This window comes from Nicotiana tabacum, chromosome 13 (assembly GCF_000715075.1).
Source record: "Nicotiana tabacum cultivar K326 chromosome 13, ASM71507v2, whole genome shotgun sequence".
In the NCBI taxonomy this organism is placed as follows: Eukaryota; Viridiplantae; Streptophyta; class Magnoliopsida; order Solanales; family Solanaceae; genus Nicotiana; species Nicotiana tabacum.
In genome coordinates this window covers 71,942,892-72,014,980 of record NC_134092.1, presented here as the reverse complement: position 1 = coordinate 72,014,980, position 72,089 = coordinate 71,942,892, and the positions used below count along the sequence as shown (strand labels likewise).

At 39.9% G+C, this 72,089-nt stretch overlaps 1 protein-coding gene and 1 long non-coding RNA gene across 4 annotated transcripts; one reads left to right on the top strand and one right to left on the bottom strand.

Moving 5' to 3' along the window:
- Positions 1–4,491: 4,491 nt before the first annotated feature.
- On the bottom strand, positions 4,492–8,869 carry LOC107760682 (uncharacterized). Of its 3 annotated transcripts, none has more exons than XR_001642442.2 (5): positions 8,667–8,869; positions 8,212–8,366; positions 6,515–7,295; positions 5,765–6,442; positions 4,492–5,694 (listed from the first exon to the last, which is right to left on the bottom strand). It is a non-coding gene; the product is annotated as an uncharacterized LOC107760682 (long non-coding RNA). The 3 variants fall into 3 exon arrangements; XR_001642441.2 differs by lacking the exon at positions 8,212–8,366 and having other exon boundaries at positions 4,492–4,870; positions 4,973–5,694; positions 8,667–8,866; XR_001642440.2 differs by lacking the exon at positions 8,212–8,366 and having other exon boundaries at positions 8,667–8,867.
- A 51,616-nt stretch (positions 8,870–60,485) lies between these two features.
- On the top strand, positions 60,486–62,645 carry LOC107760683 (protein phosphatase 2C 37-like). The gene is made up of 4 exons (XM_016578773.2): positions 60,486–61,151; positions 61,256–61,576; positions 61,659–61,764; positions 62,066–62,645. The coding sequence occupies exons 1-4, from the start codon at positions 60,627–60,629 to the stop codon at positions 62,398–62,400; spliced, it is 1,287 nt and encodes a 428-aa protein (XP_016434259.1). The 5' UTR covers positions 60,486–60,626; the 3' UTR covers positions 62,401–62,645.
- The last annotated feature ends 9,444 nt before the right edge of the window (positions 62,646–72,089 follow it).

Sequence of the window (72,089 nt, the reverse complement as noted above, 5' to 3'; positions counted from 1 at the left end):
GATAGATTAAGGCATATGATGAATTTTGATGTGCTTGAGATATTTATTAAAACAAAATTATTGGAGGTTGTTGAGCCCACAAATATTTTTCACGAGTCATCTCTGCTTTCTAACGTGCCATTTTTAATCTTAATGAGCCTCCAACCAGCTTATGTGCCATGTACTGATCCACTGGGTAGTTATTCAGAATTTCTAAGATTTACAAGGTTGTTATCACAAAGTGCAACACCAGACATTGAACCAACACCTAGTGGCTATGGCCATGGTTGTACTAGTTTTGGCACATCGTTTTTCACTAAAAATTATCATTATCATAGTTTTGGAGATGGTGTAGGAACCAGTAGTGCAACCAATACACTTGAGAATAATAAAATCCCACATATTCTAATATTTTTAGATATACTGGCTCGTGTTGAAGCTGATGCTCATGTTGACTAAGAGGGTGATGATTCTAACGGTGATGCCTCGAACGACGCATATGAGTCAATATGGTTGATGACTCTGGTTCTGATCAAGATGTTGACGATGATAGCCAACCGGAAGTCGATGATGTACAACAGACACAACCATTTCATAGGGAGAACATGCCATTTTTATATGATGCTCAGGGGCATCCATAGGTGTTTGCATCTACCCGTGAGTCAGAGGGTTTTCGTAGTAAAATTTGGATGGAGATAATGCAATTGCTCTTGAGTCTGGAATGTTGTTCCCCACCGAGGAGAGACTGAAAACTGCTGTGACATTATGGAGTTTGCGGGCAAATAGGGAGTTTAAGGTATGGGAAGCAAAAAAGAATTATTGGACCGTTCATTGCAGGAGGTGGGAATCCGGGTGCAAGTGGATGCTCAGAAGCAGGAAAACTCAAACCGATTTATGGACAATTGGAAAATACTATGGCAAGCACAACTGTCTGATGGGTGTAATCCCAGAGGATCATTATAACTTGGATACTTACCTTATTTCTTCTTTGTTGTTACCTTATGTTAGGAACAATCCTCAGTTCAAGCTTAAAGAGGTGCAGACTACAGTCAAGGTTGCAGTTTCACACACTCCGTCATACAAAAAAGCTTGACTCGGTCGTAGGCGTGCATTAAAGATAATATATGGTGACTTTGATGAGTCATTTGCACAACTTCCTATGTATATGAATGCACTCAAGCATTTTAATCCAGGAACTGTGGTGGAATGGGTGCATGCAGATCAGTCAACGAAGGAGATAAATATCTTTAAGTATGTTTTTGGGCATTTAAACCTTGTATTAAAGGATTTAAGAGTTGCAGACTTGTTATATCCATTGATGGCACTCACATTTATGGAAAGCACGACTAAAAGATATTTATTGCTATGACTGCAGATGTAAATGAGCAGATATAAATGAGCAGATATTCCCATTAGCATTTGCAATTGTCGATAAGGAGTCAAAAGTTGCTTGGTCGTGGTTCTTGTCATGTCTTGGAGTGCATGTTGTAAAAGGTCACCGGGGAGTTACATACATATCAGATCGGGCTCCTGGAATTATTTGAAGTTTTGAGGAGCTCGTCCAACTGCATGAGCATAATGCATATTATCGGTTATGTCTTAGGAATTTGAAGAGCAATTTCAACTCAAAGTTTTCGAACAAGGAGTTAGAGTGAATGATGTGGCATGCAACTATCCAACACCAAGAACGCAAATTAAAAAATGCTATGAAATGTATAAAAGATGCATATTTATGTTTTAATCCACATATAAACCATGTATTTAACTCACAAGGTATAAAAATCACTTACCTCAAGTTTGATGATGAAAATGACGCTCCAAAATTGCCCCAGAGTCGGCTCCCATGAAAGAAATGAGTTGAAAATGAGCCAAACCCTCGATTTAAAACAAGTCTGCCTAAAATTTCCTTCTTCGCGATCGCGGAAACACCCTCGCGATCACGAAGGCCAAAAGCCCAGCTGTCCAAAAGTCCTACTTCGCATTCGCAGCCGCCTTCCCGCATTCGCGATGCCTCCACGTCTCACTCCTTCGCGTTCGCGGTCCTCGAACCGCGTTCGCGATGGCTTAGTGCCTCCAGGACCTAACTCCCCCTCCTTCATCGCGTTCGCGATGCCCAACCGCGTTTGCGTAGAGCACCTTAGCCTCACCTATGCGTTCGCGACCCCTTTGTCGCGTTTGCGATGCACAAATTCCTCCCCAGCTCCAGCTTCTCTTCGCGATCGCATCCCTTTAACCGCGATCACAATGCTTACCAGAAACACTAGAAACCAACAATCACAAAACAAAGGAAAATGGTCTGAAACCATCCCGAGGCCCCCGGGACCCCGTCCAATCACACCAACAAGTTCCAAAACATGACACGAACCTGCTCGAGGCCTCAAGTCACACCAAACGACATCCAAACTACGAATCGACGATCAAAATCTTTCTTTTAACTTTCTAACATTCCAACTTCGACGAACGCGTCCGATTCATACCTAAACATTCCGGAATGACGCCAAACTTTATGCACAAATCATATATCATGGTACGAACCTATTACAAGGTTCGGAACCCCAAACAGACATCGATTACACCAAAGTCCACTTCAAACCTAACCTAGAAAATTCTAAACCTTCAAAATGCCAGCTTTTCACAATAAGCGCTGAAATGCTTCCGGACCACCCGATATTCAATCCGAATATATGCCTAAGTCCGAAATTATCATACGAACCTATTGGAGCCTTCAAATCCCAATTCAGAGGCCGTTTACTCAAAAGTCAAACCCTGGTCAACTCTTTCAACTTAAAGCTTCCGAATTGAGAATTTTTCATCCGAATCAACTCTGAACTTCCCGAAATTCAATTCCGACTACGCGTACAAGTCATAAAACATGAAGTGAAACTACTCAAGGCCTCAAACTGCGAATGACATGCTAGAGCTCAAAACGACCGATCGGGTCATTACAACGTGGTTGCTCCAACCAAGAGCGCGCGCAGCAGAATCAGAGATAATAGTTGTTGCTATGTATTTGTGCAATGTTTTATTTTGTATGTGTGTTTTGTATTACATGTATTTAGTGTAATGTATTCATTTCTAGTTGGTGCTATAATGTATGGATTTTTTTTAATTATAAAACTTAATAGGACTACATAATATTTGACTACAACACATTCTTAAGGGCTTAAGAGTTTTTGTTGGGCATGTCATCCTCGGAAAGGTAGTTCTCATTGACTAACACATTTCGTTTCTCATCTTCTGTTAAAGATCGATTAGTTGCTTTGGCTTGTTCCCTAGCAAGTTTGAGAATGTAGAATCTGCATCGCCTTACCAACATCCTATTATTTTCTTTCCGTATTTGCCTAATAGCAACCTCATTCTAATAGTCGATGTGACTCGCATATCTATGATCCCTTTCACGACGAAGTCCGCAGTAATACTCACAAGGATCAGTGCGTTTCACCAATCGAAAATCATTATCTCGTTCCACAAGCAAATGTGGTTTGTATTCGTCTATATCAAAATCTGGATAAGAAGATCCATCTCAGCTATAATCAGATGGATCCAAGTTTGAATTTGAATCATTATTAGTGTTATTTGGGAAAACAATTTCATATGGAGAAGAACTATTTTGGTTGTTGTTTGAATTCTCAGATGACATTTTTCAATTGTGATATACTAGTGTATATTGTTCTACTGGAAAAATATGCGACGTAACCCTTTTACTTTTAGTAAATGCGAAAGGGTAGAGACATAGATTGACGAACCTATATTTAATAGTGTTATTACCTTGTCAAATCAGTATAAAAGGTGAGCTATAGGGAAATAAATTTGAATAGATTCCTGCCATAATAACCAAACATGCACTTGTCACAATACATTACGAAACGCTAAAGCCAACATACGTAAACGTGTTATGATGATACCTTGTCAAATCAGCAATGAAGCACGCCTAAAGTTATTACATTATAGAGTAATATTATTATTTTATAGAATATTATCTTCATCCAACATCTCACAATTCGAGTTCTAAACGGGTGTTACCATGTAGCCGTCACGACTCAAAGTTACTCTAATGCAATGCATGCGCATCCTGTTATTCTTTTCACGAATGTGATTGAGAGCGGCATGAGTTCTTCTACTATACCGTGCGGCATCTGGAGAGCTCGGCGTCTTGGGCGGTTGAGGCCATATTCTTGTAGTTCCTACTCCAAATTTCTTGCTAGCGCCAAACGGTAGTTCCATTCACATCTCATTTCATTGTTGTAGTCTGTTGTAGTCTCGATTATAACGATTATTAGGGTCTAGCGAATAAGAAAATTCTTGCTCCTCTAGTGCCCAATGTCGACCTATTGCGTTAAATATTTTGCCTAGATATAGTAGGTTGTGCGACTAACATTCCATTGGAATGGATTCCGCGAAGACATTACTTAATTTTGTAGTATAACACAAATATTATGTTAGAATCTCGTAGATAAAAGGTGTAGTTTTTATAGTAAAATAATGGCATATTATTTGACATGACAAGTGATTCACGTGCACATTCTAAAAAAATAAATTATACGGAAATAAATTCTGACTACTGAATCTCACGAACAATTCAAAAGTTATGATTAACAAGACAATACATTCACGTGAAACGATATCAAGTCAGCAACTGCAAATTAATGTAACAATAAACATGACAATACATTCATGTGTCACAACGCCTAGCATGAATATCAGCATGACGTCTAAGCCTATGATGATGTGCCTGCTCATGCCCATCTGTATCGTCAGGCCTAGTCCGCCTCACTACAGGTGCATCAACGCCATGACATCTAACTCGTTCTGGTGGCCTACCATATGGCCTATGTTGTCCCCTTCCTCTGGACATCTCCAATGCAGTTGTGTCTTCGGACATATCTACTACCTGCGACTCCGTGCCAAATGAAAAGGGAACTGGATCAATATGAACATGGTCTCGTAGATGTGGGTATGCTACAAGTGAATAATGATTAAACTCAGAACCCACCATCTGTGGCATCGGGCACGGAGTCTGAAATGAATACTCTGGACCCAAGGGTCGATACACAACTACTTGGATAGCGTACTGGCTGTTTGGGACGCTAGCGCTCGTCTCACCATGTCATGGAGGTGTACCCCCAAACATGTCAGCAGGGGCGGATGCAGCACTCCGGTGATGGTTCAATTGAACCCATAACTTTTGACGCGTAGTATAAATTAATGTGTAAAAATTCATTAAAATTACAATAAATAGTAGATTGAACCCATAGTTTCAAAAATATAATGGGTTCAATGCTAAGAATCTTAAACGTTGAACCCATAGAATTTAAATCCTGGATTCGCCTCGGCATGTTAGCCGGCATGTCATAAAGAAGATGACCTATAGTATCCGACCATGCATGCTCGTTCCATGACTGGTCATATGAAGGGACATCTGAAAGAGCGCCATGTGAACCAGGAGCGTCACTAGCAAACCCCTATCTACGTGGGCATCTCCTGCCCACCGTGTCCACCTGCTCTGCCACCTCTACGCCTCGGTACATTATGCGACTCTACATATGTATCACAACATGGATACTCTATCTCAATGTCACCCCTACTCTGTTCACCTGCAGCCTTAGATGAATCCAAAGACAACTTAGACAACTCAAGTGCAAGCTCACAAACCTATGGAATGTCGCTATCCTGGACACTCAACGTTCTCCTGTGTATGCGGTGTAGAGCACGAGCCTACATAACAATACTAAATTAAACATAAAAACTTAACGTGTGAATTTAGATAAAATATAATAAAACATACCAGAACTTTACTCTTTCCGGCAAAGGTCTGGTATCTCTGTGAATTGGTGATTAGGATGCCCGACAAGGTTAATAACTTTATACCACTGTATATATGCTGTGTCATCCTCATTCCCTCTTCGGACCTCTGATGTCGCAATGTATCTTCTTCGGCTATGCCATAGTAGTACCTCAATGGAGTAGAATTGTTGCCAGTCAAAGTTAGGTCGGCCCTTGCGGTCCATCTGAAAGTGTATATGATCTCATTGTATAGGCCTAGGGATGAACTGGACTAAACCAAACTGACGCATCACCCTGTTCGGATGTTGCCATTCAACCGCATCCCAGCAAATAAAAGGGTACAACAACACACCACAAATCTTCATCAATCAGGTAATACTCTAGTAAGCTAGCCATAATCTCAGTGGTATATGGCATCCATGAGAACTTTATCAAAAAGTAATAGTAAATAACAAACAATACATAATTAATCCACAGAGTAAATAAAAATAAAATAAACCAAACGTCTTTAGTACCCGTTGCTCCACTAGTGCATCTAAATGATCACGAAATAATTATAGCAGATGTGCTACTATTGTATCACGGCACAATGGAGTCTTCCATCTACAAGCTGGTGAATGTGGACAGTTGGCTCACTTAACTGCAGCATGAAGGGCAAAATTCTCTCGTATATCCATACCTTCATGCCATAATTAAAAATAAACATATATTTTAAACTATGACCAATAAATGAATAATTTAATTTCATTACCTGAAGCAAAGGCAGAAATTCGCCGACGGTGCTAGTCCTACACTATGAAGCACGATAAAGAAATCTATACAGTATAACTAGTGTGGCTGCTCCCCAAGCGTATCGCCCAACATTGTCTAGGTCATGAAGAAACGGTAGATACATCAACTTAACCTTGCAACCTGATGTATCAACCGCAAGCATACTTCCAATGATCCACATCATGTAAAAACGAACCCTATGCTGGACTTCATACTCAGGGGTATCATCAGTAATCAGATTAAGTAACTTTATATGGCCAATCAATGATGACATTCTAAGCCTGCCCCCCGAAAATTCAGTATCATCGGTGCTCAACCGAGAAATGTCATCATCGAGGAACACCATTCTTCAGCGCCCCTAGTATCATCCAACCCCGTCACATGATCTCCGTCAATAGGTAACCCGTATAATACAACAATATCCTGCAGCGTGATCGTAGCCTCACCAGTCCTAAGACGAAAAGTATGTGTCTCTGGACGCCATCTCTCCATCAATGATGTTATCATATCATGATCAAGTGCTGTGTATTGAACAACCACAACACCATAAAATCCTGCCTGCAGCAAGTACCGATATACCCGTGCATGTAACAGCTGTCTCTCTATGTGTTTTCAATTTCCAAAACTCACCATCGTACCATCGGCACATCAATGCCTCACACGTGGCACTATCCCATATCTTCTGAATACGGTGGTCAGCTTGCCCCACAAGGATACGGAATCGAAAGGGCCCGGGTGCAAAGTAGGGACTTCCATATAGCCTGAAAACACAAGGCAACAGATGGTAATAAATATCAGTAAAAATGCATATATGTCATATAATTTATAACATTGAATAAACTACCTATCAAAAGCATAATAAATTCACCTACCCTACCCTGCATATTCACACAAATCTTGATTGCTTTTCAAAAAGTTATTCGACTATCTAATATGTCACTTTCTCATGACGCATACATTGAGTTTCTTTTCACATAATGGGACATAGTATGACACTATAAATACAACGAGAACTATATCCTTCAAGTCGTTCGCACATATCTATATGATTTTCTTTAGTTTACATTTAGAATAATGCCTAAGAATCTAACTTTCAATGGTTTGTTCAGGAGAAGGCAAAAAGGAGAAGGTAGTTCACGAAACCTCCATGGTAAGAGCGAAATATTAAATAGAATTGAACCATATTTTTAAAAAAATATGCTAGGTTGTTATACCGATCTTTCGAGTAAGAAGTGGTATGGTATTCTTCGCCCCTTACAAAATCAACCTATTTCTATCTATATAGATCTTGGAGTAGCAAGACACATTATTGAAGGTACCACACACTCAACAAAGCCTAACGGAGTTCGAGTTTGGGATGAAAAACTTCAGTGGATTGAATTATATTCGAAGAGGTGTTATGTCGCTGGCACAACCTCATTATACCACAAGCAGTTTCGGAAACTTTCCAAGAATGCAAGTTCAGAGATGAAACACTAGTTATCCGGCACTTGATGAAAGAAATTTTAGAGATGGAAAAAGCATTAGACACCTTTCATGCTTTGAATGAACTAAACATGGTAGAAGAGAGTGAAGAAGATCATTGGGCGGTATTGGAAAACACAAAATTTCATCGCGATCAAACATATCCAGTATACCCAATAATTGAAGAATGGATAGGACTTCCAAAATATTTACCATAAACATTGGATTATGGAGTGCGATATTGTTTCCGAAATCATGTCTTTGGTGATTTTAGCTTTACCCAAGAAGTTCAAGACCTACGTGATAATTGGGTTCTTGAATCCGAGGAAGAAGTGGAGGATGAAGCCGAGGATAATTGGGGTCAAGACCTACGTGATAATAACAAGATATATATTTTTAATAACCAAAATATAATATACAACCAATCAAAATATAAAAAAAACTAATAATGGTCAATTTATTTTCCCTACAAATAAAAGGAATTTAAATTAATATTTTTGCTCATATAACAATTAAACTTGTTCTAATATTCAAACTTGGACATAATCAAAATGCAACAATTGGACATGAATTCAAAAAAGAAAATAAATAAAATCATAACCAATCAAAATATAACAAGAATCTATATAAAATTTAGGGCAAAAAAAATTGGGAGCAATAAAACTTACTTGAACAGCTGTGCTACAAGTTGTTCCGAAAATAGTGCGACTTTTTTTGGGACCGAAATAGGGCAATTTTTCTGTGAAACTTGAAGGAATTTTCGGTTGACAGTGGAGGATTTCGACTGAAATGGAGAAGAAAGGTCTGAGTTTAACACCTATTACGAAAGAGCATTTAAAGCGCACAATTTCAATATGTATGCTGACGGCGCGGTCATCAAGCACACCTTCAGTATAAACACTGAAGCAGCAGTCAACGAACGCGCTTTTAGTAAAGCCGAATTGTCAGACCAGTCAAATCGGCGTCAGGATTTTTAATTCTACTGAAGGCGCGTCACTCTATTGAGCCTTCTGTGTAAATAAAAAATATAAGGAAGGCACGTCAGTTAATAACACCTTCGGTTGATTTTAAAATTTACAACTGAAGGTGGAATTACTCAGCAAGTCTTCTTCTTAAATTACACTTAAAAGTCCGTCAGTTTTGGGTGTTAATATATCACAACCCGAAATCTCAATGTCGGGGCCGTAATGATGCCTAACATCTACTTACTAGATAAGCCAACATTAGATAACTACTCAACCAATTTTAACAAATTATAACAGAGTAACGATGATTAGCAATTGATAAACTCGGAAATGAACCAAAGTGTCTATATAAAAAACATGATACTAAATCTATTTCCAGAAATCTGGAGTCACAAGTACATGAGCAACTAGAATACTACAAATATAGTATGAAATAAAATACAGTTGTTTGAAACTAGATAAACAGTAAAACATGATAGAAGGGGACTTCAGGGACTGTGAACGCTAGTAGCTCTACCTCAAGTCTCCGAAAGCAGTTGAATCCGAGCAGTCTTCTTACGCACCGCTGGGACCAACACCAGGATCTTCACAAGAAGTGCAAAAGTGTAGCATGAGTACAACCGACCCCATGTACTCTGTAAGTGCCGATCCTAACCTCGACGAAGTAGTGACGAGACTATGACAAGTCACTCACAATAAACCTGTATAAAAGAATAATAACAGAAAATTGAAATAGAAATAAAGTAGTAAACTCATATAAACGGACCCGAAGGTCATCTACCAGAGGCCCCCAGAATAACATAATCTCAAAATCTCATATCACAATGCTGAGAATAAACTCTACATCCACAAATAACTACAACACATCAAATCCGTTGCGGCGTGCAACCTGATCCCAAGTTTCAACGCAATATCTTTTTCAGCGCAAAACGCATTTCCAATATCATATCATATCATTTCCTATTCCATTGCGGCGTGCATCCCGATCCCCTAATATCAATTCATTTCAGTACCGTTGCAGCAGCGCAACCCGATCCCCCAATATCTATTTATTAACATAAACAACTCAATACCACTATTTATGAAATATCAACACAAAAGAGAATGAAACGTGCAGAACATTAAAGAACTACCAATACAACCAGAGAATATCCAACAACTTGTAATCCCAAACCTTGACGATTCATCAATACAAGAATTGTTGAATGGCTCACGTAATCGAAATAACATAATACAGTGCATCAAGTAATATAAGGACAATAAAAGCATGTAAAAACATATGGCAATAAGAATATACAATTAAGGCAAGTAGGAACATGTAGCAGGTAAGCAGATATTGAGTGAGGATGAACAAATCAAAATAGGTAACAATTAAATAACAATTAACAAGTAAAGCATAGATATCAAGTAAGAATATGTAGCAATTGAAGCATATAACGAGAGATAACAAGGAATAAATGAAGACATGGAAGTAAATAACCCAATTCTGCATGCTTTAATCTCATGACGGCGCATATACACTCGTCACCTCGCATATACATTATTTTCGCACATATTTCACATAACAAATAGACCAACAAGTCCTAATTCTTTCAAGTCAAGTTTAAACACTCAACCACAACCTTTCCTTTAGAATTAGCCTATACACTAGTCAAATCTAGCCAACTATAGTTCAAATAATTTAAAATAAGCTTTAAAAACTACCCACGAGTGAAAAAGATTCAATCTTTAATGAATTTGGAAAAAGTCAACCCCGAGCTCGTTGGGTCAAAACTCGAGTTTCGGACCAAAATCCGATTATTCATTCACCCCCGAGTTCGATTATGTAATTTATTTCAAAACCCGACCTCAATTTGAGGTCTAAATCTCAATTTTGCAAAATTCCTAATTTCTATCCAAAACCCCCAATTTCTACCATGAAATTCATAGATTAAAGGTCAAAATAAATGGGTGATTATGGAAATACATCAAAACTTGTTAAAAATCACTAACCAATGAAGTGGGGATGAAAATATCTTCAAAATCTCCTCTAGGCCGAGCTCTAGCTTTAAGAAATAGTGAAAAATGACCAAATCCTAACACTTTAAATATCTGGGCGTTAGGTGTTCTTCGCGTGCGGGAAGCACCTGATGCATTCGCGATGAGCACTGGCCAATTGGTCTTCGCGTTCGTGAGGTCTGCATCGCGTTCGCTAAGGCAGGAGTTCGCGAAGGCTGATTCCCCAGCCTGCCTTCGCGTTCGCGTCCCCAGGTCCGCGTTCGTGATGAAGACCACAACCTTCCCTCCAGGTCATCCCCAAAGCTTCACGTTCGCGAGGAGTGAGTCACTTTCGCGAAGGGTAAGCCCCCCAATGCTTCGCGTTAACGACCTACCTCTCGCGTTAGCGAAGAGTAACCAACCCGAAGCCCAAGTTTCTCCTTCGCGATCGCGAAGCATGTTGATACTCAATTTTACCCTCATATTTTATAAAGTATTTCATATACTTTCAAAATAATATTTTGCATTATTACCCAATTTATAGAGGTCATGCAGATGATTTCTATAATTTCTAAAGTTTTTAAATTTGATTTCTTGCATTTTTCTAAATTGTCAAATACTTACTAATTACTCATTCAAATTATTTTGAGTGCTTTAATCATCAAAATTAACTATTTATACCCATATGCATACTCTATAATATTTTACTTCATTGTATATAATTATATTTGCATTTTACGTATTATTACATTTTTTTGTAATAATAGCATATATTCTAGAACTAATTGCGTTTACTATATTATTTATGTCTAAATAGCATTCTATATTTTTATAATTCTGATTTATTATTTAAGTTTTTAATTTCATAAATAATTTTTTTATTATTTATTTGCCGTTTTAATAATTTATTTTAGTTAATGTTGTGTATTTTAAAATCTGGCAGGCCAATTTTTGGACCAAAACCGGCCCAAATCACTGGCCCGACAGCCCTGAGCCCAAGCCAATCGACCCTTTCTCTCCAACCCGGTTGGGGCCCGATTTTAAATCGCCCCGCCTCCCCTTTAATATCGGCCGTTGATTTCAAATAATCAACTGCCCACGACAAATACCTCCATTTCCTTATATCCCCTCACCCAAACCCTAACCCCATTTTTACCCGTTCACCATACCCAAATCCTCTCAAACCTTCCCCCTTTCTCTATAAAAAAACCCTAGCCGCCTCACCCCTCAACCCCTCTTTGAATCCCGTTAACAATGGGATTCGCCCATGATTAGCTTATTGGTCGCTCATTTATGGTATTGCTTAGGTACTTGCCTGATTTTGGCAAGTACCATTTCCAAGATCGGACTATGCTGACTTGAAACTGTGGGATTTGGATAATATTCCATCCATATACGCTCAACGAGGAACGATTTTGCACCTTTGGTTCGATTTACAGCCGATAGGACCCAATTAGGGTTTGAGATTTTCCATCTCCTTTACCAGTTCTAATTGCATGAGATCTTTTCTTTACTTATTTGTGTTTAATTGATTATTTTCCATGATTAGTTTGTTCAATCGAACACTATATAACCCCACCCCGATTTTCCCTTTAGACGGAGCTGGAATCACTCCTACTCCCTCAATTACTCACTCTATTATTCTGAAACTACTGGTTCTTGGATGGCTATAAGCCAAGGCCACCAGAATTTGATCTATCAACCTCCTCGGTGCAAGCACTCCTCAGAGCTCGCTTGAAGCTCTTGTGAACTCTAACGTACTGGGTTTTGGGGTTCTGTTGTTCTTTCCTTGCTACTGATAATCGAGCTGCTCCTCGTATTTAGTTTTCTCCTTTATTTGCTCGTTAATTCTGCAAACAGGTAAGTACTTAGACTCTTACAATTCTATTCTTTTCCTGCTTGTTCATGCTTCTGTACATCCGTGTTACTTGAACTTTTGTGAACCAATATTACACTGTGTCGTCCTTGCCTTGAAGTTATTCTATAACCCTGCATTTTTAGTACCAGAATCTGTCTAATTTTATATATGCTCATCATGTGTATTCAACTTGGAAAACTTCTAACTTTTAAGCTCGTTTAGACTATCATGTTTATGTATGCTCGAATTCCTATATTGGATGCTTGTTATGAGTCATTTCTCATGCTTTGCTTTGGATTCTTGTACCGAAACTCCTAGGGAACTAATTCTTTCCCAGAATTTGTTTGAATGCATTTCTTTCTACTGAATCCTTCATGTATAATATTTTGTTTTCCAGGAAATTAATCCATGATTATGTGAATCCCATATGACAATACTGTCTCAATATTTAGCCAAACATGTTTCCCTGCTATTTCTAAACTTGTGCTCCCTGGCTTGTTCTGTCATGACCCAAACTGAAGGGTCGCGACGCGCAACCGGTGCCTTACTCAACCGAGTATCAACGTAATGTATCTTTCTTACCATCATTGGTAAATGAGCCGAAAAGGCCGTCATGAGATAACCAGAATAAAACATGAGGGAATACTCGACATAGGACGATCTAATATGATATACAAACTTATACTTATGACATACGGGCCTATAAGGCCGACATGATCATTTGTACACACAAAATATAGGCCGACAAGGCCATACAAGAATCCATATACATGACATCTGTCTACAAGCCTCTAAGAGTACATAAATATCATAAAAGTCGGGACAGGGCCCCGCCATACTAATCAATATATGTCCAAAGCATACTGACCAAATAGACAACTATGAAGCGAATGGAGTACACCAACACCTTCCGCTGAGCTGATAGCCTACTAGGAGGTCTGTCAACCTGTCTATCAGGACCTGCGGGCATAAAATGCAGCGTCCCCAGGTAAAAAGGATGTCAGTTTGAATAAAGAACCGAGTATGTAAGGCAAGAAAAACAGTATATAAAAGACATGAAAGAAACATGGAGTAAATGACTCAACCTAAGTCTGAATAGCTGAGTGAATCATGAAATCTTTATAGTGTCATGCATATGCATAAAAATTTCATATCATGCATAGGTATATGCGTACATAACATCCTCAAGCCTCTGAGGGCATCCCATCATATCATATCGGCCTCAGTGGGCGAAATCATCAACGTATACCAGCTGATCAGGTGGTGGTGTATATATAACGCCGTAACCTTTTTCCATACCCTATATATATATATATATATATATATATATATATACATACGTATATAACGCCATCTGATCATGGGTCAATGTACAAATTAATGCAATGCATAATAAAGTAAGTCAATAAGATCTCTCGGGATGTCATAAGAATAATATGCCTTCGGTTAATATCACGAAATAAACTTTATCAAATTACTTATTTTTTAAGACCCATGAATAGACGATATAATAATAGGACATATGGGGAATCAAGAACATAGGCACCCCTAATACTTCTATGAATAGATTCATTTGTGAAAGTTGCGCGTTTGCTCGTTTTGTTTGTATCATATGGATCATGCCAAAAGGAAAGAAGTGATAACCTTAACATACTTTTGTTGAATACTTAACCACACGACGTCATTTCATCCCGTTAGTACTTCAATCTACAACAAACAATAAGGGACCATTGTTAAGCTTACGGAAGCTAGAACTCAACAAAAATAAGCGACTAGCTCGTATACGAAATTTTGGACAACACCTCCCCTTATTCTTTTCACTTTCCTCAAATCAAAAAACACAACAAATAATATATAAATAATCTCCATCTCGAGTAACTCAACCATGATTTCAATTTAGAAATATGTTCACTACAAGCCAATAATGGCGCGACAGCAATAACAACAAACGAGCATTAAACTCGGTTTTACAATATCAACAACACTTCTCCAAGCCCTCTCTTCTTCCAAACACATCAACCACAATAGAAATAGTATTCTTAAGTTATTTCTACTGATTTCCAGCCATAAAACATCAAGAATTCAACTCCAAAATAGTCCAGCAACTATAACACTTCAACATGAAGTTCAACCTACTTCACAAGTTTCCTTTATCAAATCAACTAGATATACATAGATGATCTTAAATACATATAGGAGAAGTTAAACCTTACCTTTACAGCAATAATATGTGTCCAACTAATCTTTACTTCAAGCTCAAATAAGCTCTTTACCCCAAATAACAAAGTAGAGAGATAACTAGGTGATATTTATCTTCCAAGAGAGAAATCACCTTACCAACTTGTGGATTCGGTCTTGAACCCTAGGATAACATTGAGAGAGGTCTTGGGATGATATTTTGGAGCTCCTTCACGTTGCAATAGAGAGAGAGAGATTCTAAATTGTTCTCTAAGTGAAATATCTATGTATATATGGCCCTACTATTTGGCTTGGGCTGCCCATCTATATCCTTTTCCTTTGCCTTTTAATTTGGTCCACAAACTCTAAGTAGGTGATGCACCTACTTGTCACCTACTTAATCAAGTAGGTGATACATGTTGGTTCTTTTTTCATTTTAAAACATGCGTCTCATCCTCGTTAAATAATTTAGACATGTATCGAGTAGCTCAAGCAAGTAGGACGGAAAGTAAGTTGGTGAAGCAGGCACATCAGGTAAGCAAGTAGGTCAAGCAAGTATCCCGATAAGCAAGTAGCTCAATTTTATGTATCCATTATCTCATTTGTTTTTTAATTATTTTCCAAGTCCCATTCACCTTAACTTACTTAAGATTTCGATAAACCTTTCCAGCCTTGTAGAAGGATTTCATCCTTTTTGAGCTTACATTAGATAATCTTATAATGATAGTGACGTCTGAAGTATGGGGTGTAACATGTTCAATCCTATATTCTTTAGTATTGCCTAGGACTCCTGGGTGAGTTTCAATATACTTAGCTTATTCTCTTATGTGTGGTCAACTGGGATAAGTCCTGATGCTTGAATGTCTTGTTAACCCAGAGTCGATATATTTTCACCTACCATGACTTCTTGTATTGTTTTGAACCTTTGTGTTATGACTGATACTCAGCATGTAAAGTTTCTCTTGTTTAACTAAGTGATTGCTTGTCAACTTTTGTAGACCATGCCCAATAGCCTTTTGGTTATTCTGTTTGGCCATAACTAGTTGTGATCATATTTTCATTAGGCTCTCATGTTAAAACTTCCATATACATACTACTACTCACCTTTGTTTCTGAATGACTTTTCTAGACCTCCATGTTAAGACTCTTATGTCTAAAATCCCCCTGTAGGCTAGTTTTGGACCATGCTTTACCTTGAAATTCTATTTGGAGTGGTTTTCTATCTTATAATGTTCAATCCTGTCACCTTGAACCTTTTTTTGTTGAAAATATAGCATGTGCCTACCTTGTGTATGCCTTGTATGCCCGCCAAGACTTCGTGTAATCCTGCCTCTTTGTCTTTGGTTAGAAACTGCTATTAGCTACAACCTTAAGAACTTAGTGTGTGGATTCCAAAGATTGTTTAATTGACCTAGTATGTAGTTTGTCACTTGTATGGTTAGTTTGGCATCCAATTGGGTAAGTAAGGCATTAGTTTAGGCTTGGTTTGTTGGGCCATATGTGTTTGTTACACCCCGTACTTTTATGTTAGAATTTGTTTTAAGTGAATCAATATGAGTCGGAAAGTTGAAGGATCTTTAAAAAGATAATGGTGGGTTAAAACAAGTTTTAAAGAAGTATCGTGAGGGTTGTAAGGTTAAGAACTTAATCGAATCGAAGAAAATAAGTTTCGTCGAAAGTCAACAAGTTGGGAATGTTATAACCTGTACTTGTGGGGTGAGACTAGGGTGCTTAAGATGATAAGAAGGTAAGGTTATGAGGTATTTTAGTCGTATAATAGTCATGTGTTAAGGTTTGAAGCCAAGCAAGTTATGAAACAAAAGTCGACAAAAGTTGTCGCAAGTTACGTTCATTATTTTACTGAACATTTAGGTCTAATATTACTAAGCTTTTATCTCAATGCACTGGGATTTTTGGGGTGATATACCCACCACATGGAATATCTACGAGTCTGGTTTTCAACGCATTAAACCATTCATCGATACGACGTCAGAGTAGAGAGATATTTGTATTTTTGCCATACTACGCAAGCAGCTCCTGTTGAGACCCACTTGAGACGTCCACCGACCTTACTTCTTGTAAAAGATATTTTTGTCATGCCCCGACCTTGGGGAACGCAACCGGCGCTCAACCGGGTTACCCCGGTCGAGCAAGTCTATACAATGTCGTCTACCCAACTCACCCATAAATAAAGAGAAGAATACATTTCATTAATTAGACTGTAAGAGGTCATGTGTACAACACCGGTTCATTTCCATAAGTTACATCATTAACAAGTCTTCAAAATAGTACACTATACAATCATAGTTAAAGTGGAACAGATGATACGATTACAACATTTTAGTTTAACTTTCCCAAAATAAGATACAACCCATACTATGTCTATGGGGCCTCTAACAAAACAAAGAGTGCTACGAAAGTACCGGCAACAAGGCCCCAGCTATACCTCAAAATGCTATGTATAAAGGACAAGAGATACAGGACCCCAAAATGAATTGGGGCTCACCAAGTCAGCTGAGGAGAGGGTGTGCTGCTATCACTGATCAATATCCCCTTCTATGGAACCACCTGCATCCATTAAAGATGCAGCGCCCTCGACAAAAGGGACGTTAGTACATATGGAATAGTACTAGTATGTAAAACTGAACACCCTCTCAATAGAACGAGTAACAGTAAACAGAGAAGAAAAAAAGAAATCAATAAGAGACTCAAACAATATCAAGGTGTCAAATTAGGGGAAAGGTAAATTTCAAGTAAGTTTCAGTCCTTTAAGTTGGGAGATTTTTAGCACCGATACACTACCGTATTTTTAGCACGGAGTTCGATCTCAGCTCGATCGGCTAAGCCATATCACCCCGAGACATCCACTCACAATACCACCATGTGCGCGGCATGGTGTCCGATCTCAGCCCGATCGGCTACCCCGTCTCACCACAATGCCGTGTGGGTCGACATCACATCACATCTCGCTAGCAATAATCTCATCCCATTTAAGGGGAAGCATCTTGACACATCAATCTCATCCCATATAAGGGGAAACAACTTCATCACATTAACACGGGGATTTACCCCTCAATCACTCCTACACCAGCACGTGTAGTTTCGGGGTTAGGTTCATTTGACCTACCCTTCCTCGGGGGCTAAACGATACTCCCAAAGCATTTATTATTAAAAGTATTCACTAGCCCTTTCATAATCGTTTACACATCTTTCCATTTCACTAGCACTAGCAGCCATAATTTTAATGTCGTTCTTGGCACGTTGGCCGTAATTCATATTTCATGCTTACTATTTCACTTTCAAACATCATCACGGATCATCAATAACAAACATTTCTATTCAAGACTTTAAGTACACATTTGAGCAAATAAGGGTCTTAGGCACATGTGACTTCCTACATAGTTCGACATGATAACTTTCATTAAAATCATGTTTTTGAAGTCATAACATATTAACACACATCCCATACTTAAATCACATTCCCGAAGGATAACACAATAAGATAAAAACATTTGGAATAGTCAAATTTATAATGATCAACTCGAGGCTTACAAGAACATCGTGAGACTCAACTCTAAGAGAGAAGTTTAGCCAACATACCTTACCTTGAGCTTCCTTAAATTACTACAATATTCCGAAAATCTTAGCCACTTCGATCTATTTAACAATATAGCAAAATTGAACACAAATTAGGAAGGAGTTCATGGTTCCAATTCATTTGAGAATTTTATCAAACACTAGGTGGGCATTATGTTTTCTAGCTTCTCCTATGATGGATTTCCCTCACCCCACAACCCAAGGTCTACCCATTTGGGCTCAACTGCCTTCCCACACTCATTATTGTACATGCATGCATAGATACACTCTCATACCCAAGAATTGCTTGTCTTATTACTTATTTTTAGTTAAATCTCGAAATTGAGGGTAAGGGTGTAGAATCTTACCTCTAGGATGAAGATCATGTGACTCTTTCTTGTGAATTCTTCAAGACTTGAGCCAAGATTGGTAAACACTTAGCTTAGGGATCCCCTCCTTACTCTAGACCAATTTTTTCTCTCTAAAATACCAGTTAGGACCAACCAAAATAGACCCCAAGTTGTTTTTATAAAAATGGGATCGGGTGAAATTTTTCAAACTTAAACTCTACGAAGCCGGGTCTACAGTCGCAGACCCGATCGTAACTGGGCTGTTCGGGTTGGGTCTGCGGTAGGTCTGCGGTCGTATAATGGACTGCAGAACCTCCTTCTGAAGTTTCTCATGTGGTCTTCTGCGATGAAAGTGTGACCCGCAAAATGATTATGCGGCCGTATAATTGACCGCAAAATATCATCCCAAATTTACCCAGTTCTCTGCTTCACTCTGCGGCGGACATGCGGTCCGCAGATCAGTTCTGCGATCGCAAAAACACCCTACTCTGCCAAACATTTTCTTCCACTCCCCAATGCGCTGTTCAACCCACCCTACTCTCATGTTGGCTTCTACCTTGGCACTACGAAACCCCGAATTTTAGGTGAAATTTTACGGGACCTTACAATTTCAGCTTTATTTTGGGTCATTTATCACCCAACATTCATCCAAAATATCTCCAAATCCCCCGCTAACATATCCCCAGAATCAAACTCAAGGTAAATCAACTCAAATTATCATCAAAAGTGTTAAAGACTACAAGAGAATGCTTCTATGATGTTGTGGTGTGATCAAGGGCTATTGTGAGCTAAGTTGAGATGGGGTTTCGAGTTTTAGATACTTTCCAAGGTATGTATAATATCTTCTTTATTGTTCCTAAGGTTAATCTTGTGTTGGTTGTGTTGTTTGAGTGAAAAACCATAAGATAGCACTTGAAAGAACATGAGACATGGTTATCTTTTTGGTTGGACTGTTTTTTGGAAACATATATGGTTTGTGGTGGCTGGAAATTATGAGAAATAATTTGATAATGCTGTGGATGCTGTTGTTAAGATTTTCTAGGTGTTAACTAAGTTTATTGAAGAACAAAATACGAAACACAAGTGGTTGACGATAAAAGTTAGGGTGCTAGGCGTATGGGGATGTTTTGGAAGTCATTTTGTGGATGCTTTAAACTAGGAATCATGTAGTACATATAAATATGATGTTTCTACGGTTGTGAATCAATTTATGAAATAAGAGTTGGATTCAATTTATGTTTTGTTATTAGTAAAAATGAGCTTGCCGCTCAATATGATGGTTAAGATAATCAAAGAAGCTCATATTGGATTATATTATTGTTGTTGCTATTGTTGATTACTGCTATTATTGTTGGCCTATTGATGACCCTCAGTGGTCTTTGGGATGTAGTACAAACACGGGAGTTGCTGCCCAATTTTCCATAAGCTATACGACTAGCAAAATACAATGGTACGACATTATATGTTGACGACAATATCATTTCACTTTTTATAGACGCAAGAAGTTGTGTTGAGCTTGGTTGAGGAATAATGAAGTGATCATACATGTATGTTTAGGCACTTCCTTCTTTCTTTTGGCATGATCTAAAGTGAAATGAACGTAAATGATACGCTACTTCCTAAAGGATCTATTCCTAGCAGCTAAGGTTGTCCATGCTGTTCTTTCCTTATAAAGTCATTCTAAGCTAGTATGTATGATCCTTGAATCCTATTGAGGTTCATATTGATGGTATGTATTTCCATAATGTTAATCGAAGGTGCAACGACCTTACGTCACTCCGAAAGGTTTAAAATATGATTTCACGAGTCCAACATGCATTATATATATATATATATATATATATATATATATATATATATATTTTACTCTACCGAGCTGCACTAAAGTCGGCCGGGTACGACACCTGTTGTACAACCACTGATCAGTTGGGTTTTACCAAGCTCCACGTGGCCGGGTACGATTCTATCGAGCCTGATGATGGTCGTGTACTTTTTATCGAGCCTATTATGGCTAGGTACGATATGATGATGATGATGCCCACAGAGGCGAATGTTTTTAAAATCTTATGTATATATATGTATCATGCATTTCATGTCAGTACCCCTAAGAGGTACTCAGATGTTACAAGTTGTATCTTCTCTATCTCTCTTTACATTATTGTTCTTATTTATGCTTTCTAGCCTTACATACTCGGTACTTTATTCGTACTGATATCCCTCTTGCCTGAGGATGCTGCATTTAAGGTCTACAAGTCCCGATAGACAGGTTGACGATCCTTCTAGTTGGCTATCAGCTCAGCGAAAGGTGTTGGTGCACTCCACTTGCTCCGGAATTGCCTATTTGGTAAGAATGCCTTGAACATGTATTGATTGGTATGGCGGGGCCCTGTTCTTACCCTTATGACATTTATGTACTATTAGAGGCTTTAGACAAATGTCATGTATATGGATACTTGTATGGCCTTGTCGGCATATGTTTTGAGTGTACAAATGATCATGTCGGCCTTATAGGCCCGTATGTAACATGCATAAGTTTTGTATATCATGTTAGGTCATCCTATATCAAGTATTTCCTTATGTTTTATTCTGGTTATCTGATGACGACCTTTCTGGCTCATTTACCCATGATATTATGATAAGAAAGATACGTTACGTTGGTGCTCAGTTAAGTAAGGCACCGGGTGCTCGTCGCGGCCCTTCAGATTCGATCGTGACAAACTTGGTATCAGAGTAGGTCTGCCCTAGGGATGTATACAAGCCGTGTCTAGTAGAGTCTTATTTATGAGTGTGTTGCATGCCACACTTATAAACAGGAGGCCGCGGGATATTTAGGATTGTTACCTTCCTTTATTCTAGATCATGCGAAAGAGCGGAACAGTAGGGAATCGAGTCTAACGTATGCGTTGATATATGTTGTACAAATATGTCATTACCCAGAAGAGCTGCGGCCAGTCCGGATGTTAAGGAAGGATTGGGAGGGGGTATGAGACACACACCCTCTATTAAGACATATCCGTCTGAGGACTAGGGTGAGTCACTCCCTCAGATAGCCCCGATTCCACTAGTACTAGAGTAGTAGAGGGAAGCTCCAGCATCATTAACTCTGCGAGTTCAACCACCGACCCTGTCTATGTAAGAACAACAGTATAAGAATCGACGCAGTTGGTAGCCTCTCAGGATTTGCATCACCTGAGGGCCCTTGATAGTGATAGAGCCCTTGAAGGGTCAGGAAATTCACAACCTAAGGAGTTCAGAGAGTGAGAGCCATCTATATTTCCAAGATATGATTTTGATGAAGCTATGGTATGGACTAAGAGGGCCAGGGCAGTTGATGATTACATAGGACTGCTGGATGATGGTAGGCTATAGCAAATTGGGTTTGCGTAGTGACTTGCGCGTGACCAGATAAGTAAAGCAATATTAGACAACTAAAGAATGAGGCCTGTTAGAGTATGAGAAGTCGAGAATCAAGGATGTTTTGTTGAAATTACATTGAAAGAAATGAGAAGTGGAATGTTGTGAAAGGTTTGTGCGAAACCAAATAGAGCAATATGAGTGAATGGGGAAGACTATTAGGGGACATAAGTTAAAGTATGAGAGTACAATAAGATTCGTAGGAAAGTGAGCGCTAAGGTTATAAAGCAATATGGGCCCCGTTTTTATTAAAAGTGGATTAGTAATTTTAACGGGGATTATCAAAAGGTCAATTTAACCATACAGATATAAGGTGTTGATATCGGAGGATGACTTAGGATGAACAAGAACTAAGGCACCGATTAGAGACTCAAATGATTATCACACTAGCTAGTATTGCAATGATAGAAAGAGTGAATAAGCAGAAGGAGGAAGAGGATTAGTGGGGGAAGAACCCTAAAAGAAATTGGTAAGGATATCCTTGACAAACCACGTGAACTTAAGTTAAACTCGTCGAAAGAAGGTATACCAACAAGAACGTATGAATCTCTATGTATATGGACACCTATAAATTGTATCAGAGGAAGAAAGGTTACCCATAGGTCAATCGTAACCTACCAGAAATGCGGACCTACGGAAGGCGCAAAAACGAGTAGTACTTCAAGCGTGAAACATTGAACTATTTTCCTAAGGGGGGAAGACGAGGTGGTAAAGCACTAAGTCAAGAGTATTTTTGTTTAACAACAAAAAGATTGGAGGATTGGGACAGAAAGGCGTATAAGCAATTTTAAAGTGACGCACGGGCACAAAGGATATGGAAAAGAGACAATATTGGTTTATAAATTGACGACAAGCATAGTCAAACACTTTATACATGGGAATGTTAACGTGACGAATTTGTTAAATTTGGAAGATATAACTCCAAAGGAAATTGCTGAGATTGAAAGGAGAAGGAAGAACAATCATAAGGATACAGAAAGGGACCCGAGTACGATGACTCTTGAAATTAAAGATAGACCATGGAAATGTCTAAATGTTGAAATCATGAGGGATAATCGAGATAACAACAAGAACAAGAGAGTTAGTACAATATTTCAAGGAAAAAAAATCTAAATAAGAGAAACCATCAAAGTGGAAACAATAAAGTTGACATCAAGGATAAGACTTAGGATAGACAATAAGGAAAGGACGAAGTAGAAAGAAGCAGTATGAAGGTAAGATGTTTCACAATGTCAGTTTCTTCTATAAATCGGAACCTAACCAATGAAGAATACGTCAAATATATACCGTAACAAGAAGATGAAAATCAATAGATGAGGTCCAGAACTATATATACAAGGGATTCAGAATGTGTGGGAATTATATCAGGGTTGCAAATAAGGAATATTGGAATATAAGCCTAATAAGAAGCCATTGACAACTAGGGGAAGTGGAAAAAAATAAGGAGGAATGGAGACACATAATGATATACATGTTTCATATAAGACGGTTTATAACTAGAATAAAAAGAGCGTAATCAATATTGTAACAGGTGCATTTAGTCGTAAGTCACGAGTGGTTTGGTAAATGAGCAAGCCCAAAATGAAAAAGGGTTGACTAGAGGTCTTCACCAATTAACAGGTTCAGAATATGCTTGGCAGACTCAGTAATAAATATATAGTGGCCAGGAATATGGTAGAGTCATCTCTTGTAGATAGGGAAGATTTCCGTTTTAGGGAAAGTTAAAAGAAGTATTCAGCAAGAGAAAACTACAGCTTTTTGAGTCTATTGAAGAAGGGATCTTGAAAAATCATGGCCGATTGTGCATTGGGACAAAGATTCATTATTCACGCTATTCTATTCATCTCGGAACATCAAAAATATACCATGATGTTAAAGGATTACATTGGTAGAACGACATGAAGGAAATCATTGTAGGGTTAGTAGCATAATATTCCAGTTGTTGATCGGACAAAATACAACATCAAGAACCCAATGGATTAACACGAATAAAGTAACCCAATATGGAAAGGAGAAAAGATTGGCATAAGATTTGTTATAAATATAGAAAGTTTGATTCCACATGGACGACTGTGGTTAGTTTGACAAAAATCAATTTATTTTTACTGGACAAATTACTAAAGGTTATGTAAAACGGAAGAATGCAGAAGGTAGATCGGGTACAAAATGTTTCTGCCTCGATTACGGTTAATAGAGGTGCTCAGTTACAGATGGCTTCTGAAAGCCCTCTCAAGAAACATGGGTACATAAGATAGTTCTAGCAAGTAAAGCGTACAATTCAGATGCTTAAAGACATATTACAAGCTAAGATGCCAAATTTTATAGAAGGATGGGATAATCAATTACCGACTATTGAGTAGTGCACAACAATAACTATAGTAGTATCTATACATGCGGGAGGATCATAAGAAAATATTTTAAATTACACAGAGTAACTCCTTATAAAGCATGATGCAGAAGGAAATATTAATTTCACATAAGGCAGTTTGAATGACGGAATTATTCGACCTAATATGATGTATCAAGTTATAGAAAAGTCAGCCTATTTCAAGCGTGTTTGTGCTTAAAAGCGTCACAGATCGAACCCCAAAATGCGCTGACAATACTTAAGGAAATCTCGAGTTGATAATGAGGCCTTCTTGAAAACTTTGCTCATGAAGAGCATAATAACTTAATGGACAAGCTAATAAAGACATATATAAATCCATGTCCAAACTACCCAAGAAGGGACTAAAGTGAGTTTTCCCTCAGAATTAGGATCCGTTCACCCTGTTATCATGTTCTGATATTGAAGAAGTGCATTAAATGCTATACAAGTAATAAATGATCGATCTTATGAGAAGATTCTAGTAGCTATAAATGAATCATGAATCTATGTTGTAGAAGCACATAGATTGGTAGTGATTGTATTGAAAATTGTAATTTAAGTTGTGATTGTGATTACACCTCCACCCGCACACATTGGGGTGAGGTGGCAGGGCCGCTTTGTGTAGAGATTGTGATTGTGATTATACCTCCACCCGCATACATTGGGGTGAGGTGACGGGGCCACTTTGTGTTGATCGGACTCCGTGCTAAAAATAAAACACTGTTGTATATCGGATATCGATGCTAATGATCCCCTAACCAAAAATATATATATTATATCTGTATTTTGAAAATTGTTATGTTTTAAACTTGGCATTTGGATATTGTTGATTGTTACTTGTTGTTTCCATAGTTTTTCCCCCTTCTTATATTCGCATTCTATTTTGAAAGAGGACATTTTAGCTTTTCATACTAGTACTATTCCATATGTACCAATGTCCCTTTTTTTCGGGAGCGCTGCATATTCAATGGATGCAGGTGGTTCATCAGTGGGCATCTTTGACCCTAGTTAGTAGTTACTCCCTATTCAACTGATTTTGGTGACCCCTACTCTGTTCCGGGTTTTATGTCATTTGACGTTGTATTTTGTGCTTTGAGATATAGCCGGGGCGTTGTTGCTAGCACTTCCATTCTTCACTTCTGTTGTACTTAGAGGCTCTGTAGACAGGTTGTGGGTAATGTTTGATGTTGGGAATTAAACTATAAGTGTTGGTATTTGGAAAACCTGTTTTTCATCATATCTATAAACTTGTAATATTTTGAAAATCGTAAATGGATATCTTTTAAATAATGGGAAAAGAATGTGGAACACTTTATTCTCCTCCGTTATATCTCTTGATATTGATTTGATATTGGTCATGGGTAAGATTGGATAGAAGGAATCAAGTAGGCTTGCTTGACCGGGGTATCTCGGTTGAGCGCCGGTCGCGCTCCCCAAGGTCGGGGCGTGACAAGCTTGGTATCAGAGCCTAAGGTTTTAAAGTGTCCTAGGATGTCTTAGAGCCGTATCTAGTAGAGTCCTTCTTATCGGTGTGTTGTCGACCACATCTATAATTAGGAGGCTACTTGGACATTTAAGAATTTTACCCTTCTTTGATACTCCAGATCGTGCGATAGAGCTCAAGATAGGAAGCTAATTTCCTTGCCATGTCTCATTTTTCAGATGAGTGATCCTCGAGTTTGAAGCAGCAAGGAGGAGATGACCCCTCCATTAAATCTGGGAGAGATTGCACGAGTTCTTTGTTGGGAGAATGTGTCGAGCCTTGGAGGGATTGAAAGAACCTGTTGCTAAAAGAAGTGTCCTTATTCCTATAAATGTCACCGCACCACCGGATCATGTGGTGAGAGAACCTAAGAAACGAAAGAGGGTTGTTGGTACCAATGAGCCAAATTGTTTGATTTGTAAGAAGCGCGACTTGGGGAGATGTTGGATGACTCTTGAAATATGCTATAGTTGTGGAAAGAGGGGGCACCGGAAGAACAAATACCCTAGGTTGGGTACACTCATCCCGGTCTGCCCGATATGCGAGAAGGAACATTTGGCATCGTGTCATGAGTATGATCATTAGCGTGTTAGGGGTGGTAGATTTGGGAAATTCCAAAGGCCCACACAGCAAACCGGTACAGGGATTGTTACTCCTGCATTTGAGGGCTAGAGGAAAGATAAGGGGGATGCTTATGATGTATGCAAAAAGGATGAATATCATGTCAGTGGGGCGAGTCAGTTTAGCGGACCTCATCCTCATTGTGGGAAGTGTAGGAGATGTCATTCAGGGGTATGTCACTATGGTACCAATGTATATTACAGATGTAGAGTCAGGGGGAATTAGTTAAGGCACTGCCCCGTCAATCTAAAGTTACCAAGTAAGTCATTCCTTAGTACATCATTCTGAACACCACATACTTTTCCTTGTTGTATATGTACATCTATATTGAGAGCCTGCATAGATATGGTCTTAATAAGAATTTTAATCACAAAACATTACATGTATCTACTCTTTGAATAAGACACATTATTTGTGAAGCCTCTTTATCACAATTCTTTTACTTACAACCTCTTGCGGAATTGATTTCTATAATGATTTCCTTGAAATGAGTTATAACCCTAGGTTAATACTTCCCACTTGCTTCCCCAAATTTTCAACAAAGGACTATACCTGATGAATTTCTTATAGAACCTTCTGATTCAAATGGATAACATCTGCTCACTTGTGCTTATGCATGATCCATCATAATGTTTACCTACGTGGTATCAAATCTAATATAAAGCAGCCTAGCGTTGAGATATTTCCTGAGCCACTCTCTCTTTCTTGTGCATATGACCCCTATGGTTTGAACAGTCACTTTACTCCCTTTGCGAACATTATCATAAACCCCCTTTACTATTTAGTAACGTAAGAGCATATCTCAGTACCTATCATATGTGTACATGTCAATTGAAATGGTCACTTGTTTGCATAAAGTCTCTCTGAAATTTGAGATCCTCACACATCCGTCATAGGAAGATCTTGTGTTGCCCATCTTAGTATAACTTTCGTGTCCACTTAGGACATTTCGCAGTAAGTAGCTCACTTTGTTCCTAGTATTGTAGTTACCCATGACGTGGCCTGGTATTATAGTTTGGGAGTTAATATAGTAGAAACATGTCCAGCTCATAATAAATATTCATTTTCTATTTACACCTCTGCAACATGTACTGACTGTATTCCTTAGTTAGCAAGTACATTGTGTTAGTTTCCCGACCTTTATTGAATAACCATGAGAGATCGCGTCCTTTTATATGTCGCTGTAACACTTCCTTTCTCATAAGGACCCTTAATAGGCTCTCTGTCAAGACCAAATACACATTTGGGGTTATCATAGCATCGCGTCTGCTTCTCATGTTTTCCTACCTTTCATTAGCATCTGGGCACTTTTCGAGTCACAAGACCCGTGGCGAACTCATTATGAACATCTGCAAACCTTCCATAATTATTTTATAGTGTCTCCCTGGGTTCCGTTATCTTTAAACACTCGGCTTCTAGAATCATTGACTATGTCATTTTCATGTGCGGAGATTTCACTATCCTTAATGTTCCACATCCTTGGGTGGATAGGCGTTATTTGTATTTCTCCCCGGAGCATCATATCACCCATTAGAACCTTTCTAACCAATGATGTCAGTATGATGATTAACCATGTCAGCGCTATTGGTAGTAACCTTCATGTCTTTTAGGATATAACCTCCTGAAATGCCCTTCTCAGTACATTGATGGATTCCTGAACAATTCTAGCCCAATCTCGAACCTCGTTGTTCCTATTTGTAGTAAACCTATCGAGGGTTGTAGGTTCAAGCATGTCAAAGAATAAGCATCATTCTATGATCAAGCATATTGGGTAGGAACTCTATGGTCATATGCATTCTAGCACATCATAGGATAATTGTTGAAGGTTGCCAAAAGTTTAATTTGGTTGTCCGACATAGAGATTTAGAGTTGAAGAAAGTGAACGGGTTATACTTCAGATTTTCCCCATGAAGATATTATGTGAATTCTAATTAAGGTAAAGTAGGTGTAGTACACATTGGGCCTTATGGAATCTTGAGGGAAATAGGCCGAGCTATGTGTATGATGTCCCCCATCGTTGTTCTCCATGCACCTTGTGTTTCATGTGTCTATGTCCGAGAAGGTAGTTGGGAATCGTTTGTCTATCATTCCGGTGGAAGATATGGAAGATGAAGTTAATGGGTAATTGTCTTATGAGAGTGTTACACCTCATGTTTCCATACGTAAAAGTATGCCATAAGCAAATTGGTAAAAGCTCGAAAATGAGATATTACATCCCGTATTTTCGTACGTTAAAGTATCGTCGTAAGTTAATTAACATAAGTTCGGGAATGGGGTTATTTTGAGATTATAAGCATTATGCTATTTCAAACAAGTGATGAGTAAATTCGTGAAGTTGAGAGGATAAGCAAGTCGAAGAAAATGAATTTCGTCGAGGTTTGACATTTTGGGATAAAATACGGCCCTAGCTAAAATACCCGGTATTTATGGACTAGTACCATATAAGGTACCCCATGACCATGATAGTAAGTTATATAATGTGTATTAAAAATGAGTAGTATTTTAAGTAAGTTGAGATAATTCTTAACTATGTGAATAGTTGGTGTAATTAATGATTTTTGGTGGAAAATTAGCTAATTAATTAAAATCTTTGGGATAAAGATTAACGTGGCAGCTTTTTCCTTAAACACCTTGTGACTCTTACATTTACTAAATAGGTGGAATGAATCCAAAATGAGTCTTGGATAAGGGATAGTTACGGTGGCAGTATTTAAATCAAGGAAATATAAGAGTTATTTCCTTTCCTTTGATTCACTTTTTGGAGGATAACATTTCAATCTCTTAAGAAAGAAATCCAACAAAGCTTAAACGTTATTTTCTTATTTCTTAAGAGAAGTTTCAGCCAAGCATAGAAACGTTACTATTCAAAATCACTTTCTAATCCAAGAAATATTAGCAACGTTAATTCCATTTCCAAATAGCAACGTTGTTGCAAAATTTTTAAGGAAAGGTTTTGGCCAAGTTTTCTTTGCTTGATTGCAAAATTTCCATAAGCCACGTGATTGCTTCAAGCTTTTCATACGACTTGTTCCATATTTTGTCGCAATTAACGTGCGTTAGAGGAATTGTCAAGAGAATCGGCTCAGGTATGTTAAGGCTATCCCTTTTTAATTTTTGGCATGATCTATACGACACGAACGAAACGAGCAAATGCACAACTTCCATAAATAACTCTATTCATAGAAATATTAGGGGTGTCTATATTCTTGATTCCCCATGTGAATCATTATTATATCTTCTGTTCATGTGTCTCAGAAAAATACATATTTGATAAAATTTATCCGACATGCATATTATTTTTATGACATTCCGTGATAATCTTATTAACGTATTTCTTATGCATTTCATGCATTTATACATGTATATTGACCCATGACCAGATGGCGTTATATACGCGTATATTATATGTATATGGGATATGGGAAAAGGTTATGGCGTTATATACGCACCACCACCTAATCAGCTGGTACACGTTGATGATTTGTCCATAGTGGCCGAAATAATATGATGGGATGCCCTTAGAGGCTTGATGATGTTATGAACACATATATCTATGCATGGTATGACATTTATATGCATATGCATGACGTTATAAAAGTGAAATGATTCATAGAGCTATGCAGACGTACATGTCGAGTCTTTTACTCCATGTTTCTCTCATGTCTATTATTTACTGATTTTTCATTCCTTACATACTCGGTACATTATTTATACTGACGTCCCTTTTTCCTGGGGACGGTGCGTTTCATACTCGCAGGTCTCGATAGACAGGTCGAGATTCCTCAAAGTAGGCGATCGGCTCAACGGAAGATGTTGGTACACTCCATTTGTTCCGGAGTTGCTTATGTGGTCAGTATAATTAGGACATGTATTGATTACTATGACGGGCCCTGTCCCGACCTTTATGACATTTATGTACTCTTAGAGGCTTGTAGACATATGTCGTGTACGTGAAAGATTGTACGGCCTTGTCGGCCTATGTTTTGAGTTTATAAATGATGATGTTGGCCTATTAGGCCCGTATGTCACGTGTATATGATGATGTAATAAGAAAGATACGTTACGTTGGTACTCGGTTGAGTAAGGTACCGGGTGCCCATCGCAGCCTGTCAGTTTAGGTCGTAACAATAGTGGTATCAGAGCAGTTCTGTCCTAGGGAGTCTACAAGCCTTGTCTAGTAGAGTCTTGTTTATGGGTGTGTCGTGCACCACACTAATAAGCAGGAGGCTACAGGGCATTTAGGACTGTCACTCTTTCTTCTTGCTCTAGATCGTTTGGTAGAGCTCACTTATAAGAATTCACATTCCTAAATTCTATTCTATTCGTAGTACAACGATGCCTAGATCTAGAAAGACGGTTGGTAAGGGATTGATTGCGGCTGTGGAAGAGTTGAGTTAGAGGAACTCGATTTTTGCATCATGCTTATGATGAGTAAATGTGAGGTCTTCAGCAGATCTTATGGGTATTAAGACGTGTAAGCTTCTTGATAAGGAGCCTTAAGGCAAGAATATCGATCCACCCCTATAGTGAAGGGCAATGAGAGATTTAGAAGATAGCTACAAGTTTCAACAAGTAAAAGTAGCAAGGTGAGGAAGGGTACGAGGTGCCCAGTTAATGAAGATTATCAGTATTTACAATTCAGGCAGAGGAATATAAGCATTTTGAGTTACCTTCAATAGTAACAAAGGTATGTACAATTGGTCACACCCATTCCAGTTATGCCCTATGGGGGTCAACAAAAGTAGTATAAGAGAAGGATGAGATATCAGGATCTGGTTGGGGTTAGAGTAACCCAAAATGATGGATGAATCCTTTTTGAGTTAGTTGACATTTCCGAAGGGTATTACAAAGGTGCTAATAGATCTCCTCGTGAGACACCCAGATGGTGCACTCTAAAATAGTACAGCTAGATATGAACACTACAAAGATAGGCACTAGAAGCCTTGAGGGATAAATATTACCTTAGTGTGGCTCCCGTCCCTAGTAGAGAGAGAACGTTAAGCAACCTGAAGAGCCACTGGATGGGGCAAAAAGCAAAAGAATGTCTTATTGAAATTTTCAGAATAAAGTGATATACATAAATGTTAGCGAAAAATAAGGAGAGAGTCAATAAAGTATTATGAGTAAGATATGATACATGGATGACAACGGTAGATAAAAAAAATGACAGTATTACATAGTTTATAATCAAGTGAAGGATTAGACGGGAGGGTGACAAGCCTTGAGACAACAAAAGAACATAGGCCATGAAGTCATGTCCTCATTTAGAAAACAAATAAGTTCGTGACTCTAACGTGATTACCAAAAGGAAAAGTTAGACTCGGAGTAGTAGAAATTAGTATGGACTGGTGAATAAGGTAAACTAAACATGAATTAGGGATTGAGTGATTTGATAATGATCGACATCATGAGAATTTTATATTTCGTTTCGACAATAACAGAATAGACAATAGTAGAAGATTCATGAGAAATTCAGAGAATGATCATTCAGGAAGATGCTTCCCTAAAGCAAGCATTATGAGCAAAGTTAAGCTTAAGGGACAGTATGTGCCAGTTATACTAAGTGTCACCCTCGCGAGTAAGGAATTTTGTTATCCTTGGTACAGAAGGATTACCGCAAGGCGAGTAAGGGTCATCAACGATGTGAAACGATGCCAAAGATGAAGAGGTAAAACATCTATAGGTACATTGTCGTAGCGCTAAATATTAGTACTTCCTCGAAGAGGGGAATGTGGAGTGAGGTGGCATTAAGTTAGAATTAAATGGTTCTAGTAATTATGGAATGGTAGAGGAAGAATGCGATAAAATGAAAAAGGGATGAGATTGCACTTATTCAAAGCCTACAGATATGCTACGATTCCAGAACATTATGCAAACACGACGTCAAGGAAAGGAAGTAAGGATCCCTGCCCAAGATGTTATTGATAGACAAGGAGTCAGTGCGAGACGTAAGTTAAGACAAAGAAAATAACCCAAGAAAGATAACGCGGAATATTGATATGAGAATGAGCCAACGAGTAGTCAGTAATTGATTCAAGAAGAGCCTAGTTATGGCTAAACAGGGGGTTACAGACGAGGTAGCAGATATTGCAAGATAAACATAGTAAAACCCAATATGGTGAATCCAGTCTCGTAGATATGACATCGTGATCCTTGAGAAATATTCAGATAGGAGTTGGGGTAGTTAAAGGTACCATATGAGTGCTACGGAGATAAAAGAGAGTTCCACTGGGAAGTTAGTCAAAATATCAAGTTCAGAAGCAACCCTACAAGCACAAGGGGGTGGAAGTAAGTAACTACGAATAATTATAGGCAAGGAAGGACATCAAAAGGTCCGTCAAGTATACAATGTAATAAGCTCACAGCTTTACAAGAGTCAGAGAATCCTCCCTAAATACTACAATGTAAGACTAGCTGAGAAAGTAAGGAAGGAAGCTTTAACCTAAGCCGGGTGACCTAAGGAGGAAATGGTCTTATAACAACAGTCTCACAACAACATTGTATGCACTCCATAAGAAAATGGCACCTACTGTGGCTAATGAATGGGAAGTAAAATCAGAAGTGATATTCAAGATCATATGAGTTGTATAGAATTCCAATATGTGTGGGCACCAAGATAAGCTAAGTATGCACGCAAAAAAAAAAGAAAAAGAAAAGGAGGGGCAAAAAGACCAGAAAAAGTAATTTCTCACGTTTGAAGAAAGCTGAGATGGGACAAAAAGAATTATTCGATTCATGATCCAGAGTTAGTTACGTTATGAACTCACTTGAGAGTTTGGAGTTTTATACATGCATCATATATAGCCGTAGAAGATTCCGGTATAAGTTAAAAGAAAGAATTGAGCCCAGGTCATAGACGAAGGATTGAATTATTAAAGGATTGTATCATGGATATTCCTCAGCACCCATGAAAGGCTAAACGTAATAACTAATACCATGAACCACAAATAGGGAAGTAGCTTAAGCCTTTATAAAGGCTGATCAGAAGAAAGAGGAACTTCTGAGGAAACTAAAGAGTTATATCAGTGAAGTAAATCAAGAATCTGATTATTGGACCCAGAAAATTATAGAAATCGTGATTGAGAACATTACAGGATCATTCCTAATATCAGAGGTGCCAGAGAGATAGTACAACAATCATATTCTATAACGGCCCTACGATAAAGCCGGTTAGAAAAATACCAGCCTCATAAGAAGTCAGTACGAAACTCCCACCGGATTGTGTATACACCAGAGGTGCAAGTATGATAATAAAACTTCAAGTTATGGATGTGAATTATACCTATGTGGAAGGAAGGTCATGAAAGAGATACAAGATGCGATGCAAGATTTTAAGGTAAGTAAGGTAAAAGTGAATAACGTACGTGATACTCAAATACAGAAGGTTATGAATTGTCCATACTTCGGACAAAAGGCTAGAAGTACTGGGATTCAGTATCCAAAAATGATAGCACTGTCGTTAGTGGCATATTTTCCAGCCTATGGGTTCTAGGTATCGAGAGGTCTAAATTAAAAGAGTAAAGAAGAGTTTGAGACAATGCGATGTCTCGCTTGATATTCCAGAAATAACATAAGGAAATCTACGGTGCAAGCAAGTTGAAGGGAGGTTCGAGTAGTATAAATGGATATGTGTAAGTGGCAAACTAAAGTATGGTAAAGCGACAAGGTATTAGGAAGACAGGAGTAAGGATAAGAAAGGGCGAGTGAGAAGGTGACGAGAATGGATAAGTCCTCAGGATTAAGCCCATGAAAACAAGAAGAGTTGATGGTTTCTCTAAGTTATACAAAGCTCAGCATAGCCTGGATGAACTCCAAGGAGTCTAAGACTAATGACATTTAGAAGAAATGGAATGATGCCCTAGTAGTAGAATGAGGGTATAATTATGATGGATAAAGAATGACGTTTGGACCTTCGATTGAGTAATGACTTGAAGAGGATTTCACGAATTGTATGAGATTAATTTACCCACGTAAGATGAATCACATTGGGATGCTATGAAATACGGTTATGAAAGCTTGGTATTGCCCCAGGTGGATCAGTCTAATCATTTCAGATATTCCTCGATGCAACGTAAGCCCTAGTGGCAAGGTATGACGTAAGAAGTTTCAAGTTATTAGTGGTATATTGTAGATTAACATTTAGGTGAATCAACAATGGATGGATAAAAGTTACAAAGTATGAGCTGAGATTAGGTCGTCATTCTTATATTGAACAGTAATGAGAAAGCATTAAAGGACTTAGATTTATACATATGGGATAAGCAACAAGTGTAAGCTAGAAATTGGTAGCAGACCTCTGCAACGGTAAATCGAAGTAAGAATTATAGTATAATATGGCCTACTTAGATGTAGTAAAGCTAATGACGCCCAGAGGGACAGCTTGACATAATTTTGTATATGTTCACAAAATGAAGCCTAGAGATTGGCTAAAAGCTGGAGGAAAAATAAGAGAAGAGTAGCATAGGCGCACATACAAAGTTAGAGTCGTAAAGGCTGCATGATAGAAGGTAGCAACAGTTACGAGATTAGAAGGATTCCGACTACAAGTCGTGGTGTGAGAAAGAGGCTTAAAGGGGGGAATGTCCTGGCCTTTGTGATTCATTCACAGAACAATTGCTTAAATGGCAAGAAGAGTATTAAAGTATTCGCAAGAGCTATGGGTTATGAGAATGATAAGTGCATCAGTCAACATTCGAGGACGAATGTTCCAAAGGGGGGAATGGGGTTACACCCCATGTTTCTGTACGTAAAAGTATGCCATAAGCAAATTGCTGAAAGCTCAGAAATGAGATATTACATCCCGCATTTTCGTACGTTAAAGTTTCGTCTTAAGTTAATTAACGTAAGTTCGGGAATGGGGTTATTTTGAGATTATAAGCATTATGCTATTTCAAACAAGTGATGAGTAAATTCGTGAAGTTGAGAGGATAAGCAAGTCGAAGAAAATGAATTTCGTCGAGGTTTGATATTTTGGGATAAAATACGGTCCGAGCTAAAATATCCGATATTTATGGACTAGTACCATATAAGGTACCCCATGATCATGATAGTAAGTTATATAATGTGTATTAAAAGTGAGTAGTATTTTAAGTAAGTTGAGATAATTCTTAACTATGTGGATAATTGGAGTAATTAATGATTTTTGGTGGAAAATTAGTTAATTAATTAAAATCTTTGGGATAAAGATTAACGTGGCAGCTTTTTCCTTAAACACCTTGTGACTCTTACATTTACTAAATAGGTGGCATGAATCCAAAATGAGTCTTGGATAAGGGACAGTTACGGTGGCAGTATTTAAATCAAGGAAATATAAGAGTTATTTCCTTTCCTTTGATTCACTTTTTGGAGGATAACATTTCAATCTCTTAAGAAAGAAATCCTCAAAGCTTAAACGTTATTTTCTTATTTCTTAAGAGAAGTTTCAGACAAGCATAGAAACGTTACTATTCAAAATCACTTTCTAATCTACAAATAACAGCTAAACATGTACTATTGGGAGGGGGAAACATGCTGAGGGGAATACGAGATAGAGAACTACAACAGAATGGTAACTTGAACAACCAATATACTATGAACCAATAAGAACAAGTAAACATAGTAAAGAAAAAATGCACGGCATCACCCTTCATGCATTAACACTCACAATATGGCACGGCATTACCCTTCGTTCATTAACACTCACAATATGGCACGGTATCACCCTTCGTGCATTAACACTTTCCCTTACCATAATGCAATAAACAAATAACAATAGGGAGATAGAATAACAAGTACAAGCCTTACTTCAATATTTGGTTCCACAATATCATCCTCAACTTCGGAATCAATACTCAATTATCACCAGAAGATCCATAAACATGATAAGAACGATCAATTTAGCAATACTAGTCTAAACATGGATTACATGAACAAAGGAAGCTATAATTGCAAGAAAACCAAGCCCCACCCGCATGCTCTAACCCGACTACAATGCATAAGTACTTGTCACCTCACATATACGTCGTTCCCTAACATTTAAATATATAGCAAATAGACAAACAAGTCTTATTCCCTCAAGTCAAGGTTAACCACAACACTTACCTCGCTCCAAAAGCCACTCAATGCTCAATTACTGCTTTTCCTCTAGAATCCACTTTCAAACCACTCGTATCTATCCACAAGTGACTCAATAATATCAAATATTGCTAAAGAAATTAATTACAATGCATAAATTTAGATTTCCCATACCTTCTCCCAAAAAGTAAAAAATCAACTCGGGGCTCGCTTGGTCAAAACCCGAGGTTCGGACCAAAATTCATTCACCCATTCACCCCCAAGACCGATTATATAATTTATTTCTAAATCCGACCTCAATTCGAGTTTTAAATTCCAATTATGCAAAAATCCCTAATTCTACCCAAACCCCCGATTTCCACCATGAAAATCCTAGAGTTTTAGGTTGAAAACTCATAGAATGCAATGGGTAATTGAAAGAAAGTAGGTTAGAATCACTTACCAACAAATTGGGGAAGAACATCTTATGGGAGAATCGCCTCTAGGTCTTTTAGTTTTGAAATTTTTGAAAGAACGGAAAAAATCCCGTTTTAGGTTCTGTTTTGAATAAATGGGCGACGGTGTTCATCGCGTTCGCGTAAACACTGTCGCGTTCGCGAACAGCTGCGCCTTAATGACTTAAGCGATCGCAAGAGACTCAATGCGTTCGCGAAGGTATAGCCCGCCTCACCTTCGCGTTCGCGAGACAGGGCTCGCGTTCGCATAGAGTCACCCCTGATTTCCCTTCCCAACCTGCCTATTGCTATGCGTTCGCGTGTGACTATTCGCGTTCGCGTAGAGCAATCCCCCCCAATGCTCCGCGTTTGCGACAGTAGTCTCGCATTCGTGTAGGAGGAAAACACCCACCAATCCCAGTTCACACATCGCGTTCGCGAGAGTGCCTTTGCGAACGCGAAGAAAGAAACCAAAAGGCACCTGAAACTGCAGAAAAACCAGAATTTCTAAGTTTCTAAAACATCCGAAGCCTATCCGAAACTCACCCGAGCCCTCGGGGCTCCAAACCCAACATGCACACAAGTCTAAAAATATCATACGAACTCGCTCGTGCGAACAAAATACCAAAATAACGCCTAGAACTACGAATCAGACACAAAATCAAATGAAATTTTCAAGAAAACTTTAAAACTTCTATTTTCACAACCGAACGTCCGAATCACGTCAAATCAACTTCGTTTCTCACCTAATTTCACAGACAAGTCATAAATATAATAATGAACCTTTACTGGGCTCCGAAACCAAAATACGGACCCGGTAGCGACAAGACCAAACATTAGTCAATTCTAAAAATCATTAAACTTTCAAACTTTTAATTTTTCATCAAAATTCCATATCTCGAGCTAGGGACCTCGGAATTCGATTTCGGGCATACGCCCAGGTCCCAAATTATGATACGGACCTACCGGGACCGTCAAAGCATAGATCCTGGTCTGTTTGCTCAAAACGTTAACCGAAGTCAACTTAAATTAATTTCCAAGGCAAAATTCTTATTTTTATCAGTTTTTAACATATAAGCCTTCGAGAAGAATACTCGGACTACGCACTCAAATTGAGGAAGGCTAAAATGAGGTTTTTGAGACCTCGAAACACAAAATTAGGATCTAAAATATAAGATGACCTATCAGGTCATCACACTAAGAATCCAAAGCTAATTGACGAATGACAATCGAAATAAAAGTAAGCAAGGAAGATATCAATGGGAGAAAATAGGGATTGAGTGGATAGGTACAAGATAAATTTCTGGGATTTAACTCTAGTAATTCACTTCTAATGTTCAAGTGAGTCTCTCGAATTCACTCAATTATTAGTTCAAACATTTAGTAGAAATCCCTCTCTCGATTAAGTCTCAACCTCACAATATGAACCAATTTAAGCTCGGTGAAGATATGCACGACTTCGTAGTGGATTGGTCTTTAGGATAACCTCTTTAGATTATCCTCCTAACTAGGTTTAATCAACAATTCAACTAGCCTCTTTCGATTACTAAGAGGAATTAATGAATTCAACCAACAAGATAATGCAAAGATATCACAAGTTATGCCTCTCTCGATTACATGAACATGTGAATATAGATGCAACTATTAAAATATTCAAAACGATTCAATACATAAAACTAGAGTTATAATCCGCAAACAAATATCAATACACCAAATCCATCAAACCCTAAATAGAACTACTCCATAGATATGGAGTAATTCATCACAAATATGTTTAAAGTAAAGGAAAACATATAATGATCCATACTCGTGTCTTGAGTGAGGATTGACTGGTGAACTCCTTGTGCTTTTGCTTATCCACCTTCTACTTAGCCTCCTTAGGTCTTAGATATGTCAAAAGTCAAGAAAATAACATTTTTTCATGTATTTATACCAAGTAGGGTCGGGCCCAAATGAAAACACCTTTTCCTACGCAAAATAGGATTCTAGCTCTATAAAAATTGCACAGGCGCGCCGCATGGGGCGATGCGCCACGCGGGGAAGTAGTGGAGAAATCCAGAGTTTTGTTTCTGACAGGCAGCAGGACTTTTGTATAGGCGCGGCATGCCACGCGCCGTGAGTGTGTTGTTTTCTCAAAGTACGGATTTTTCTTAACTTTTTGATATCCAGATTTGGTTTTCGACCCCCGAACGCGATCCCGACTTAATCCCTTGGGCTTTTACTCAAACTTCAAAGCTCCAAATCATTCGAATTCATTCTGTAACATCTACATAGCTCGGAATCTTCCTACAAGTTATAAAACACATAATTAATGCAAAACATTAGCGATTAAAGCTCAAAATCAATTAAAGTGCGGTAAATTAGAGTACAATAAGCGACTAAAATACGAGATTATAGTGTACCATCAACACCCCACACTTAAACCATTGCTCGTCCTCAAGCAATCAAACTACACTTTATAAAGACACGACCTTTTTCAAACAACTCTCCTAACTCATTATACCAAGAATATTTAAAATAGACTAAGCACAATAGTGTAAGATCATCACCTCAAGATTTGACTCAAAACCACCACACATTATTTATAACCCACTTACTCTAACATAGAGGTCAAGTATTACCCTTCCTTCGTGAATCAAGTGCCCTCACACAACAATAAAGAGTAGTTCCACACACAATGAAATTTAAGAACAATTAGGAACTCAAGATAGAAAGAATTCACTCACTCTCAGAAACAACATTCATATGCCACAAAAGAAATACCACTGGCTTGCTCATAGAGTACTACTCTACTAATTGAGCTCATTCAGTCAAGGATCAAGTAGGACTATAATTGGTTGTAATGTAGGCTGCGGGGTAGGATACATTAGAATATAAGAGTGACTACACCTCCCTAAGCACTTTAATACATACATTTCATTGTTCAAAACCCCACACTTATGTCAAACCATAACTCCACCTTCACATCAATATACATTAACTCCCTACTTCTTTAAGCACAATTACATCAAGAGTCCACTATTAAAGAATATTTTGCACAATCATACAATTATTTTTCTTCTTTTTTCTTTTTTCTTATTCAATTCAAGTGGCTATTACTCTTTTCAAAACAATACACCTTTCTCCTTATTTCATTGGTTCCACTCAAAAGTCAAAGCAACTACCCCACACTTCAACTTTTACAAAGTTCATCATAAATTCAAGTGCTCACGAGAGGTACCAGGTTCAAATAGATGGTCAATTCGAACAAATAAGTAAGGCTTGTAATGTGGTCGCCAAAGAAACATGATTACAGGCTCAAAGGGGTTAACTAAGATACATAATAGTTAGGTGAGTAAACACATATAACCGGCTCAACAAAGAAATGCCTATATCACTTTCAAGACTAAATAAAACTACCATTTCGCTTTGCAAACACACGGGGCAAGTTCTAGACATCAAATGCAATGCACAGAATAACACAAAACCTCACACCCACATGGCACCTAACTCACTGAGAATCAGACTATCAAGACACTCTAGTCAAAATAGTTAAGCAAAGTTAAGATCATACAATTCAAGGTACTTATACAAGAGTCAAAAATTGAGCCTAAACGTTACAACTAAAGCACTTATTGTTCTCAAGGTATAATAAAGTTAAGAGATATTTCCTTCAATTCAAATCATAGCACAAGGTTTCCTACACCTAACAAAAATAAAAACTAACTTCACCCGGTTCAAACAAAACCCTTGGAAAAGAACCGCGGCACAAAGGAAAACCAAAGGGGAATTATTACACTACCTAACAAAAAAATCTTTTTATCTTTTGACTTTAATCCCTCAAGAAACCTGTCGAATGATATCCATCGTAAATATTTTTAAAAAACATTCAATTTTTATGTTTTTTTCAATTTTTTTCTATCTTTAACTAATAAAACTAAAAAAAAAAACTAAAACTAATATACATACATACAACATATCCCCCACCCCACACTTTAAGTTGTGGCATTTTCCTATGACATACAATTAAAAAGCATAAGGTAAAGAAAACTTCCCTGAATTTTCTTTTTTTTTTCCGAGAACTTATGAACACCACCCTAATTCTGAATTTATTCCTCGTTTTCGCTCCTTGGAATTTTTTGTGGAGCTCATTAAGCCCAATTTTTTTGAGGATACCTGCAAGACCCGCTCTTTTCTTTCTTTCTTGTCCTCATCTTGAGCAGTGAATAGCTCGTTCATGATGATCCTTAAATTGTTTCTGCATTCTTTCACAGGATCAATCCATACATATTCCTGTAAATCCCCAAAAATAAAATCTACATGATTAAGGTTAGAATAAGAAAACAAAGAAGAAATGTCAAGTGAATATTCCTCTGATATGTCCAAGACCATTTATTTCTCATTCTCTTATACTAAAGGTTGCAAATGTGGAAAGCTGGATGGGGGTTTGAACTCTTCTTCCGTTGCTTCACACTCAACCACAACCTTATTTTCAATCATCTCAGTTGAATCAGAGTCCTCTTGAATAGTGGAAAGCTCTCTCTGTGGATGCTCATCCTCTTGAGTAGGCTCATTTTCACAAGCTATCTCCTCCATATATTCACCATCACAACACAATTAGATTTCTGAAAGTATACTTACTAATTGACACACTCGCGTTGTTAGGGTATTAATAGCTTCATCATTTTGCATAAACCTTTCTTCAACACTATTCATGAACATATTCATAAGCGCTTCTAAACTACAATTCTTCTCTTGAGGTGGTTGTCTCACTTTGCTTTCATTCCAGTCATAATAAGGGTATGCATCCCAACAAGAGTCAGAATTGTGCCCATATGAATCCTCATATATGTACGAACTAGAAACAGAGTGAGACTGCTCAAAATACGAACCATAGGAAGAATACATACCTACTTGACAATCAACCCATAGATGATTTCCACCGCATTTAAAACATATAGCAGACCACTGATAATGTTCAGCTGCTAACTCTTCAACCGTTTTCTTAAGCCGGTTGTACTCCATTTTCACAACATTTAGAGTTCAAAATCTACAGTATCTTCTCCAATTTGTTAGGTACTACATAAAAAATCTTGAAAAGAAGTTAACTAATAAAGAAAATAAAATAGAAAAGGAAAAAGAAAAGAAAAGAAAACAAAAAACTAAAACCTAATTCCTGAATTAGCACAAAAAACTATTTCAAACACTATTGATTGCCAATCTCCGGCAATGATGCAAAAATTTGACGAGCGCAAATTTTGGCTCTTAAATATGCTCGCTAGTCAAATATAGTATAATATAATATCGTATCCACAAAGATTGGAGTTAAACAGTATTGTCGTAATTTGTGGCTAGATTGCTATCCAAGATAATCAACAGTTTAGAATTATGTGATTAAAAACTAAAATTAACTAAGAATCTAAAGCTAATTGACGAATGACAATCGAAACAAAAGTAAGCAAGGAAGATATCAATGGGAGAAAATAGGGATTGAGTGGATAGGTGCAAGATAAATGTCTGGGATTTAACTCTAGTAATTCACTTTTAATGTTCAAGTGAGTCTCTCGAATTCACTCAATTATTAGTTCAAACATTTAGTAGAAACCCCTCTCTCGATTAAGTCTCAACCTCACAATATGAACCAATTTAAGCTCGGCGAAGATATGCACGACTTCATAGTGGATTAGTCTTTAGGAGAACCTCTTTCGATTATCCTCCTAACTAGGTTTAATCAACAATTCAACTAGCCTCTTTTGATTACTAAGAGAAATTAATGAATTCAACCAACAAGATAATACAAAGATATCACAAGTTATGCCTCTCTCGATTACATGAACATGTGAATATAGATGCAACTATTAAAATATCCAAAATGATTCAATACATAAAACTAGAGTTATAATCCGCAAATAAATATCAATACACCAAATCCATCAAACCCTTAAGAAAACTACTCCATAGATATGGAGTAATTCATCACAAATATATTTAAAGTAAAGGAAAACATAAAACGATCCAAACTCGTGTCTTGAGTGAGGATTGAAAGATGAACTCCTTGTGATTTTGCTTGTCCACCTTCTCCTTAGACTCCTTAGGTCTTAGATGTGTCAAAAGTCCAGAAAATAACATTTTCCATGTATTTATACCAAGTAGGGCCGGGCTCAAACGAAAACACCTTTTTCTACGCGAAATAGGATTCTAGCTCTGTAAAAAGTGCACAGGCGCGCCGCATGGGGAGAGGCGCCACGCGGGGCATTAGTGGAGAAATCCAGAGAGTTGTTTCTGACAGGCAGCAGGACTTTTGTACAGGCGCGGCGCGCCACGCGCAGCCCCACGCGCTGCCCCACGCACCACGGGTGTGTTGTTTTCTCAGAGTACATATATTTCTTGACTTTTTGATATCCAGACGTGGTTTTCGATCCCCGAACGCGATCCTGGCTTAATCCCTTAGGTATTTACTCAGACTTCAATGCTCTAAATCACTCGAATTCATTCTGAAACATCTACATAGCTTGAAATCCTCCTACAAGGCATAAAACACATAATTAGTGTAAAACACTAGCGATTAAAGCTCAAACTCAATTAAAGTACAGTAAATTAGAGTGCAATAAGCGACTAAAATACGAGATTATATCTTACCATCAACTGCAACTTCCCTAACCTTGACATCCTCGCTCCGGATATGATAGAGCGGGTTACCTTCACCAAGGAGGGTTTTACGTATGTCTATATGTATCTCTTTACCTTGGGTCCATTCTCCCTAGGGTCGAATGAAGGGCTCGACCCCGTAATTTTGGAGTTCTTCCACCGGTACCGGGTCTGCTTAGCACAAGTAGGCCCATATATATGGCGAACGGTGGCTTGCCTTCGCCAACTGTGCACGGAGATCGGGAAAACACTAACCCTTGCACACATAATGAATCTTTACTCTCCCAAATATTTTTGCGGGGGAGTAATAAGCTCCAGCAAACATGGCCACCACACTCTTCTCACCAGCGTGGATGATGACAATGATCACGGGTGGATGAAGTGATTCATCATCATTGCTATCAGGGACATCATCCCGGCTACATCCCCGCCTTTTCCTGAATCATGGAATCATTTTCGTAAGTTTACGATTTATTAATTTCCTTCATTCGTGAAAAGTTTGTTTTCTGTTGTTTCCTGATCTTTTTATTTCTTTTGTTCCAGCTACCCGGTAAGAACCACCACGGGTTCAAAGCCTGGACCAGTGGGTTTGGTTAATTCTAAAAATCACAACACTAGAATCCCGCGGTGGAAGAAAATAACCCTCAAATATGGGTAGAAGGCCAAGAATCATGGTAAACCGAGCCCTTCTTCCTTTTATCTTTGCATGAACATAGGTAACTTTGCTAAATCTATTTTTTTCTTGATTCAAGACTTCCGCATGGCTCTGTCATCTGCCCCGAGGTCGACGTTTTATCTAACCCAAAGAGGCTAGGAGGGTGCTACAAAGTGCCCTTGCTCGAAGCAGTGCCCGTGGATCTGCTTTCGGTGAAGGTGCTTCCTCTCAGAATCCCCAGCCAGAGAACAAGAAACCAAAAAGGTGACGCTCTTCCTCGACTGGACTCAAATTAAGAAAATAAAGAAGACAACGACCGAGACGGCCATAGTGGTTGTTGTTGATGACGGGGAAGCTAGTGATGAAGTGGCTCCTTTTCAAAGGAGGAAAATATCTTCATCAGCTCAACCGGATGCTCAGCCAGGAGAGCTTCAAAACCCGACTACAGAAGAGATCCAAGCACTTTGGGGAGAGATGGATCTGGTAGATAATGTTGATTCTCTCTTTCCATCCCCCATTGCTGTCTCTGGTCCAAGGAGTTCGGACCCTGAGAAGTGCCCCCACCGCAGTTGCTTCTCATCCTTCCATACCAACAACTTCACGCCCATCGACACTAACCGCTCCTTCACCGCCAGTATTAACTACATCTCCTCCACCGAAAATAGACGATCGATAAAGGGGTGCTTCCCCTCCCCGGTCTCCTGACCACAGGAATTAGGGGCATAATTACTCAACCTCTTTCCCAGATCCTCAAAGGAGGAGAAGTTCCACTCTTTCGGTTTCGAAAGGGTGCCATTTTTTGTCCAAGCCGATGGATCTTGCAAATTATCTAAAGCCGTTGGCTTCAGAGAAAGATTGGAATAAAATACACTCCCTTTTCGGGGAGTTCCTGATAAACAACACCATGCATAACGCGACGCATGTACCGAACTAGTTTACTCGTATCTTATTTTATATTCTCCCGTTGTAATGGAAATCCTAACCTTGTTATTCTTTTTAGCAGGCCAACTTTCTTACTTCTGAAGGCCTACAAAGGTTGATTCTTGAGAAGCAAGGACTTTCTTCCAAGCGAGATCAACTTTTGGCCTAGATGAACTAACTTGCTGAGCGCCTCCAAGTATTGGAGGCAAAGGCTGCTGAGGCGGGTGAGCTTGAAGCCTGATTGTAGCAAAGTGAACATGATAAGATAGCCCACAGCCAAGAAGCCACTCAATTACATGAACAACTTCAAGAGGCTAAGGCTAAGTCGGTCGAGCTCCACGATATTGTGCTTGCTACTGCCGAGCGCGAGTCTGCCTTCAAGGAACAAATGAATAAATTAAAGGTAGCCTTAAGCTCCAAGACCGAGGAGGCCAATGCTTCCTTGGAGAAGAGGGCCCGAATGGAGGAGAGTCTAACAAGTTCGATGGACCAAAACCGGTTTCATTCGGCTACGAATGTTGAGCTCGATACTCGCCTCGGTGCCCTGAGATCTGAGAGGAACTGCCTCCAGGCCGAAATTGAAAAGTTTCAAGAAAAGTTCCAGGACCAAGAGGATTCCCTCGTATTTGAAAAGACTTATGCAAAATACCATATGAGGAGGAAGACCTTGGAAGAGGCCAAAGTGGGTATTGCTAATATAGATGATTGTATTGCCCATGCTCGAGAATGGGAGCTGTCTGCTTGAGAACGCCTTCCAGCTTCCCCCGCTGCAACTGACTCCTTGGGTACCGGTTCTGAGTACTCGAGAATCGAAGGGAAGATTAAAGAATATGAGGATGAAGGCCAAGAACCGGCGGCTTATCCGCTTTCCTCCACCAGGGGAAGCGCAGATCCCTATCTCCCTTCGGGCTCCGGCGGCAATAATGCTTAGTTTCTTTTTTCTCTTTTTTTTGGGTACTTTATAATTATGCCAAACTTTTCATCTAGTTTGTCACTTTGATAAATAAAGAATATTTTTGCCTAAGTGTTGTGCAAAATACATTCCTTGTACGTTGAATTAGTTAAAGCTTCGGGTATACTTTCATCCTATAGCTTTTGATTTCGGGCATAATGTAACGACCCAGCCGGTTGTTTTGAGTGTATTAGTACTTATCCTCTATTTATTGTTTTCCCTGTATATGTTTCTACTTATGTGACTTATCGGGAGGTCTTGTTTTTGGTTTCGGAGTAATTTGGGACACTTCCTAAAATAGAAGCTTAAGTTTTAGGATTTTGACCGTAGTTAGAATTGTGTGAAGACGACTCCGGATTGGAGTTCCGTCAGTTCCATTAGCTCCGTTGGGTGATTTTGGACTTGGGAGCGTGTCCGGACTGTGAATATGAGGTCTGTAGCTAATTTAGGCTTGAAATTGCAAAACTTAAATTTTTAGGGAGTTTGGCCGGGGGGTTGACTTTTTAATATCGGGGTCGGATTCCTATTCCAGAAGATGGAGTAGGTCCTTAATGTTGAATATAGACTTGTGTGCAAAATTTGAGGTCAATCGGACGTGGTTTGGTAAGATTCAACATCGTTTGTAGAATTTGGAAATTTTGAAGTTCATAAAGTTTGGATTGGAGAGTGATTCGTGTTTTTGATGTTATTTGAGGTGGTTTCAGGATTCGACTAAGTTTGTATAGTGTTTTGGGACTTGATGGTATGTTTGGTTGAGGTCCCAGGAGCCCCGGGTGAGTTTCGAGTGGTTAACGGATCATTTTTGGACTTTGGTTGATGGCTGATATTTGCTGGTGTATATTTTTTGGTTTCCTATTATGTGTTCGTGAGAGGAGCCTCGCATTCGCGAAGGGTTAATGTGAGTTGGGAAGATTTTATTCTTCGCGTTCGCAAAGAAGAGGACGAGAAGGTGTGGTCTGCGTGTGCATCGCGAACGCGTGAGTGGTGTCGCGTTCGCGAAGAGAAGTGAGGCAGCTGGGGAGCCCAGGTCTCTGGTCTACGCGTTCGCGAGGTATGGGCCGCGTTCGTGATGAGTTGAGCTTGTAAAGCTTCATGTTCGTGAAGCGTTGATCGCTTTCGCGAAGAGTAAACTGGGAGGCAGTCTGAGTGGGCCTACGCGAACGCGAGAGGATGGTCGCGTTCGCGAAGAAGGAAATCTGGGCAGACAATACTAGTTTCGAAAATGAGGGTTTGAACCCATTTTACATATTTTGAGCTAGAGAACACGGAATTGGGCGATTCTTGTAGAGTTGATTGGGGTAAGTGATTCCTACATGGTTTTGGTTAAATCCCATGATTTCATCTTTAATTTTATCATCTAATTTATGATTTGGGGTGAGAAATTGGGGAAAAAGAGGAAGAACTCTTGAGTTAGAATTTTGAGGTATTGAATGGGATTTTGTTATTGGATTTGAGTAGTTTTGGTATGGTTAGGCTCGTGAGTGAATGGGCTTTCAGGTTTTATGACTTTTGTCGGATTTCGAGACGTGAGCCCGGGGGCCGGGTTCGGGCCGGTTTCGGATTTTTGGCTTATAATTTCGTGTTTTTCTTGTGGAATTGATTCTTTTAGATTATATTAATTACATCGTACTGCTTGTGTCTAGATTCGGGGCGTTTGGTGATTGATTCGAGGGGCAAGGGCATTGCAGAGTAGGATTTTGCGCGGTTTGAGGTAAGTAACAATTTTAAATCTGGTCCTGAGGGTATAAAACCCCAGACTTTTGGTATGATGTGACTATTTTAGAGGTGACACACATGCTAGATGACGGGCGCGTGGGTGTGCACCATGGGGGATTGTGACTTGGTCCGTCCCGTGAGACTGTAAAGTCGAATAGCCTATTGTTAATTACCTGTTCTCTCTGTGTTATAGAAATTTGACTGCAATCATGTTAGAAATCATGCTTAGGCTATGTGATGGTACTGTTGGGACCGGCAGAGGTCGAGTACGTGTTGAAGTATTTGCTAATTGCTATCTTGAACTCAGTCATGGTTTTACTTGCGTATCATATTTCAGTCTCTTCTTGATTCTTGTTGATATATTATATTATTTTTGTATGGGCTGATCTTTATGATTTCTGAGAGCCTGAGAGACTAGAGAGGTTGGTGACTGAGTTAGGGCCTGAGTGCCGAGCTGTGAGCTATATGTATGTATATGGATCGAGTTGTACGCCGCAACGAGCCTTAGGGCTGTAAATATTGACTGGTTATTTCTGTATCTCTTTTCCGCTGTATATATATATATATATATATATATATATATATATATATATATATATATAGATTGGGTTGCACGCCGCAGCATGCCTTATGGCTATTTATATGGGATCGGGCTGCACGCCGCAGCGATATAGCGCTTGGGCTGAAGGAGCCGCTCCGGAGTCTACACACCCCAGTGAGTGCAGGTACCTATTGAGTGTGAGTACTGAGGGCTGAGAGCCGAGTGATTGAGCTGTTGTAACGAGTTGAGTGACGGTTGCCCTAAGAGGATGTACTTGCATTTTCATTTATTGATGCACTTAGTTGCTATCTGTCATTGTCGTGAAATTTCTGAAAGATTCTATATCCAGATTTACCTGCACTTTAACTGAATAAAATTGATTTGATTTGAACTGCCGGATTTGAAAGCATGTCTATTCCTTGCTGAAATTATTGAAAATGAACTGTATAGTATAGCTCGTCACTACCTTCTCAGTTCCTTATTTATTTCTGTTACTTGCTGAGTTGGTTGTACTCATGCTACACCCTGCACTTCACGTGTAGATCCAGGTGTGTTTGATCACGGAGGTCGTTGAGTTCGTGCGTGATCGAGTATCGGAGACTACGAGGTAGCTGCTGGCATCCACAGACCTTGTCTTTCCTTCTATGTTTTCTTTCTTTTCTATATTGATACTTAGACACTGTTTGTATTAGACTAGATATCTAGATGCTCATGACTCAGTGACACCCCGATGTCGGGCTATTTTATTTTTCCGCACTTATGCTTTGGGTTTTACCCCATTTTTATGAATGACTCCGGTTATTTTTAAATATATTAATTCATTTCTTTTAAATGTTGAAAGTGTTTTGGAGATATCGGCTTGCCTAGTATCACGATAGGCGCCATCACGACGGGTTAGGTTTTGGGTCATGACACATAACTTCTTCTGGAATCAACCCTTTACTATGAGGGTTTCATAAGAGAGGGCCCTCTTATGTTTACAGTGCTCTTGAAGAGAACGTCTCCTGTTCATTCAGGTATAAGCATTTGAAGTTTTTGTTAACTTTCAAATGATAAAATCAACTCATCATTTGGATAAGAAACAAGATAAAAATAAAAGGACTTTATTTTATTCCTTCTATATTTAAAAGTATATAAGCATTCATTTGCTAAAGTAAAAACCAAACTGCCAATACATGTGGCTAACTTGTACAACTTATTTTTGCGGGGCTGGTCATGCAGTCCCCGGTCCTGATGAGACATTATTGTTCCCGATTCTAGCAGTCCCCGATTTTCGTGGCTTTCTTGTTGTCGTATCTTATACTATTCCCCCTAGTGTTCAAATGCAAAGTATGAGAATTGAAACACTGGAAGTCTTGCTTCATTAGTGGAAACAACTTGTGAATGGTTAAATAGTCATTGGTTCGATGGCAAGATTTGCTTCCCATCACCGGTTTACCATCAAGCCAAAGAGTATTTAACCATCCCCATAGCGGTTTATCATTTATGTAAAGATTTAAATGCCTTGTCATTTAAAGGTCTTATTCTTGCCGATGACGCCCCTTTCGTAGTATGCTTTCCGTTTCTGCCTCATTAAAAACCTTGCCAGAAAATCCCGATTGGGACAAAAGCTGGTCAAAGGGAAAAAGAGTACAACACATACTTTCAGTATCGATAGGATCCATCAGTAATAATACCTTTTGTGGTGAGACACATTCTAATTGCTGGGCAATTTGACTCCATCTTGATTCTCCAATTTGTAAGATCCTTTACTAGTGAACGCTGAAACCCGGTAAGGATTTTCCCATATTGGACCCAACTTCCCAGTGTTGATTTTCTGAGTGCTCTGAGTCACCTTTCTCAAAACCAAGTCTCCTACTTTGAAGTAGCGGAGATTGGCCCTCCGAATATAATATCTTTCTATCCTTTACTTTTGGGCCACCATCCTCACGTACACTAAGTCCCTGTGTTCCTCTAGCAAGTCCAGCCTTACCAATAGCGCTTCATTGTTTACTTCTTCATTTGATCGGGAAAACCTTAAAGTTGGTTCCTCTACTTCCACCGGTATTAGAGCTTCCGCACCATATACGAGAGAGAAAGGTGTTTCTCCTGTGCTCGACCTTGCCGTTGTCCGGTATGACCATAGTACACCCGGTAGCTCTTCGGGCCATTTGCCTTTAGCAGCTTCTAGCTTCTTCATAAGGTTATGGATAATCATCTTATTTGTTGATTCTGCTTGTCTGTTAGCACTCGAATGGTACGGTGAAGATGTAATCCTCTTGATTTTCAAATCTTCCAAAAATTTTGTGACTTTTAAGCCTATGAACCACAGCCCGTTGTCACAAGCAATTTCCTTTGATATTCTGAATCAGCAGATTATGTGGTCCCATATGAAGTCCATTACTTCACGTTCACCGACCTTTTGGCAAGGACATGCTTCAACCCATTTAGTGAAGTAGTCAGTTAAAACTAACAAACATCTTACCTTTACGGGGCCCGGTGGTAGAGGACCAACTATGTCCATCCCCCATTTCATGAATGGCCATAGGGACAACACCGAATGCAAGAGTTCTGCTGCTTGGTCCACCAATTACGAATGGCGTTGACATCTGTCGCATTTCTGAACGAATGCCTTTGCGTCCTGCTCCATCCGGGGCCAATAGTAACCTGCCTTAACCAACTTTAGAACTAACAAATTTGCACCGAAATGGTTCCCACAAATTCCTTCGTGGACTTATCTCATCACGTAGTTTGCCTCCGAGGCTCCCAAACATCGGGCCAATAGTCCTTGGTATGATCTTCTATACAATTGCCCATCCACGAGGCAGAGTTACTTTGGTTCGTAGTGCCCGGGATGCCTTCGGGTCTTCGGGTAATTTTCCATGCCGAAGATATTCGACAAACTCATTTCTCCAGTCCCATACTAGGTTGGTTGAATTAACCTCGCAGTAACCATCCACATCCAATACCGAATGTAGAAGTTGAATGACAATACCGGAGTCAGATCCTTTCATCTCCGAAGATGACCCTAAATTGGCCAATGCATCTGCTTCCACGTTTTCTTCCCTTAGAATGTGAATGATCGACCATTCCCTGAACTGTGCAAGAATTGCCTGAACCTTGTTCACATACTATTGCATGTGTTCTTCCTTTGTGTCAAAAATCCCGTACACTTGGTTTACTACAAACTGGGATTCCTATTTTACTTCGATGACCTTGTAGCCTAGTCTCCGAGTTAATTCGAGTCCTGCAACCAAAGCCGGATTCATTATTAGTTAACAGAACAGTTTTAATGGCCTGCCTCAAGGTTTCTCCCGAGGGCTTAACTAGAACTATCCCAAGACCGCCTTTCACATTGGAAGCTCCATCGGTGAACAAGGTCCAAACTCCCGATGTCGCTTTCGACACCAACACTGCCTCTTTAGTAGCTAAGGGCATTAACCCAGGACTGAAGTCGGCCACAAAGTCGGCCAAAACGTACGACTTGATCACAGTCCTGGGTTGTACTCAATGTAAAACTCACTAATTTTGACTGCCCATTTAGCCAAACAGACTCACAACTCAGGCTTGTGAAGAATATTCCTCAAGGGAAAGGTTGTCACAACGGCTATCAGGTGGCATTGAAAATAAGGCCTATGTTTTTTAGAGGCGACTACGAGAGCTAAGGCCAACTTTTTGAGGTGCGGATAACGAGTCTACGCTCCCGATAATATTTTACTAACAAAATAATCAGGAAATTGCGTACCTTCTTCCTCTCGAACTAAAACGGCATTTACCGCTACTTTCATGACTGCAAGATATATTAGCAACTGCTCGCATTCCCCCAGTTTTGATAGTAACAGGGGGGCTTGATAAGTTCTTTTTTAGATCTTTTAAGGCATGTTGGCATTTCGGAGTCCATTCGAAATTGTTCTTCTTTTTCAGAAGTGAAAAGAAGCGATGGCACTTTTTAGAGGATCTTGAGATGAATCTATTTAGAGCTGCTAATCTTCCTGTCAGCCTCTCTACCTCCTTTACATTTGTCAATTGATCCAGAATGTCCTCGATAACGTTGATTTTGTCAAGATTTACCGCGATCCCTCTTTGAAAGACCAGGAACCCCATGAATTTTCTGGAACCAAGGTCAAATTTTCGGGTTGAGTTTCATGTTATGCTTCCTCAAGACATCGAAGGTTTCTTGAAGGTGTTTCAAATGATCTCCTGCATTCAATCTCACGACCCAAAATTCCCTCCGTTGGGTATCGTGATGGAACCTAGTCTTAGGGACTAGGTAAGCCTAACATTTACTAAATAACAACCATAATAAATAACATCTAACAACTTTGAAATGGAATTTCTTTATAAAAGTTTACAATTCCCAAAACCGGTAGTACAAGTCATAATCTCTACAGAGTTTGCTACAATTTCCTAAATACAACTGTTTGAAATAAAGTAACAGTATGAATACTAATCAAAAAGTGACTCCGAAGTCTGCAAACGCAGTAGCAGGTTTACCTTGAGTCTCCACAGCAACAGTCCGCACAGCTAGCTAATGATCAACTGACTTCGAAATACCTGAATCTGCACAAAAATGTGCAGAAGTATAGTATGAGTACACCACAGTGGTACCTAGCAAGTATCAAGACTAACCTCAGTGAAGTAGTGACGAGGAATAGTCAAGACACCTACTGGACTAAATAACCTGAACAAAGTATAAGTATAGAAACAACAAAATATAATATCTACATAAAGACTACGCGATATGACTAACAATATAGTAATTGCAATAGGGAAGGACAACAACAAGTATCAGCAGAATACCATAATAATGACACAGAAGGGTGAACGTAAACACAACCTAAATCCGAAATCACAAATACAGCAAGGACAATTAATAACTCAGCAACAACGATCGCTTTCACCTCAGGTTTTAGTCAACAAACTCCACGAGGTACCGAACCTCGGACAAATCACAACTCACAGATCTCAATACCTGAACCTTAACACTTGGCATCTTGTGCCCTCATTACACCTCATAACCGTACTGACAACTCGCGTGCCAAATAGAGCCATTCTCACACAGAAGGAAAGTAAGCAAGGGTGTACATCTATACTAAACAATATCAAGAGAACCTCTTATCTGATAAGAGTGCTTAACTACGTGTATGCTTGTGCAAGTGTCCTAACATAGTTCATACCAGCTAGTGAGCATAAGGAAAAAGAACGGACAACACGTAGAATGTTTCTCACAACTTTCACAAGATAAAACTCACACAGGTAAGAGTACCACTACACAGATATCAACAATAAGAATGCCCCCAGGCCATCACAAATCAATCCCTGACATAGCCACCTTGTCTCGCCACGTGTGCAAAAGTAAAATAAATGCCCGCCTTGTCTCGCCACACGTGCATAATAATGTTCCCACCTTGTCTCTCCACATACGCAACCCACATACATAAATCCAGCCTTGTCACGCCGTATGTGCAAATATCAATAGTAACAAGAGCACGACAGAAACCTCGTGCAACCCCATAACACTCGCACGGCAGAAACCCCGTGCATCACAATAATAACAACCGCACGACAGAAACCTCGTGTATCACAATAACAACAACCGCACGGCAGAAACCTCATGCATCACAACAACAAGTACAATAACAACAGTGACAATAGTACCAGGGTACGACAAATAAGTCAACTCAGAGATTCTAGAACTTAAAGAAACGGAGGAATCAATTCACAAGGAGTAGCCACAATCGGGGAATGCTAGTCATAATAAGAACATCTCAACAAGAAAGGAAATACTATGTAACAATGGTCCACAATATATAGTTCGACAACGAGGAAGCTAACACAAGTTGAATAATTTCAAATAAGGACAAGTCAACCAAAATATAGGATATCCAACTTCTTTTAAGGTTTGGCAATTGGGAAAGAGATACAACAAATTCAGCTAAGAAGAAGTAGCGGAAAGGTAACCATAACTTCAATTAAGGCTGAACAATTACAGAAGAGATAGTAATAATTTCAATTAAAGATAAGCAGTTAGGGAAAGGATAACATGTCAATAGAAAGGTAATAATTTCAGTTAAGGCACATATGAATCAAATAAGAAATAAGAGTGAATCATGAAGCAATTAATTCTAATCAAGCAGGTAGAGGTGAAATTAGCAATTAAGAAGCGTAATCATAACACGAACAACTGCATATTCAGTGAATACAAGGGCCTAAGGACCCTAAAAGGCCAATTTTCCCCAAATCAGTCCGAGCACCTACTCGTCACCTCATGTACGCGGACTATAATTAGCATAGAAGACTCAAATCCTAAGGGGTAGTTCCCCCCACACGAAGTTAGGCAAGATACTTACCTCAAAGAAGACAAATCGATACTCTAAAATGAACTTCTCGGTGAAATGGCCTCCGGACGGCTCAAATCTAATCAAAATAACTTCAAAGCACAAATAAAACTCATAAGAAACTATTTCGGGTCATAAAGACTCAATCTTTATCAAAATCTAAAAATCGACCCAAAAGTCGATCCCCGGGCCCGCACCTCGGAACCTGAAAAATTTCATAAAACTCGAACACCCATTTCGATACGAGTTCAACCATACTAAATTTATCAAATTCCGATACCATTTCGTCCCTCAAATCAGGATTTCTCATTTGAAATTTTTCTTCAAAACCTCCATTTTCCTCAACTCAAAACACAAATTAAATGATAAAATTAAAGATATTGGAATATAAGAAGAACACCAGAAGACAAAAACAACAGTTCAAAAATAGAAAAAAATTTCCCATAGCCCAACTGAAACACACCCGAGGCCCCCGGGACACCGTCTAAACATTCTAACAAGTTCCATAACTTAACACGGACACGCTCGGGGTCTCAAATCACGTCAAACAACGTCGAAACTACAAATCGCATCAAGAATCGAACTTATGAACTTTTAAATCTTCCAACTTCTAAAACTTATGCCGAAACCTATCAAATCAACCCGGAATGATGTCAAATATGGCAGGTAAGTCGCAAATAACATAACGGAGCTGTTCCAACTCTCAGAATTGCATTCCGACCCCGATATCAAAAAGTCCACTTCCGGTCAAAATCTCCGAAAATTCGACTTTTGCCATTTCAAGCCTAAATCAGCTACAGACCTCAAATTCACCATCCGGATACGCTTCTAAGTCCAAAATCACCCAACGGAGCTAACGAAACCATCGGAACTCCATTCCGGAGTCGTCTTCACACAGTTCCAACTACAGTCAAAATCCTAAGACTTAAGATTTCGTTTTAGGGACTAAGTGTCCTAAATCACTCCAAATCATCCGGTAACTGAATTCAACCACGCACGCAAATCAATACACATAATAAGAAGCTGCTCAGGGCCTTATGCCTCTGAACGGGACTTAAATTCTCAAAACAACCGGCCGGGTCGTTACATTCAAAGACTTGACTAACATGTCATCAATGTACACCTCCATTTTTTGCCTATCTGATTTTCAAACATTTTGTTAACGAGCCTCTGGTAAGTGGATCCGGCGTTCTTAAGACCAAATGGCATCATATTATAGCAATATGTGTCCAAATTAGTAATGAAAGAGGTTTTTTCCTGATCCTCCAGGTTCATCTTGATTTGGTTGTACCTGGAGTAAGCATCAAGGAAATTTATTAAATCGTGCCCGACCGTGGCATCAATCAATTGATCAATGTTTGGAAATGGGAACGAGTCTTTAGGGCATGCCTTATTTAAATCCTTATAATCTACGCACATTCTAAACTTGTTATTCTTTTTCGAAACCACAACTAAATTGGCTAACCATTCTGGATATTTTACCTCCCGTATGGAACCGATATTGAGTAGTTAGGTTAACTCTTCTTTGACAAACCTATTCCTGACCTCGAAAATCAGACGTTTCTTCTACCTTACTGGTGGGAAGTCTGGGTTCAGGATTAGTTTGTGCACGGCCACTTCTAATGGGATACCTGTCATATCCGAGTGCGACCATGCAAAACAATCTGTGTTAGCTTTAAGAGAATTTATAAATTCTAACCAGAGTTCGGGATGGAGTCTCGTTCCCAAGTGAAACTTCCTCTCCAAGAATTATTCAAATAGGGCCACTTGCTCGAGTTCATCTGCGGTCAACTTACTCACATACGTCTCCTTTGATACCTAAAAGTATGGGAACTTAATAGGATTTCGATGACTCCTCGCTCTTATCGTCTTCGTTCGGAGAGGGAGACGACATCGATTCCTATGATTGTTATTTGGTGGGCTTCTTTACCCTACTCATGGAAAAAATTACTGCGTTCATCTCCCTTGCAGCCGGTTGATCTCCTCTTATCTGCTTGATACCCTCTAGGGTTGGGAATTTCAGCAACTGGTGATATGTTGAGGGCACAACCTTCATCTCGTGTATCCATGGCCTCTCAAGGATTACATTGTAGCCCATGTCGCTATTTACTACTTCAAATAAGGTGGTCTTGGATACCCCTTCGGCGTTCGTGGGCAACAGGATCTCTCCTTGAGTTGTCACACTTGTCAAGTTGAATCCAACTAAGAGTTTGATTGCCGGAATGATGCTTTCGGTCAAATTTTCTTGCTCCAGCACTCTCCATTGGATGATATTGGCTAAGATTCCTGGGTCAACCAAAACACGCTTAATTTTGAAATCTTAAAAATTAAGAGAGATTACCAGAGCGTCATTATGTGGGAGAAGAAATCCGTCAATATCTTCCTCCGTGGCTTCCCGGAGTCTCTTGTTGTGAGTCACTGATATCTTTATTTTCTTGGCCGCCGAGAAGGTTACACTGTCGATCTCGTTCCCTCCGAAAATCATGTTGATAGTCAACCGAGGGGAGTCTTCTGCTGCCTTCGAAGGTTCTGCATTGTCCCGGCTTCAGAGTAGTTGTTCTTGGCTTGATCACTTAAAAATTTCCTAAGATGGCCATTCTTCAACAATGTCGCCACATCTTCACGTAGATGCCGTCAATCCCCAGTTCTATGATAGTGCATCCCATGATATTCACACCATAAGTTGGGATCCCTCTAGCAGGGATTTGATTTGATTGGCTTCGGGAATCGTGCTTCTTTGATATTCTGCACTGCCGATACCAGTTTCACTAAGCTGATGTTGAAGTTGTAATTCGATAACCTACAATATATGGAGTCTCGGGCCCCCGGTACCTCTTTTTCTTGTAATGACCTGCTGTTCCGACCACGATCGGTCCTTCGATTGGGAGAAAACCTATCCGCGGACCTAAACCATTTGCAGCTACGTCCCTCGGTTCTTTCATATGGCAAGAAATGACCTTTAGAAGACCGTCGATCCGCATTGAAGTTACTTTTAAACTTTTCCTGGTTTCTGTCTTGGTCCAGTCCCTTGGTTGATGTCGGGAACCCGAGCTGATCGTCTTCTATTCTTATTTTTGACTTGTAACGGTTATGGACATCCGCCCATGTGGATGCTTGGAATTCGAGAAGACTCTCCTTCAAACTTTCGGGAGGCGTCAGAGCTCTAAGGATTGAAACCTTTTGTGATCGCCTCCGCTCCCCACTCATATGGTACAGCCTGTAGCAGCATCCTCTCTTTTTGGAACCGGATTATGAATTCTCGCAGCAATTCGGACTCATCCTATGCAATCCTGAATATGTCTGCCTTCCTGGCATGGACCTTCCTCGCCCCGACATGGGCCTTAATGAATGAATATGTAAGCATTTCAAAAGAGTCAATCGAATGCTCGGGTAGGAGTGAATACCATGCCAGGGCTCCCTTTGTGAGGGTTTCACCAAACTTCTTCAGCAAGACCGATTCAATCTCATGTTGAGCCAAACCGTTCCCTTTCACAGCCGTGGTGTAGGTTGTGATGTGCTCCTGCAGATCCGAAGTCCCATTGTATTTTGGTATGTCTGTCATCTTGAACGTCTTTGGAATCAACTCTGGTGGTGCGCTCGGTTTAAACGGCAATTGTGTGTATTTTTTCGAATCTGGGCCTTTTAGTACTGGTGGCGCGCCCAAAATCTGATCCATCAGAGCGTGAAACTCCTTCACATTTTGATCCATTCGTTCGTTCATTTCCCTCATAAATCTCATAAGCTCAGTTTTGAAGGGATCATTCCCGTTGTCATTACCAGATCCGCTATCGGTCCTTCCTGCACCGTCGAAATCGACCTCACCCCTTGGGGTGTTATTATCGACTCTTTGAGCCATTTGATTTGCAGGAATGCCGAGAGGAATTGGCCCCCATCCATTTGCACTATTGGAAGCGCCCGACAATGCTTGTGTCAACTCTGTCATTACCCGATCCTGCCTTGAGAGGTGACACATGATTGCTTTATTCTGTTCTCTTAAGATTTTCACTGTTTCCACGACATGTTCCTCCTCCGCGTCATCGAAAGTTAGCTCCCGCACATCCCCTGCGAAATGTCCTTCACAAACCTGGGTTGTTAGGTCGAATGGCTACAGGTGTCGCTAATCGAGTCTTCATGTTGAGGCAAATCTGCGTGTTCCTCAACGTTATGTGTGATGTTGACATCATTAGCTGCTATTTTTAATTTCTTGCTAAGGAAAAAATCAAACAAGTTAGTAATAAACGTAAGAATCAAAGCAATTACGCAACTATCTCTAAGTCTCACAGTGGGGGTCAAACTGTTTATCCGTAAAAGGATACAGTTAAATTTGATACGTGGTTATAGACAAGCGAACTGATTTGATCCAAAAATGATAGAGAAATAAAATTAAAAATGAGACTTAGCAATTGAAATTAAAGAAGATGACAAGCCTGGCTCCGAGCGCAATGTATCCGAGGACAAAAAAGGAAGCAATGATAAAAACAAATAAAGTTGTTTAATTGAGAGCGAAAGTAAAATATAGCGTATGTTTGCCAAGAATTTTGTGTGTTACAATGGCTGCTGAGCCTGCCATTTATAGTTATGCCTAGGGAAACAACATCCTAGGATCAAGCCCCACTTAAATGATAATAAAGGGGTCATTGATGAATATGTAACGTTTGATCATGAATGCAAATATTCCCTGCAATGACCACTCATTTAATATGAGAGAATATTTTCTCATTGAATGCTATCCGATGACAGATACTCGATCAGTTCCCGTTGACTATGCTTCCTTCAGGATTTACCCGACGTCAATCGCAGTTGCCGTATCCGGTACTGATTGTTACTTGACTTACCTTTTGCATATCCTCGGTTTCACGTGTCATGCTACCGTTCAACCATTTATTATGAATTAATTTTACCCTAAATGATAGAAAAATAATAAGAGCAAAATAAAAAAAAATTAATTTTCTATTAATTTGGCACAATTACAAATAAAATTTAAAATATATTTTTAGTATTATAATATTAAGAAGTAAAAGTAAATAGAGGGAGTAGAGGGAGAGTTTGACAATTGCCTAGGAAGCTGGTGGTCCAGTTCCTCTGTACATAGAAAATGTGTAAAGAAAGAAGGAAAAAACAAACATAAATTTCATATTCTACTATGTGGCCACGTGGTGACATCCTCCTAGAAGAGCTGAGTATATTTAATTGAGCGTGATTAAAAAACAACTCAGCGGCGACGTTGAACCAATACTCGTGTCAGAAAAAGAAGGTCTTAAACACAATTCGTGTTGTTAACTCATTGATCCACCTAAAATCTACTTTACACGTGGTCCTTTTCAAACTGAACCAAATCATTTATTAAACCATTTTGACGGTCATGATCTTTTGCTATTCAGAGTTCTATATTTTGTTCCCTGCCCAGGTCAGTGACGGGCAGTTGCCCAGAAGTAGGCCGCCTCTAACCCTACCCCCTCTCCCAGTACAATAAAGCTTCATTCTTATGGCCCCCTCCTTTCCAATCTACTCATTATATTTCTCGAGTATCAATATTGGTCTAATCGATCCCTTTCTTTTATAAACTTCACTATTGTTAGTTGAATTTGCAACAAAAACATTAAGTGCGGGTAAATTTATTTCATGACGGGAATGTATTTTGGTGAGACTAAGACTGTAAATCCAACTGAACCGAGTTCAGAAGGTGCTAGAAGGCGACGGATGGAAGTTCACCAGTTCCGTTTTGTCGCCAGCGATATGGCGGTGGCTCCACCTCTGGAGAGTGAAAGGAAGAGACAGAAACTGAATAAACTTGTCTCTGTAAAGAGCTTTGAGATTAAAGAGAAGCGATCTAAGTTGGAAAGGATTGTTTCCCTGCCGCTATCGCTGCCGTGTAGAAGTGATATTGGGAAGGACGAAAAGAAGGTAGCAGAGAACAAAGAAACAGAAAGGAACGCATTGGATTTATCGGAATCTGCTTCAATATCGTCGAATATTGAACGCCCAGGGGTTTCTGATTGTCCCAAATTCGGCGTGACATCTGTTTGCGGAAGGAGAAGAGATATGGAAGATGCGGTGTCGATCTACCCTACGTTTATTCGGGAAAAACATGAAAAATCAAGCAACTTGCATTTCTTCGGTCTCTACGACGGCCACGGCTGCTCTCATGTACGTAATTATCATGCCCCTAATTAAGACCTTCGTCTCTTTTATGCAATTATATTATATTGTCTCTAACTGGAAGTTTTTTTCTCTATGATTATTTTGTGTAGGCTGCGATGAAATGTAAAGATAGAATGCACGAGATAGTGAAGAACGAGGTTGAAAGCGCAGGGGAAGCAACGTGGAAAGAGATGATGACGCGGAGCTTCACTAAAATGGATAAAGAAGTCGTTGAGTATTCGAGAGGAGGCGGTGGTGCACCAACCGCCGATTGTAGATGCGAACTTCAGACGCAGCAGTGTGATGCCGTTGGATCCACTGCCGTCGTAGCCGTGGTAACTCCAAACGAAATCGTTGTGTCCAATTGCGGTGATTCTCGCGCTGTGCTTTGCCGAAATGGCGTTGCTATTCCTCTTTCCACTGATCATAAGGTGTGTGCCAATATGGTGATTCCTTGCTAGCTGGATTTATTCCAAATAGATTTTCTAAATTTGTGTTTGTTTTTGTTTGTAGCCGGATCGACCCGATGAACTCAATCGGATTGAAGAAGCTGGTGGTCGTGTTATCTATTGGGATGGTGCAAGAGTTCTTGGAGTTTTGGCCATGTCTCGAGCAATTGGTAAGCCATTTTGATCTATTTTAATGTAGAAAATTGAACATCTATAGATATGATATTATAGGTATTGTTATTCAATCTATAATGTCAAACCTCCCTATAATAACATCCTATATAACAACACTTCACTATAAAAGTCAAGTTTTTTCGGAACCAATTTTTATGTTAGGTTATAATATATGTTCTCTGTAAAATAACGAAACACTTTCGTTATAACATCCAAAAATATTCGGAACAAACAAACCTCTTGCAGATTTGACGGTAGTTTATTTCCCTTATTTATATTTATTTGAACATTTTTCAGGTGACAATTATTTAAAACCATACGTTACATCTGAACCTGAAGTGACTGTAACTGAAAGAACAGTGGATGATGAATGCTTGATATTAGCTAGCGATGGGCTATGGGACGTGGTGTCAAACGAGACGGCATGTGGTGTGGCCCGCATGTGCTTGAGATCGGGGCGACCACCGTCTCCGCCAGGGTCGCCTTTTAATGATGTCACACCAACGGTCTCCGGGGAGAACTTCGACCAGGGCTGTACTGATGCGTCGATTCTCTTGACTAGGCTGGCTTTGGCTAGGCACAGTTCTGATAATGTTAGTGTTGTCGTCGTTGATTTGAAGAGAGATTTATAGAATCAAATAAATGTACATGTATAGTTTCGATTTTCTTCGTTTATAGGAAGAGTATATGATTTCATTTATCAAAACCCAAAGGCCAGATTTTCCATGGCTGCATCTTATTGCTGGAGAAAATTTCGTTAGCATATTTTGTTTGCTACTACTAGTATTCAGGATTAAGAAGTTGTATAAGAGAGTTGATGGAAATATTAGGAGATATTGTTATTAATTAATTATGCAACGATTTGACCTTCTACTCATTGGACCTGGCTCCCCTCCGGTCCCTCATCTCTCCATTTCATCCAATTCTACCCTAAATACTTTGCACGCATCCCTTCACTCATTCAATGGACCAGATTCACTTTATTAACCAAATAATATTAATTATGGTTAGTTACATGTTCTCTCTTCCCTCCTCACCTATTCGTGTACAGCAGGAAAGTCTTCTTTTCTCTAATTCATCTAGGAAACACAAGATGATGAAAAATAATATTTAAAAAAAGGGAAACACGAGATGCAACACCAATATTTACGTGTGTAGGCCAGAATCATTGAAATCTAAAATTTCTTAGTATTATTGAGGGAATATCGAAGGTCCCAATTTTCATCATAACAAGTCGAAAAGAAAAATAGTGAATTCCATAAAAAAAGATAAATTATGCATCCAAGTACAGCTACTGTCTTTACCTTCGACCAGCTTCCATGCCCCTTCCTAGATTTTGGATTTGGCCCTAAAAAATTCTAATTTGAAGAAAGTGAGAAACTTCAATTTAAAAACCTTTCTAATTTGAAGAAAGTGAGAAACTTCAATTTAAAAACCTTGCTGTTGTGAAAAAGAACCCAAAGCATTGCTAGATACTATTTCAATTGCATTCCATGGATCTTATTCTCCTCTTGTTTGAAGGATTTAAAGGAAAGATTTGTTATTGCTTGATTATGCATGTTGGTGTTATTGTATCTTCTTCGTTTCTGGACATATTTGATATAATGAAGGTGTTAATGTAATCATTTTGATGTAAGGGAATGGGTGAGGAGGGAAGAGAAAGAAGAAGTAATTAGTCTTAGTTAATATTATTTGGATAATAAAGTGAATCTGGTCCACTAAATGAGTGAAGGGACACATGTAAAATATTTAGGGTAGATATGCAATGGAGAGATGAGGGACTGGAAGGGAGCCAGATCCATATGCATTCATTGAAATGAAAATATTTACAGACTTTATGGAAATATAAGTAGACAATGTCATCAATCAATTATGTAAAGATATAGAAGACACTAACATTAATAAATTATGAAAAAAGAGTTGAGTTTTATGCATTTACGAGATAAGAGTGCTTTCACAAGCTTACAAGGTAACTACACTTTACAATCAATATTAACTAATAATTTGATAAAACTTAGTTTATTATTGTCACGTGTTAGTTGATTTGTTATCACAGCTAACTAATATTTGATAGAATAAAGTTTCTAAATGTTGTATACATATTGTATACGGGTAAAACCGATGCATGACTTGACTTTCCGGTGAGCAAATCAGAGCAGGAACGTGACCGTAATGTATCGGGGCTCGGGCAAAACACCTGCCTTCAGGGATATCGGGGCCATATCCTCGAGGTCCGATTTGAGGATTGAGACTTCAGAGAGCATTACCAAGCAGCAATTGCACACGACTAACAATGGGCCATGATATCCGCGCCTAACCGGATATCACAGCGTGAATCTCGGCTCGTATCGGCAGAAAATCAGTGATCGGCAAAACAGAAGATTTTTTTACCTTATTTTAGAATTGTACTTAGGGTAAAACTCCCCTACTATATAAAGGGGAAGCTTATTATTCATGAGACACATTGTAACTCGCATATCAAGGCAATATACTCTTATTCTCTCTGTTATCCAAAATTCTTACTTTTGTTCACCAATTCTTCATTAGTGTGAGCCTGAGATCGAAGGCAGACACTTCGTTAGGCCGTTACAGAGTACGGGATCATTCTCCTTATTGGTTTGACAATTTATTACGTCTTTTACTTATTTAATCTAACGCCATTTATCATTTGTATTGAATTAATCCGCATATCCTTAAAACCACATATAAATTCAATTGTTATATATTTTTTAGGGTAAACAGTTTGGCGCCCACTGTGGGGGCTAGTGATAATAGTGGTAGTTTGATACAAATTTCCATAACACACTCTATTTTATACTTGTTCTTTGAGATTTTAATTTCAGGTCAAATTAAAAAGGTCAAACTCTCAATCTGCTCCTTTGAACGTTGGTGCTGAGTCTGGCCACCAGGGCGAGAACAACAATGTTCCCAGCAACGAAGTGCCCCCTATTGACCCCAACGGAGTTCCAGTCGCGGACCCGATCGATGCTAATTCACATGTAGCTATCGACGCAAACTTGCCTACCGACCCCGAAAACAGCGTTAGCGGGGGAACCCGATTGATGGCCCGGAGTACATACGACGGCGAAGGTGATGGGATCAATTTGCTGGTGATCTTCGAAATGTTACAGGCTCAACATGCAGCGATAGCCCAATTGCAGAACCAAAGTCGTGCCCCCAGCAGAGTCGAGCCCGAAATATCTCGAAAAAATACTCGCATAAATGAACCGGCCACAGAAAGGCCGGGTGAAGTTGAACCCAGAACCAATCCCGAGATAATAAAGATACTTGAGGAACTGACAAAACGAGTGGAATTAGGAGAAAAGAAAATCGAAGCCAACGACAAAAAAGTGGAGACTTATAACTCCAGGGTTAATCAAATACCAGGAGCACCCCCGATATTGAAAGGCTTGGATTCCAAGAAGTTCGTCCAAAAACCTTTCCCTCCGAGCGCAATTCCGAAACCGATCCCGAAGAAGTTCCGTATGCCCAAAATTCCAAAGTATAACGGGACCACGAATTCGAATGAACACGTGATCTCATACACATGTGCCATTAAGGGAAATAACTTGGAAGATGACGAAATTGAATCGGTTCTCCTGAAAAAGTTTGGGGAAACCCTGTCTAAAGGAGCAATGATATGGTATCACAACCTGCCCCTTAAATCCATTGATTCATTTGCCATGCTTGCGGATGCCTTCGTAATAGCTCATGCCGGGGTCATCAAAGTCGAGACCAGAAAATCAGACCTCTTCAAAGTCAAGCAAAGAGATAACGAAATGCTCATGGAGTTCGTGTCGAGGTTTCAAATGGAAAGGGTGGATTTGCCCCTGGTTGCAGACGATTGGGCTATTCAAGCATTCACTCAAGGACTCAACCCCCAAAGATCTTTGGCTTCACAACAACTGAAACAGAATTTGATAGAGTACCCGGCGGTAACTTGGGCTGACGTCCATAACAGTACAAATCGAAAATTAGAGTGGAGGATGATGAGCTCGGGCCCCCCTCTGGGTTCGTGTATCCCATCAGAACTAATGACAGGTCTAAAAGAGTCGTCAATCATGAACCAAGACCGATCAGAGATCAGTACCAACCGTATAGCGGAGATCGAATGGGCAGTGGATCTGGACGTAACCCAGCGAGGAATGAAAAAAGAAGCGATCGAGGTCATAATAATCGGGGACTCATGAGCAAAAACGATTTCGACAGACCAATCGGGTCTAGGGAGGCACAGAGGTTATTGGAGTACAACTTCAGCGTCGATGCCGCCGGCATCGTATCAGCCATCGGCCTCATCAAAGATACTAAGTGGCCTCGGCCATTGCAGTACGATCCTTCCCAGAGAGACCCCAACCTGATGTGTAAGTATCATGGCACCCACGATCATAGGACTAAAGACTGTCGACAGCTGAGGGAAGAAGTGGCCCGGTTATTCAATAACGGACACCTCCGAGCATTTCTGAGTGATCGAGCTAAAAATCACTCCAGGAATAGGGACTCCAACAAGCAGACCGAGCAAGAGGAACCTCAGCACGTCATCAACATGATCATCGGTGGAGTCAACATCCTACATGGGCCAATGCTGAAGTGCACTAAGGTGTCCATTACAAGGAAAAAGCAAACCCGAGATTACTTGCTGGAGAACACTATCTCTTTCAACGATGAAGATACCGAAGGCATCGTGCAACCACATAATGATGCCCTGGTAATTTTTGTACTCATAAATAAATCTCGAGTTAAGCGTGTATTGATTGATCCAGGTAGCTCGGCCAATATCATCAGATCGAGGGTCGTGGAATAGTTGGGTTTACAAGACCAAATAGTGCATGCAGTCCGAGTTCTAAATGGATTCAACATGGCGTGTGAAACTACTAAAGGGGAGATAATTCTGTCGGTGAACACCGCCAGAACCATTCAGGAAACGAAGTTCTATGTCATCGAGGGGGATATGAGGTACAACGCTCTGTTCGGAAGGCCATGGATTTACAACATGAGGGTAATACCCTCGACTCTGCACCAGGCATTGAAGTTCCCCACACCAGGAGGGATCAAAATAGTTTACGGAGAGCAGCCGACCGCAAAAGAAATGTTCGCGGTCGATGAGGTGATCCCGATGACCACCCTCTCGACATAAAAGAACCCAAAGTCGGTTAGGAAGGAAGAAACTAAATAGCAATCACCGACACCGGTCCTGACCGAATCGGAAAAGAAAAAGGCAGGCGGGGATGATGATTACGAAGTTCCCAAGTCGTTCATCGCCCCTGACGATTTCGATGCCACCAAGTCAACGATTGAGGAGATGGAGCAAGTCATATTAATCGAACACTTGCCCGATCGGAAGGTATACCTAGGCACGGGGTTAACTCCCGAGCTTAGGAAAAAATTCATTGACTTCCTTATAGCTAACATAGATTGTTTTGCTTGGTCCTATCTTGATATGACAGGGATCCCGCTGGAAGTAACTACTCACAAGCTGAGCTTAGATCCGAAGTTCCACCCGGTTAAACAGAATAGGAGGCCTCAGTCTGAAGTCAAGCATGCGTTCATCAAAGACGAGGTATCCAAACTCCTTAAAATAGGTTCCATTCGGGAAGTTAAGTACCTAGATTGGTTAGCTAACATAGTGGTAGTGCCTAAAAAGGGAAATAAATTAAGAATGTGCGTAGATTACAATATGAAGCTGAACCCGGAGAAATGCGCATTCGGGGTCGAGTCCGGGAAGTTCCTTGGATTCATGGTGTCCAAACGAGGGATCGAGATCAATCCCGACAAAATCAAAGCTATAGAAGACATCAGCGTGGTGGACAATGTCAAGGTCGTTCAAAGGCTAATCGGGCGCATAGCCGCCCTGGGTCGGTTCATATCAAGTACCTCTGATAAGAGCCATCGGCTCTTCTCATTATTGAAGAAGAAGAATAACTTCTTGTGGACCCCGGAGTGCCAGCAAGCTTTTGAGTTCACCTTTGCTTCATACTCCGAAGGCAGACGAGCAGTTGTACCTATACTTGGCGGTATGCAAGATAGAGGTAAGTGGAGTCTTAGTCCGGGAAGAGGAAGGTATGCAATTTCCTATCTACTATGTTAGCAGGACTCTAGGCGAGGCCGAAACAAGGTACCCTCATCTGGAGAAATTGGCGATCTCTTTGCTAAGCGCCTCCAGGAAGTTAAAGCCATATTTTCAATGCCATCCCATATGTGTCGTAACTACTTACACATTGAGGAACAAAATGCACAAACCCGAGCTCTCGGGACGATTGGCCAAATGGCCCGTGGAAATTAGTGGGTACGATATCGAATATCGATCCCGAACCGCCATTAAATCTCAAATTTTGGCAGACTTCGTGGCCGACTTCACACCGGCTTTAATACCCAAAGTCGAAAATGAATTGTTGTTAACCTCGGGGACCTCCTCGGGAATCTGGACCCTCTTTACTGACAGTGCCTCGAATGCAAAGGGGTCAAGACTCGGCATTGTGTTGAATCCGCCTACATGTAACGTAGTTAGGCAATCTATTAGAACTGTGAAATTGACTAACAATGAGGCCGAGTATGAGGCCATGATTGCAGGTCTCGAATTGGCTAAAAGCCTGGGGGCCGAAGTGATCGAAGCTAAATGCGACTCCCACCTTGTGTTAAATCAAGTCAATAGGACATTCGAAGTGAAAGAGGAACGAATGCGAAGATACTTGGATAAACTACAGGTAAACGCTACATCGATTCAAGGAATGGACCCTAGAACTTGTGCCCCGGGATCAAAATAGCGAAGCTGATGCTATGGCTAACTTGGGGTCGTCGGTTTATTACGATGAATTTGGCTCGGGAACTATCGTACAACTCATGAAATCAGTAGTGGAAGAAGGACATGACGAGATAAACTCAACAAGTTTAACTTGGGACTGGAGAAATAAGCATATAGACTATTTGAAGACTGGGAAGTTGCCCTATCCCAAACAATAGAGAACTTTACGCACGAAGGTAGCCAGGTTTAGCCTGTCCGAAGATACTCTGTTCATAAGAGCATTCAATGGCCCACTCGCCATATGCTTGGGGCCAAGAGACACTGAATATGTTTTGGGGGAAGTTCATGAGGGCACCTGCCGAAACCATTCAGGGGCAGAATCGTTGGTTTGTAAGATAATCATAGTCGGCTACTACTGGATCGATATGGAGAGAGATACGAAGGACTTTGTGCGAAAATGCGACAGATGTCAGAGGCACGCACCAATGATCTACCAAACCGGGGAGTTACTACACTCGGTCTTGTTGCCCTGGCCGTTCATGAAATGGGGAATGGACATCATCGGTCCCCTACCGTGGGCACCCGGTAAGGCTCAATTTATACTATTTATGACTGACTATTTCTCTAAATGGGTCGAAGCTCAAGCGTTTGAGAAGGTCCGGGAAAAAGAAGTCGTCGACTTCATTTGGGACCACATAATATGCCAGTTCAGTATACCGGCCGAGATAGTGTGTGATAACGGGAAGCAATTCATTGGCAACAAGGTAAGCAATTCTTTTGAGGACCATAAGATAAAAAAGATCTTGTCAACACCCTATCACCCTAGTGGTAACGGACATGCGGAGTCGACGAACAAAACAATCCTTCAAAACCTTAAGAAAAGGTTGACCAATGCTAAAGGAAAATGGAAGGAAATCCTGCCCGAAGTCTTATGGGCATACCGCACGACTTCAAAATCCAGTACCGGGGCCACTCCATTTTCATTGGTCTACGGTGCCGAAGCACTAATACCAGTCAAGGTGGGAGAACCGAGCCTCATGTTCCAATATGCAACTGAAGAATCAAACGGCGAGGCCATAAGCACAAGCCTAAAGCTTCTGGATGAGAGGCGCGAGGCCACTCTAGTCCAGCTTGCCGCCCAAAAGAAACAGATAGAAAGATATTACAACCGAAGAGCCAACCTCTGACACTTCAATATCGGGGACTTGGTGTTTAGAAGAGTAACATAGAACACCTAGAACCTGAATGAAGGGATGCTAGGACCGAATTGGGAAGGTCCATATCGGGTCATCGGGATTACCGGTAAAGGTTCGTATAAACTCGAAGCAGGAAACGACACACAACTATCAAACAACTGGAATGTGACTTACTTAAAACGATACTACTGCTAAGGTACGACCTCATTCACTTTCTTTATTTTTTATATTACGAATTGGGTTAACACTTGCAAGCAATAGCCAAAGGAGAATGTAGCTGTTAGGTCTGAAAGCACGCATTGCACTCTTTTTCCCTTGAACCGGTTTTGTCCCAAATGAGTTTTCCGGCAAGGTTTTTAATGAGGCAACAATAAACCGTGCTAACTTAGAATCGAATACCGGTTTTAAATCGGAGTTAATGGTCGCATCAATAGTATCCGAGCCCACTCGAAGATCGACCTCGACTACTGGGGGCCATCACCCCCGGGTCATGATTTTTAGCAAGTAAGGTAACTCTGTGCTCGAACAATCTAGGCTCGATGGTTAGAATTTATTGTAAGGGCCAAACAGTTGAATGAATTGTTCCCACGTAGGTCACCTCGGCCATAATACGAGCCTTTACGCGCTTACAATCTTGTACGTTACACACATAAATGAAAGAAAATTTCTACCTTGCTAACATACATTTTTTGCTTCTTAAAGGTATCGAGCCTTAGGGCTATTTCTACCGGGGAACTATCGAGTCCAAGGGCCACCCTTATCCGAGCCCAAAGGGCTACCCCCACCCGGGGACTGCCATCCGAGATAAGCTCGGGCGACTCGGGTTATCAAAACCCGGAGGTACAAAACCTATTAGGCAGTGCCCAAACCTAAAAGGCTACGGCCACCCTAAAAATGGTTCGGAGACGTCCGAAGCCCGTAATCAAAATATAAGGCCTTCAACAAAATTCTAAACCTATTCAAAGGTTACCATCAACAAAGATACAGTCTAACAACATTTAAAGAAGCATCTTGGGGAAATTTTTGTTTACCCCGAGCTTACACAAGTTCGAGCAAAAATTGCATCGAGGACAAGTCTTGTTCGGACCTCCGAAAAATGACTTATTACTACGTTTGATTCGGTGCTAAGGCATTAGAGATGCTTGTAATTGTAAAATGATGCTGAAGACAATAGACTTGAAAATTTCCGAAAGAAAAAAGAAAAACTTTATACATTCTGGAATATCTTTACAAAGGCCAATGAAAATAGCCTCAACAAAATAAATGTAAAAGATACAAAAACAAAAAAAAATCCTAAGGCATCTCCTCCCGGTCTTCATCGGAACCCGACTCGTCACCAGAACCGTCGGGGCCTTCGGGTTCTTCGGAGCCCTCAAAGCCTTCTTTATCTTCGGGTTCAGCTAGCTTCTTGGCCTCGATCTCAAGTCTCTTCGCCTCTTCGATCTCGGTCGACAAGTAAAAGCCTCGGGCATGGATCTCTTCGAGGGTCTCCCTCCGGGATAGCCGCTTCACGTACTCGGCAGTAGTCTTCAGGCGAGCCTCGACTGCTTCGACATCGGCCCTATACTTGGCCACCATCTCTTCAGCATCAGTGGAGGTTGTGCGAAGTTGAGACTTTATAGCTTCACATTCATTACCGAGGGCATCCCGCTCTGCCAGAGCCGAGCTCAATTGTGATCGAAGTTCATCATTCAACTGGGACCGCTTGTCAGCTTTTTCTTTCGCCACCCGGAGTTGAACCTCTACCAATGCTAGCTGTGCCCGAGCAGTTTCCTTCTCCGAAGCCAGCCGGTCCATTTTGCTCTTCTAACCATCGGCCATGGCTTGGAGCTCATTCGTTTCAACTTGGAGTTGCTCGATCCGGTCAATCTTCTGCTAAACCTGCGAGTGTTGGTCATTAGTCGCCATGAATAAGTTTTCATTGTTAACTTCAAAAACCTTTACCTTTTCGAGTAGATCGGCATGTTCCCGCCTTAGGTTCGAAGAATCCCTCTGAGCCTCATCCAGCCCGACCTGAAGGTCCCTGATGGCCCCTTCGTGTTGCTCGCTGAGAAGCTTGTACATATCTCTTTTCTCAGCAAGCTCCTTGACCTCAAGCTCGAGCTAGTTAACCTCAGTTCGGTACCGAAGAAAGCTTTCGTTATGAAGTATCGAGGCCTTTAAAAGGGTAAAAGAAAGAAGACATGAGAAATATCAAGAACTAAGTCAAAGTTCGGAAGAGCGTAATGATGCCTTACCCGATTCAGCGCCTGCTGCGCCTCGTTGAACAGGAACGACACGTCCACCCCATTCATTTTTGCCTGGTCTTCTTTGGTCACCAGGCATCGGAGGTAGCTCGCTACTCTCACGGGAGCAGAAAGAACCCGGGCATCCTCCGGGATAGTGA

What these genes read in the sequence shown, in the direction of transcription:
- LOC107760683 (XM_016578773.2), top strand. Translation starts at nt 60,627, where the DNA reads ATGACGGGAATGTATTTTGGTGAGACTAAGACTGTAAATCCAACTGAA. An exon ending in CTCTTTCCACTGATCATAAG is followed by an intron (nt 61,577 to 61,658) that starts GTGTGTGCCAAT and finishes TTTTGTTTGTAG; the next exon opens with CCGGATCGACCCGATGAACT. An exon ending in GGCCATGTCTCGAGCAATTG is followed by an intron (nt 61,765 to 62,065) that starts GTAAGCCATTTT and finishes AACATTTTTCAG; the next exon opens with GTGACAATTATTTAAAACCA.